Source organism: Frieseomelitta varia, unplaced genomic scaffold, assembly GCF_011392965.1.
Source record: "Frieseomelitta varia isolate USP_RPSP 00005682 unplaced genomic scaffold, Fvar_1.2 scaffold_176, whole genome shotgun sequence".
In the NCBI taxonomy this organism is placed as follows: Eukaryota; Metazoa; Arthropoda; class Insecta; order Hymenoptera; family Apidae; genus Frieseomelitta; species Frieseomelitta varia.
In genome coordinates, this window is record NW_025109483.1 from 244982 (window position 1) to 317070 (window position 72089).

At 32.1% G+C, this 72089-nt stretch overlaps 5 protein-coding genes and 2 non-coding genes across 12 annotated transcripts; 2 read left to right on the forward strand and 5 right to left on the reverse strand.

Annotated features, from left to right (window-relative positions):
• Positions 1 to 1088: 1088 nt before the first annotated feature.
• Positions 1089 to 2347, reverse strand: LOC122538728 (prefoldin subunit 1). Of its 2 annotated transcripts, none has more exons than XM_043673040.1 (2): positions 2173 to 2347; positions 1089 to 1988 (listed from the first exon to the last, which is right to left on the reverse strand). In XM_043673040.1, the coding sequence occupies exon 2, from the start codon at positions 1982 to 1984 to the stop codon at positions 1604 to 1606; it is 381 nt and encodes a 126-aa protein (XP_043528975.1). In that variant the 5' UTR covers positions 1985 to 1988; positions 2173 to 2347; the 3' UTR covers positions 1089 to 1603. The 2 variants fall into 2 exon arrangements, with proteins under 2 accessions (XP_043528975.1, XP_043528974.1); XM_043673039.1 differs by having other exon boundaries at positions 2178 to 2346.
• Positions 2348 to 5487: 3140 nt separating this feature from the next.
• On the forward strand, positions 5488 to 10222 carry LOC122538730 (nardilysin-like). Its single transcript, XM_043673042.1, has 14 exons — positions 5488 to 6003; positions 6071 to 6159; positions 6296 to 6468; positions 6574 to 6687; positions 6756 to 6951; positions 7029 to 7234; positions 7321 to 7491; positions 7553 to 7896; positions 7968 to 8468; positions 8535 to 8685; positions 8764 to 8897; positions 8961 to 9339; positions 9411 to 9924; positions 9997 to 10222. The coding sequence occupies exons 1-14, from the start codon at positions 5651 to 5653 to the stop codon at positions 10146 to 10148; spliced, it is 3477 nt and encodes a 1158-aa protein (XP_043528977.1). The 5' UTR covers positions 5488 to 5650; the 3' UTR covers positions 10149 to 10222.
• A 1165-nt stretch (positions 10223 to 11387) lies between these two features.
• Positions 11388 to 22715, reverse strand: LOC122538732 (constitutive coactivator of PPAR-gamma-like protein 1 homolog). Of its 3 annotated transcripts, XM_043673043.1 has the most exons (14): positions 22572 to 22715; positions 21442 to 21834; positions 21184 to 21356; positions 20484 to 21111; positions 19783 to 20415; positions 19582 to 19720; positions 19384 to 19509; positions 19202 to 19319; positions 18816 to 19113; positions 18224 to 18471; positions 17811 to 17939; positions 17635 to 17738; positions 17415 to 17556; positions 11388 to 17213 (listed from the first exon to the last, which is right to left on the reverse strand). In XM_043673043.1, exons 2-13 carry the CDS (start codon positions 21647 to 21649, stop codon positions 17415 to 17417), a joined length of 2946 nt encoding a protein of 981 aa, XP_043528978.1. In that variant the 5' UTR covers positions 21650 to 21834; positions 22572 to 22715; the 3' UTR covers positions 11388 to 17213. The 3 variants fall into 3 exon arrangements, with proteins under 3 accessions (XP_043528978.1, XP_043528979.1, XP_043528980.1); XM_043673044.1 differs by having other exon boundaries at positions 11388 to 17556; positions 18224 to 18468; XM_043673045.1 differs by having other exon boundaries at positions 11388 to 17556; positions 17635 to 17723.
• Positions 22716 to 23689: 974 nt separating this feature from the next.
• Positions 23690 to 26700, reverse strand: LOC122538724 (endoplasmin). The gene is made up of 4 exons (XM_043673030.1): positions 26545 to 26700; positions 26364 to 26447; positions 25562 to 26168; positions 23690 to 25467 (listed from the first exon to the last, which is right to left on the reverse strand). The coding sequence occupies exons 1-4, from the start codon at positions 26588 to 26590 to the stop codon at positions 23811 to 23813; spliced, it is 2394 nt and encodes a 797-aa protein (XP_043528965.1). The 5' UTR covers positions 26591 to 26700; the 3' UTR covers positions 23690 to 23810.
• Positions 26701 to 27822: 1122 nt separating this feature from the next.
• On the forward strand, positions 27823 to 30857 carry LOC122538725 (calcyphosin-like protein). Of its 3 annotated transcripts, none has more exons than XM_043673031.1 (5): positions 27823 to 27980; positions 28900 to 29102; positions 29394 to 29571; positions 29651 to 29860; positions 30134 to 30857. In XM_043673031.1, the coding sequence occupies exons 2-5, from the start codon at positions 28948 to 28950 to the stop codon at positions 30233 to 30235; spliced, it is 645 nt and encodes a 214-aa protein (XP_043528966.1). In that variant the 5' UTR covers positions 27823 to 27980; positions 28900 to 28947; the 3' UTR covers positions 30236 to 30857. The 3 variants fall into 3 exon arrangements, with proteins under 3 accessions (XP_043528966.1, XP_043528967.1, XP_043528968.1); XM_043673032.1 differs by having other exon boundaries at positions 27832 to 27980; positions 28946 to 29102; XM_043673033.1 differs by lacking the exon at positions 27823 to 27980 and adding an exon at positions 28719 to 28813.
• A 458-nt stretch (positions 30858 to 31315) lies between these two features.
• On the reverse strand, positions 31316 to 31386 carry Trnag-gcc. Its single transcript has one exon. It is a non-coding gene; the product is annotated as a tRNA-Gly (tRNA).
• A 506-nt stretch (positions 31387 to 31892) lies between these two features.
• Positions 31893 to 31963, reverse strand: Trnag-gcc. The gene has a single exon. It is a non-coding gene; the product is annotated as a tRNA-Gly (tRNA).
• Between the last annotated feature and the right edge of the window lie 40126 nt (positions 31964 to 72089).

The window sequence follows — 72089 nt, forward strand, 5'->3', positions numbered from 1 at the left end:
ATTGCATTTCCACTAACTAATGTCTATATTTCTAGCACTAAAACCATCGGCAAAATACAGTGACTCTTATTAATATTCGGACATCATTAATATTCAAAATATTGTTGTGGATTTCAATTGTTTATAATAAGTAAGTTTGGATTAATTTTTTAATAATATATTAGAACGTTCATTATAGTTTATAGTAACATGAATTTTATTTATTTATTGCACATACTTTTCTTAATATCAAACAATAAATTGAATTATGTCGAAATATAGTGTGGCATAAATATTCGGACATTTGAAGAACTATAATATTTAAACCTGAAAATTGTTAACATAAACAATAATTAATATTTTGTTAGGTAACCCTTAACTTCAATTACATATCGTCTTATCAACGTCTAGGCATATCTCTAGCGGAATATTCTTCCGTTCTTCGATTAATCGTTGTTTTAACTCGTCTTTCGATTTATTGACGTATGACAATAGTCATTAGTTATTTTTCACCGAGAAAAAGGAGAAACGTATCGAGAAATCGGTCATATTTTAAAATTAAGTAAAAGAGTACCGTGGCTGATATTGTACGGAGATACAATGATGAAGACCGAATTGAATCAATTCCTCAGAAAGGTCGGCCACGAAAACTTAACACTCGAGATTATTCAAACGCATTATTCTAAGAAAAATAAAAGTGAATCCTAGTTTAAGTGCTCCTAAGTTAATTTCAGAAGTATATTTATTAATGCGAAATACATTGGATAATATTGGGAGACAGTTGGATATGTCTCCCTTGAACTTTTTCCAACTCGATCCGAAATCGTCGGTCTACCCACCCGAGCCCGACCCGAACCCGAACCCGAAATTTCGGGTACCCGCGCACCCCTAATGCCAAATGATACCGGGTATCGTCATCGGAGACGTAAGAGCACCACACACGACGAACAATGGTAATTATTTTAGTTAAGACTGACATTCACACGTTGCATCCGAGAGAGTTCGTTTCTTATACGACTATACGTGCTATTGTAATGCATGGGTATTCTCACACGAATAGACGAGATTCTTCGTACGTAGACACTTTTAACAGTCGAACTTTCAGTTTGAATTCCTTTCTTTTTTTTTTTTTTTTTTTTNTTTTTTTTTGTTTTTTTTTTTTTTTTGTTTTCTAGGGTAATTTAGGGTTTAGCTAAGGAATTTTCCGGATGAAAGTGTTGAAAAGAATGAGAGGAATGAATGAGCACAAGATGAATTTAAAGTAAGAAAAATCGTTTGTTGTATGTATCAATTCTGCTGGAATAAATTAATAACTAGAAACCTGATTGCTAGTTGCGTACTCAATTCCAATGCGCCGAAGAGTTGTAATAAAAAGTTTTATTGATTAACGCGCAGACAATAAATAATCATTACAAAATGCCGTGGTGGAGTTTGTCTAAATACAATGAAACAATACGCATTGCGTTCATACATTTCATTCACAATTGGTTGTTTCATTCACATTGAGGATTGATGGAATTGTGAATTAAGTGTAGCGTGAGTTCAAGAACACAGTAATAGAATGAATTGCAATGAAAGAAACACAGAAAAGAAGACAATTTCGACAGGGAAATGACTACAAGGTCTAGCCGGACGTGTCTTTGTTCTGTCTTTGTTGAATCATTTCTCTGATATTGTTCTCACATTCCTTCAAGTTCTGCTGCAAGTACGTCTTGTTGTTCTCTAATGTTTTCACCTTCTCGTCGGCGTTTTTCATGCGTTTATCTAGGCCGGTTTTTATACTGTCCATGTCATCCAGGAGGAACATACGGCCCACCGATTCATATGTCTTCGTGTCCTTCGGGTAGGAGGTTATCTCCTTCATTGTCAGCTCGGCAAACTGCTTCGATCGTTTTAGCTTCTCGATCTGTAGATCCGCTAGTTTCAACTTTTGTGTGGTGTCGATCATTTTCTCGTGCAGCTGTGAAAAAGCCTTCCTCAGCTCCTCGTCCGGTTCCCTCGCCATTCTTCTGTAACGATTGGAATTTTATAGGTTATGTTAGAAGTAGGGGCAAACATTTATAGGTTAAGTTTAAATAATAATCTATCGTCGAACAGAATGAAATATTCAATCGAGGGTAACTCGTTTCTCGTCTTTCGACGTTGCTCCTTCCATTTTTTGATGCAACTTGAGTAATAAGTGACAGAAAATACCTCACCGTCGACACCTGTGTATAGAGTTAGCTGGCAGAAAAATCTGAAAACCTCTTGATTTGGAGGTTTAACACGTACTTATATGGAATTTATTGGTTTCGAATAAAAAAATTGCGTTTTTATTTCATGCAAGATATTGTTTATCTTCTGTTTTAGTAAAGAGAAATTAATTATCTAATACCAAGAAAGCCTTCCTCATTATTTATCAATAAACAAAATTAATATTGATAAATATATCAATAAATATAATATATTAATATATTATATGATAATATGTACTTTAATATAGTACCTTGTAATATAATATATCAATTATAAATGTATTGACAATTATATTAATATATAAATTAACGTTAATAAATATATTAATATTTAGTAGCAGTATATGTAGTGTAATATACTACATCATAATATAATATAAATATATTAATTGTAAATGTATTGATAACTATATTAATATATAAACTACCGTTAATAAATATATCAATATTTAATAGCGCATTATAAATATATTAGTTATTCATTACAAATAAATAAAAATGTACAGTTTATTTCTTTGTTTATTGTCAACGATGTATGTTGCAACGAAATTTGATTGTGATATTACAATAACAGAAACGAAATTGAAAAATAAATCTTATATAATATCTTGTGATCACTAGCAGAATGTATAATCGTGTTTTCCTAATCGTTCCAATTGGAGTAATTTTGGAGTTATCCTTTTTATTAAATAAACATAATCTTCCTTGAATTCCGACACTGCGTTATAAAAATAAAAAAGGGTCATAAATTTATTCTATGGCATAAATTTATTTATTATTCGTTGCAGTTGCATAACAACGAAACATGTAATAACTGTTAGTAACTGATTCGTACGAAAACCTATCTGCAAAACTTATTGCGTAACATTCGAATTTCAAGTATAGTTTGCAAGAAGTTATCAGATACTTCGAAGAGTTTGTAGGTCTTCATTTATACATTTCATGGCTTAAATGAAATCTAAAAAGGAAGGAAAAGACTTTTGAGAAGTTGCACAATTACAAAAATTTACAAATTAATCCTTTCAATTGGCTTCTTTCAAATAATAATTAATCCATTTCTTTCTTTTTATTTATTCATTAACTTCCGGCCTATGCTTGGCTTATATGCTGCACAGCCTTACATTATATACTATAATCAATCATTTGCTTTGATTAATTATTAATTGAAAATACAAAATATTTTTTGCTTTCTTATTTTCGTTCTTCGCTTTAAATTAGCGTCACTATTAAATTCGCTCTTTTAAATATTGGCGCCACTAGAGGCATCGAAACGCAGGCGCCGCGTAGCGGTGAAATGGTGGAACTAATGTATATTGCTGTCCTTGTTGCACGCTATTTTCCTCCTTGTCTGCCGCGCGAATATGTCTGTCCTTGTCGCACGCTATTTCTCTCCTTGTCTGCCGCGCGTATATGTCTATCCTTGTCGCACGCTGTTGCTTTCCTTGTCTACCGCGTCTATATATCTGTCCTTGTCGCACGCTAGTGCCTTCCTTGTCTAACGACACTAGACAAGGAAAGCAATAGTGTGCGACAAGGACAGCTTTCGATCTATTGAAAAAAAAATTCGACTTTTTACACACACGTTTTTCTAGGACAAAACACACATAGAAAGAAAGCGGGGAGNTATATACGTAAATTATACTTAAACAAAACATAGAGCGCAAGCTAAGGGTCTCTGAAATCAAAGACGCAACCATAACAATTCACAAATGATTTCTCTTAATTAATTTTTTCTCTTAATTTGTGGAAAAACTGTCACCTGTCAATGTTTGGAGACAACGGTGGCGCCATCTATCGACAACTCGGTGGTACTAAAGGTAAAAAAATTCTGTTTTTAGTACCACCGAGATGTCAATAGATGGCGCCACCGTCGCCTCCAACCATTGACAGGTGACAGTTTTCCCACAAATTACGAGAAGAAATTAATTAGGAGCAATCATTTGTGAACTGTTATGGTTGCGTCTTTGATTTCAGAGATCCTTAGCTTCTATGTTTTGTTTAAGTATAATTACGTATATAAGGAATGTTTGAATTTCGTTTACGTTAGTAGTAGTGCCAGTAGTGAGTGCATAATTTCGCGCAAACTATAGGGAATATTAGATTCAGATTTATTTGCGAATGTAATTGATAGCATTATCTTTCAAATATGTGCTCGTGGAGTGCAAATTTGTGGCGTGAAAAATTAAAATTAATTATTCCTCTTATATGGTTACAGAGCGTTTAGTTCCACTGATCTGCCACAACGCGGCGCTAGTGTTTCTTACCCCGTAAAACAGAGAAATTTTCATTTGCGAAAAAACCTAATTTAGCGGAATGAATTGTAAATTTTGGCGATTGCATTACCCTAATTAGACCCTTAGCTTTCTTTTCATACCTCATTTGACCCGCAAAATGCAAAAATAAGTATTTTTATAAATAATTAGTATCGCGGTGTTGCCGCTAGATGGCGCCACCATGTCCATTTTGTGACAGTTCGCACTAATTACGAAAAAACCTAATTAAGAGGAATGATTTGCGAACTTTTTTATATGTCTCCTTAAAATTAAGCTCCCCGCTTTCTTTCTATGTGTGTTTTGTCCTAGAAAAACGTGTGTGTAAAAAGTCGAATTTTTTTTTCAATAGATCGAAGGCTGTCCTTGTCGCACACTATTGCTTTCCTTGTCTAGCGTCGTTAGACAAGGAGGGCACTAGCGTGCGACAAGGACAGACATATAGACGCGGTAGACAAGGAGAGCAACAGCATGCGACAAGGATAGACATATACGCACGGCAGACAAGGATAGAATAGCGTGCGACAAGACAGACATATACGCGCGGCAGACAAGGAGGGAAATAGCGCGCGACAAGGACATTTACGCGCAGCAGACAAGGAGAGAAACAACGTGCGACAAGGACATATATATAAGCGCGGCAGACAAGGATGGTCTTGGTTTTTTCAAAATCCGTAGTCATCGACAATATTTTTATTTTTGAAAACTCCAAAATAAGTACATTTTTGCGGTCGTATCTTTTCAGTTAAGCTTATGTTTCACTTAACCTATAAAATTCCTGAATAAAGATTTACGAATTACACTTGTAAGATTGAATAATAATATATATATATGTAAATAAACAATAATCGTAAAAAGAAAAGTGAAATTTTATTACATAATCTTAATTTTATATAATACGTTCAACATGAATAGTAAAAATTATGACGATTATTATTTCTATTTGTAAAGAGCGTTACAAAAAGAAAATAAATTAACTTCAACAAAATAGACGTACGTTCTGCGATCTGGAAAAGGAAAAAAGAGATCAACGTTTAAGATATTCTGTGGATACAAGGACAACGTACATACGTATAATATGAACAGATGAAGATGGAAGTATCCATTTAAACTGTTGATGCGTTCAACAAAAATGAAAAGTAAGGTTAGGGGCAAGTTCTGTTGCGTATGGTGATACAGTTGATGAGGTGCCTGTTCACAAAGGTTCTCCACTGTACAATTAAAACACGGCCCTGCGCGTTGATAATGCCAAAGAGATCGCTCCAGAGCCCGCCTGAAAAGAAATTGAAACCGAACCAGGGTTCCGTCAGCTCGGCGCAAAACTCCAGTCTCTCTATAGAACATAACCTCAATACGGACACGATGATCATCGACAAAGTGCAAGCGGAGAATCAAACGCAGGAAACGTCTGTGTGCGTTTCAAAGCAAGAGACTTCAGTTTGCGACACGAGACAGCCACGGGAGAAGGTCGTGTACTTGGAAACACCTGTTAAGGCGGAGAATGATAAGAAAGAATACAGGTAAGAGATAAAAGTACAGCCATATATATATGTGCATATATTTCTTTCATTTTGTTGAATTTCACAGAGTAATTAGGTTGGAGAATGGCCTGACTGCTTTGTTAATTGCTGACCTACATTCCTTCTGTACCGAGGATGATGAATGTGCTGATAAAGGTAAAGGAAAAGAATGTACACAGAAAATGTATTTCTTGTACATTCTCTGTACTTTTTGTACAGATTTTTCTCTTATTTCCTTCTCTTGCTTGAAATCTGATGATTTACAAAAGTGTAAATATTTGGTATTGAGCAGAAAATGCAGTAATCACCGAAAGCGAGAAGGAAGACGACGAGGAGACTGACAACGAAGAGGATGAGGAGGAGAGCGGAGAAGAGAGCGATACGGAGGACGATCAGTCAGACTGCGACAAGGATGTTGATGACTCTTGTCCGTGCCCCAAGTCGACGAAAGGGGAAGAAAAAATGGTATCTTTCGTTGAGAATCTTATTGTACAGTGCTCGACGTATACGAGATATGTGAATTATTGAATATATATTCTCAGTGTGCTGCTACGCATGTTTCTTACGCAGGCAGCATGTGGATTGTCAGTGGGTGTGGGAAGCTTCAGCGACCCACCAGAAATCCCGGGTTTGGCGCATTTTCTGGAGCACATGGTTTTTATGGGATCAGAGAAATACACCGAGGTATATTTATCTTGAAAAGATGCTGCAATTCCTGTGGATTTTTGTCTTACTTCTGCATGTGTTAACAGGAAAATGATTTCGATACATTCATTAAAAAAAGAGGTGGGTCGGACAATGCATCCACTGAATGTGAGTTGACGACATTCTATTTCGAGATACAAGAGAAACACCTTCTAGCTGCCCTTGATCGGTTTGCTCAATTTTTTATCAAACCTCTGATGAAGGAAGAGGCTATAACGAGAGAACGTGAATCCGTGGAAAGCGGTACGTGATCAGAGATGTTCGTCACAGTGAAATTAATTAGTTTAGCACTATTTATCAAGATTAAACGATCTGTATAGAGTTTCAGATGGCCTTACCCTCTGATTTTTGTAGAAAAGAACAATTGTTCAGTAGCTTTGCACAGCCGAATCATCCGGCTACGAAGTTCTGTTGGGGTAATTTAATCACGTTACGAGACAACGTAACGGATGAGAAGCTCTACAAGGAGTTGCACAAATTCAGGGAGCGTCACTACAGTGCTCACCGAATGAAACTTGCCATACAAGTCAGTGCATTTCTTTGCAAAAACAAAATTTACTTTACGCAAAGATGCAATGTTAACTTGCAAATTTTTTTTCTCAATTTTTGCAGGCCAGACTTCCACTGGACGTGTTAGAAGACTATGTAATACAATGTTTTGCGAATGTACCAAATAATGATTTATCACCTGACGATTTTAGTTCGTTTAAGGGTGTAGATTCCTTCAACACGCCGAGTTTTAGACGAATTTATAAAATAAAGCCTATAAAAGATGTTTGCGAGGTACGTCTTCGTGATTTTACGAAAGTAGAAGGATCGAAGATTGATATTGTTTCGTTTGCAGGTAGAATTAACATGGTGCATGCCACCTCTTCACGATTTGTACAGAAGCAAACCGCATCAATATGTTTCCTGGATTTTGGGATATGAAGGAAAGGGTTCTTTGATCAGTTACTTAAGGAGGAAGATGTGGTGTCTCGGTATTACTTGCGGGAACGGAGAAAGCGGCTTCGAGCACAGTTCGATGTACGCGTTGTTCAGTTTGTCTTTGATGCTGACTGAACAAGGGCACAAACATTTGCCGGAGGTGCTGAACGCTGTATTTTCGTTCATCAATTTAATGCGCAGAGAAGGCCCCCAGAAAGAGATTTACGATGAAATCCATCAAATCAAGGAAATGAATTTCAGGTGAATCAAAGTAATCGATGAAGTTAAGTAATAATTAGAGTCATTAAAAACGAAAAAGATTTTCTCTGCAGATTTACAGACGAGTCACCGCCAGCGGAATACGTGGAAGACTTGTGCGAAAACATGCACTATTATCCTCCTCGTGATTATATCACCGGAAGCGAATTGTATTTCGAATACAATCCAGAGGCTATACAAACTTGCCTAAATTATTTAATACCGGATGATGTAAACATTATAATTTTTGATAAGAAATTTAATGACGAAGAGTTTGACAAAATAGAGCCTTGGTTTAAAACTAAATACACGGACACGGAGATCTCGCAAGAGTGGATAGAGTGTTGGAGAACTATTGAACCTTTTCCCGAATTTCATTTACCATTGGCCAATATGTACATCACGGACGATTTCAGTTTAATTTCGATACCACCTGGTGTTCCGAAGTATCCCACAAAAATTTATTCAGACGAGATAACAGAGGTTTGGTATCGGCCTGATCCGAAGTTCGGCCTGCCCGAATGTTACATGTATTTTTGTATCATATCACCGATGGCTGTTTGTTCGCTGAAAGGGTAAATATTAGGAATCTTCGCGAAAAATATATGTGAATTTGTTGACAGAGATCGTTAAAATTTCAGTGTAGCTATAATGGATTTATTTGTTGCCATATTGAAGCAATTGTTAGTGGAAACATTATACCCAGCTACAGTTGCTGAATTGAACCACGATATCTACACAAACGAAAAGGGTATTGTGCTTAAAGTGAATGGATTCAGTCAGAAGTTACCAGTAAGAACGCTTGCAATAATTTTTTTTTTAAATAATTACTCATTTAGTGTTTTCTATTTTTTTTATTCTCGTTTTTAGCTTTTGCTGATGACCATTGCAAACTGCATAGCTGATATTCCGACGCTAATAACTAAAGAGTTCTTCGAAGTGATGAAGGAAGAAGAAATTAAAACATACTACAACAGCTTTGTGAAACCTAAAAGATTAGTTCGGTAGGTAGTGAATTCTTGCAGAGTCTTACAACCTACATCTATATATTTTCCTTAATGTTTCAGAGACGTGAGATTATCAATCCTAATGCTTGTCCATTGGACGGCCACGGACAAACACGCTGCCATTCGTAACGTAGAGTTTTCCGAGTTCCAGAACTTTGTCAAACATTTTACTGATCACATTTATATTCAGTGCTTGGTACAAGGTAACATGACGAAGGAAGACGTGATTAAAAACGTTCAAGAGTGTGTAAAGGCATTGAAGTGTGGCCCGTTGTTGCCAAATACTATGCCACAAATGAGAGTGGCGCAAATACCAATCGGCTCGCATTATTGCAAAGTAAAGAATTTCAACAGTACTGACGTGAACTCCGTTGTGATGAATTACTATCAATCCGAGGTTTCATCCATTAGATTGTTAGTTATTATCGAATTGTTAATTGTAAGTAGAAATTTAAATAGTATCACTTGCATTATATTATACATTGTGTAATAAATATCTCCTTGATTTAGATGATTATGGAAGAGCCTGTTTTTAATCAGCTCAGAACGCTCGAGCAACTTGGTTATAATGTATTTTGTTTATTAAAGGATACCTTCGGTATCCTCGGTTATACTGTCACAGTATACACTCAGGCAGACAAGTACAGCACCGAATTTGTGGATCAGAGGATAGAAGCGTTTTTGGAGATGTTTAACAACATCTTGAAAGAAACCTCGGAGGACGATTTGGATAGTGTCAAAGAAGCAGTAATAAAATTGAAACAATGCGCGGATATACATTTGAAAGAAGAAGTTGATAGGAACTGGACGGAAATTATAAGTGGCGATTACATGTTTGATAAAATAGAAAAAGAACTGAATATGATTGAACACATAAAGATCGACGAATTAAGGGAATGGATGAGATCTCATACACTTAACGGGAGTAATTTCAGGAAATTAAGCGTACAAGTAGTTGGAACCGCAAATTCAGCCGATACGGATACAGAGAATAACAAAGATATCGAGGCAAATGCAACTGATTGTAAGTGCGTCAATTTTGCATCGTACTGTATATCGCATTGTTGAATTAAAATATTATTCACTTTTTTTGCAGCTAATTCAAAAATAAAAAAACATGGGGACGTGAAATATTCACTGAATTACGTTCCTGCCACGGAGCTTGACAAATCCGCGCTTCATATTACCAACATCGAGGAGTATAAAAACCAGCTGTACATTTATCCTGTAACTCACACCGCTTTATGATACTAAATATTTTTAATGAAATTAATAGTCATGTTTGAAAAAGTTTTGAAAAACTGGAACAAACAAATAACGCATGTGATCTGCTATTAATCGTTCGTTTTATCTCGTTTAATTAAATGAATACTCGAGATCAAATTATAATTTTAATGATTCTTATTACAATTTGCGTTTTTCATAAAATAACAAAATAATAGTAATTTCGACAGTAACGCTGGATTATTAAATTGAAGAAGATAGCGCGCATTGATAAAAAGGAAATGAAATAGAAGATGAATTCACAAAATTATCATTTTCTTTCTTTTTATAGTTCTTTTAATTGTATTCAAGACATGACAACACGTTTTAATAAATCATTAAACTTCCGAAAATGTCAGCCAACCATCTCCGAGAACCTCTCATACGAACAACTTTCTTTACAAAATCTTCACAGAAAGTTTGTTTCCTCTATAACGAACCGTGCAGCGTGTTCTGCAAAACTTTCATTATTTTCCTCTTCAACTCAACAGAGAATCTCTATGAACCATTGCCGTTCTCTTTACTTTGCATGTGTGTCGTGTAATTGCATTTATACAAGAAAAACGAAGATAAATATATATATACTTTTTTTTTCTTCAAAAGAAACAAACTTAAAATATCTGTCGTTGGAGAAACTTCTCTGCTCATTGGGGATAAAGAAAAACAGCATTCCTTGTTTCCCAATACACAATCATTGTCTTTTTTTTCTTTTTGTTTTTTTTTTTTAGGTGATTTTATTAGTTTTTTTGTATCCTCAAAAAAAACATCCGTTCAGCTAGCAGAGCAGTTGCGTTCCAAAGAACAGATTTACAGTAAAATGTTGATGCAATTTGAATACTCTAAATTGTTACAACATCCATTAAAGTGCATTCTGCATTTAGTATTTCGAATAATTGTTGAATATATTGATTTTTTTTTGTTCTGTAGTATTATAGAGTTGCCACTACATTTATACAATGATTACCTCCTACTTTCCAAATATGTATCCGCTTTAAAAGTATCTTAAATGTGACATTTTTTTTTAGCTTTATAATAATTTTCGGTTGCCTCGTGTTTTCGCCAGCACTGATTCTTCCGTTCGTTACTTAGTTTTGTGATTTGCTTTCCACACGCCTGTTTCTAAATCAATATCAATGGTATGAAAAATTCTTTGAAACTTGTCCCATTGCCTTTCAAACGTACAAATAATCAACTAAATTTTCGCGCTCCGCTTTCTCCCCCCCCCCCCTTTCCTTCGCTTGAAAACATATTTGCCCTGGTTTTTTAACTAGCAAAAGCATAGAATCAGCTCTGCTTGACACTAGACATGAATGGGGTATATGTTACAACAGTAAGTTACAAGATAGAATAATTCAACAAGAATACATTGATGTAACAGTGTATTATTGAGAAATGCAACAACTAAATGAGTCGGCCAGACGGTACTCCTAACATTTCCAAACACATCTGCAAGTTACCAACTAATACAGCGTATTGTTTCTTGGATACAGAAATTTTGCGCACCATTCTGTTTGTTAACTTCTACAGCAAAAATGCATGTATAAATAATATCTCGTTTGGCTCTCTCTTACACAGATCCAACGATAAATCATCATGCTATAACAGCGTCACGCTAATAAATAGTAGTTTGAAGTATGTATATGGCAATTTTATTTTTCTATTGTTCCAAAAAGTTACCACCTACCGACCCATATAGGTTGAAAATAATGCGACCATTGACAAAAATCATAGCGCATGTACAATTTTACTTGTTCTTTTTTCTTTCTTCTTTTCATATTTTTATCTGCGCAAAAGATTACACTTGATTGCACTACACACTTGATTCAGCAATTATCTTGTTGTTTTACGTATTACAGAAACAAAAAGAGAGTAAAACAGAAAAAAATATTAAACGTACAATGATTATAAATTGTAACATACAAGGATTACCCTCTGTGTACGCACTTGGTATTTTTTTTTTAAATCGTATTATCTTTTTCTTTCTTTCATTGTTCTTGTTGCTCTCTTTAGCTATGAAAAATAATAGCAGAATATACGTTATGTAATATTTAATAAGAATATATAAAGACGGGGCCCACATACATTTGCAGCTACATTGATAAGTGTTTAATTCGTTACTTCATCTTTTTTTGGTTTTTTACTTTATTAATACTTTTTTTTTATTTACTGTATTTGCTACTGTACTTTTAATATATCTTGTTAATAGGATATGCAAGCGAAAAACTATGGTAAAAAGAGAAACTTAAAATTTACATATCGTAGCATAGTTATAGCAACTCAATATCATCTTCATTTTTCCTTTTTCTTTTTTTCTTTTTTTTTCTTTTTTTGATCAGGGGCACTCTACGCTGTAATTTCATTTTATTGCGTTGCTATTCGGAAATTCTGATATCCTACTAGCACGAAGCTATTAAGTATAGCGTACATTGTAAAAAAAAAAGAAATCAGAAGGAAATGTCAGACATTCTTTTCTTTTTTTTTTTTAATGCCTATCGGTTGCGTGCTTCTATGGAGATACAGAGTGAAGTAATAACATAAACTTATTATTCATCGATTTCTTTTTTTTTTTTTTGTGGCAATCATTTAAAACAAATCGTTGAAATTAAATGATCTGCTCCATTTTTATACGTTATATTTTTTTCCCTATGTACATATACATATATATGTATAATCTTTCGCAAAAAGACCTAAGACTTTACTACAATGTGATTACAAATCAAACGAAGAACGAAAGAATAATAATAATGAAAAAGAGAACATAATATATAAAAAAAAAAATAAAATTAAACAGATAGAGAAGAAGCGAAAGTTTTCCATGACTTTTTCACATTAGAGGACATGACAAATCATGCCTTGTTTTCAGTTGTATTAGCTATTTTGCTGCATCGACGATGAAATCGAAATTTACTCAAATGAAACTACAACTGTAACACTGATTGAAAGTGAAAAACGAAAGAGAGAACAGCCGGCTGGAAATTGACGCTTTGATTTACAATAAAAGTGCTCTTCTACACATTAGAAAAAAAAAAGAAACAATATATATATATAGTCGCTTAATTTACATTCTCGTTCGACCGTTTCTCACTTATTAAGCATTTATCATCATCAATATTCCAGCATCATCGTTATTATCATCATCATTATCATTGTATCATCATTATCATCATTGTTACATAGCAAGAGTTTAAAGATGTGCCTTACTTCGAAATACAATTAATTTTCCATTTTACCACGATGACACACAATGTTCGAAGATCGAGTTTATAAATGGGATTTTTCCTTTTTTTTTCCTTCTTCTAAATACATAAAGAGAGATTAATTCATTTTATATGTTGGCTTATTTTGTTTCGCATTCTCGTACGGATACTTCCTCTATCTCGTTAATGATGTTTCGTGGGCCCCTTATTATTTTGCATGTTTTGTTATTTCATTTGTCTTCTTTTTCTTTTACTACATATTACAACGAAAAAGCAGGCACGAGTCAGGCGCGCACCTGTTCTTTTTACGTCGATCATTTTATTCACCGTTTCCTTTTTTTTTTTTACGCAAGTTTCCACTTCTTTCTTTTGCATATTTTATTTTATTATTTCTGCGGTACTTCTGCTCTGTTGTGTTGTTTTTCTTTTTCTTTTTTTTTTTCAATAATATGGATTTTCGTATATATTTTACTTCCTTTTATTCATTCTTTATTTTCCCCCCTTTTCCATTTTTTCATTTTTTACGTTTTTTGTTTATATTCCATATTCGTGGCTTTGCTTGGCTTTCGCTTCAATATTTAGTTATATTTAAATTATTTCATACATATTTATTGCGTTACTTCATATCAGTGCAGCAGCAACTGATCGTTGTGTACCATTATGTTTTTTTCTACATACGGTTACATATATTATGTCTCTTCTTTTTTATCGTTTCATTTTCTTCTTTTTTTTTTTTTTACCTTGTTTTATTACATATTTTGTATTCTCCGGTTTGCGTATATCAGGATGATCGATTTCTCAGAAAGAAAATCTACCTTTACACGAAAAGAGTAAAGTGGCATTTTACTCTCAAATATTCATCCGTCGGATCTGAAACGTCTCTCTGCCTCTAGTGTAATATTATTATTATTATTATTCTTATTCTTATTATTATTATTATTATTAATATTATCATTATTATTATTATTATGTTGGTTAGTCGTTCGTGAGCGATTTGCGTCGTTTTAATTTTAAATTGCAAAGATGTACGTCATTTTCCCCATCATTTTCTCCTTCTTTTTTTTTCATTTTTATATACGTCGGTGCATATTTTATAGTATATCATATACTGCATTTGGAAAATAACAGTGCGTATGAACGTGTATTATTAACTGAAAGTTGTTAAATGATAGCAATATTTGTTTCTATTCTTTTCTTTTTTTTTTAATGTACACAGTTCCATTCACCAGGGATTTTTTATTTCGTTTCATTATTTTTTTCGTAAATATCATGGTATTTTTCAAATCGCGTTAGGAAAACTGTTTATTATATGCATACACTGGTATAGTTCATATTGAAGCTGATATTTAATTTTCTCTCTCTTTTTTTTTAGATATCCTGCCTATTTTCGTGTTTTATTTTTTTCGGTTTTCACTTGTTTTTTTAAACTTTTTTTCTTTGTTCGCAAGCAACTCAGAACTTTGAGAGCTTTGGAGACACAAAAGAATTAATGAGATTTTCTTATTAAATCACGGATGTCAAACATGTTCAATATACTATTCGTCTCTTCTAAAGCACTTTTTCATCTTTCCCTCTATGTTTTCCCCCCTCCCCTTAAATCTTTTTTCATTCTCTGTACAATACACTTTCTATGATCTTAGTCATCCATTTTAACTCTTTCAGGCTCAGTTCAACCATCGCTCAAATTATATAAAGTTTCTCATTGTCTTAATGCATTTTTTACGCAATAACAAATCTACAAAAATATAACATTTTTATCTTATCTCTCATTATATTATTTCAATAAATGGTTTTCTCTCTCTCACAATCGCTTTCTCTCTCGCTCTCTCGTTCGCTCTTTTACTCAACCTAAATTACCTCTGCACTTTAGACGCATATCCTTTCTTTATGCCATTTTCATCTTTTTATCGTTTCTGTTTTATATTTGCATTCCTTTCTCATAAATGATCGTGTTCTGTCGTGCTGTCTTGTATCTCTGTTATATGTGTATACTTTGCTGATAAAAGAACCCACCTCTTATCCTTCAAACTCCAATGATCTTTGGTAGAATGTCGTTTCGACTATTCTACACATAAATAGTATTTTTCTTTTTTTCTTTTCTTTTAACATGATGATCTCCTACATTGAACCGGTCCTTCGCAATAAAAGTGCGAAACTACCGGTTTCCTTTTTTATATACACCAACCTCGCACTCTCATTTCTAAACTATTCTTATGTACAATTAAAGAAGGGACACATCGTATCTCTTCGAAAATATGCTACAAAAGGCACGAATTTCTAAAATTTTAATGCAAAAAAGAAAAAAAGAAAAAAAAAGACGAGGCAAAGATAAAAACGATAGAAAACACAAGTAAAAAAATTCTTCAAGCGAAACAAAGGTATTTTTCTATGAGGCAACTATCATTCTTTTGTTATTGTTGTTATCAATTAAAATATAAATCAACCAGATAACGCACAGTGTAGCATATTTTCCAAGCGACATCGGAAGACCTCTGCAAGAGTAACTCTTTCAGAGAACTTCGTCTTTTTTTTTTTTTTTAATTCAAGCCGATTACTCTCGCAACTAGTCCGCCGTTATGCCCACGAGTACATATCGTATCTCTTATCGTACATGGAAATTTGTAATTCGTTCAAAAGTCATTCATTCCTCTCTCCATCGACACAACAGCAAATAAATATATCAATTCGGCCACGTACACGCGCGTACAACACATTTTCAACCTTCAATTTTATTTATGTTATTATGTGGTACGCGTGTGTACGTAAACCGACACGCGTTAACATCCCACGTTTATATACATTTCTTATGTTTCTCTATATGTCGTTTTCATAGTACGGTATTTTCTTTCACTCCCTCTCTTTCTTCCATTGTAATTCTCACAAATAAAACAAGTATTCGTTCACAACACTCATGTAATCTCACAGACGGTACACTCCATTGCATACGTACATACACACAAGCACACACCATTCACAACTTACATATAATATACTTGGGAACCTCTAGTCTAAATTATATATAAATATATATTTTACCTATATGAAAAGCATCAGTCTCATTTGCTAATGAACGTCTCAGTATCCTATCTCACGTTATCTACAAAACACAGTAAAATCATTCGTGATGTACTGTCCAGTCCAAATTTTGTCCATTTTGTCCGTCTATAATGAGAATAAGATATCTGTCTGATGTCTACGTTATTAGAGATCAGAGTACTGAGACTGTCAATGCGAGCATTTCATATAATACCGGAAAATATATATTTTCATTGTAAAAAAAATAATCACACTTCTTAAGAATTAAATACTTATAGCAGCTGACGACTTGTTCTCGTTCTTAGTAAAATTAGCGCACGCATACACTAATCAGTCGAGTTCATCTTTATGGTGATCCGAGCGGAGTAGCAGTAGTTTTAAAAACACGCTCGTGTTAGCACAAGCACGATTTCCTTGTATTTTTTTTTTTTATGTTTTCTTCTTTTTTCTTAAATCATGTTCGTTTTTGCTCTTATCCTACACAGTGAATGGTACGTTTGGCAGTGAGGACATCGTATCGTGTATGTCGGAAATGGGTCTTGTCGTTTTACAATATCTTGACATCGCGTTAACGATGCTTTTTCTCCTACATTAGTTTAATTAGTTTGGCCCCATCAGAGCTTTAGACATTGTTGAGTAATTTTGCGCGTAACATTTGAAGAGTTCTCTCATTATCTTCGTTGTGCGAAAATTCAAGGCAATTTTGTGTATATTTTCTTTTTTCAAAGCACCGAACTTCCACTCCTCATCTCTTTTCTTCTTTTTTCGAAGCACTGAACTTACATGAAAAACAACTCCAAATCCTTTTTCTCTCCTCCTTTAATTTATAAAAACAATTTTCTGCACGATCGAATATAACTGCGTTACGTGGAATCATTGCGTTGCAACTTTCAAATGTCATTGGCGCATCATTACTCGTTTACACACACTTGTTTTCTCTAAGAAGATTCTTTTGATTGCAGTCTTGAGTCACATCCGGGAGTGTCTAAAAGTCGATATAAACGTGATGTATAAATACCTAATTTTCAGCGGCGACTGGAGCGACCAGCGATGCGTCACCCTGCCCTTTTTCTATTCCTTTGCCATTTTCCACGGCATCTTCGAATTGGCCTGGTACTGGCAGTGCATCTTTTGTTGCGTTCATGTTTGGAATAGAGTCACTAGCAATACCAACAAATACGTATTTACAGAGATGTATCTATTTTGTGCATTTACAGATTCAAACAATATATACTTACTTGTAATCAGTTATTCCATCGACATTATTGCCTCGCCCTCGATTGTCTTTTTTGTTCTCGCATTCTTTGTTCTTCTTAACCGGAGCTTTCTTTTTACCAGTTGCCTGTCACAATAATTCACTTTCGCTATCTTTTTTTTGAACGAAGCGAAGAAGTTGGGTAGCAAAGATGTTTACCTTCATTTGTGTCTTCTTTCCACGACCTGCGATTTGCGTACGGTTGTTCCCTCGCGTCTGAAACGTGGGCCGGCCCATGGGAGTGAAACCACGAGAGAGACCATACTTGAGACCACCAATTGAAGTCACCTTAAAACAATCGCCTTAAAAGGTTACACTGAAACCAGCTCTAATTTTCTTTAATATCATTGTGATTTCTGTCTTTTTGAAGAACACAAAATTTAGAACAATATCTATATTACGTTGTATCAATTTATTTATCACAGAATACATTGACCACATAACAAATCTTTTTATTTTCTCTAGTAATTTTCTTTCAAATGTCAAACAATTGATATTATAAAAGTGGAAAGTTTTCTTATCGTTTTCTGGTATCTTATAATGTGTAAATTATGTAGCAGGATATCGCTTACCTGTGGCGGAAGCCGCCCGCGAGGATGCCCCTGTAAAGGCTGAGGTAAACGGCCGGGTTGTCCATAGTTTGGACCCCATTGTCCAACGACGACTCCAGCAATTTCTAGTTGTCCACCACGGGACGGTATTGGGCGACGCATTAATCCACGTTGAGGCATAGTTCCGCTGCCTCTTCCGCGCATTAAACTATCGTTAATGGTACATCCAGCAGTCAGAATATTCTGCGGTACTGACATGCGAATACCTACTAAAAAAGAGACAATTGAGTAAAAAAAATTGAACATTATATTGATAAATAAAAATAAAAAGAAATAAAATAAAATTTATGTAGCTCTGAGATTCGCAGATCAAATAATGATACATCAAATCCACGAACCAATATTACAGCTGTATATTTTCTTTTCTTCCACTCTGAAAACATACCAGTAAAAGGTGCATGGTATGCTAAAGTATTGGAAGGAAAAAAATCAAGAATGACTAACTAGAGATTCAAACTCAGGAGCCTTTGCTTGATAAGACATGTGTTTTGTCACTGAGCCACGACAAACTTTAGGATATATTAGAAAGTAAAGAATTTGTTCAGAAACGAACCTGGACCAACTGGTGGTGCTCGTGCGAAAATAACGTTGGTACCCTCTAATATAGCTTTTTTCATCCGCTCGACTTTCACGATACGATCTATATGGCCACCACAGAGTTCTAGTAAGTTTTTCGCGATTCTAGCACGAGCTAGCGTGTGATGGAACAGTTTTCCATCGAAATACAACCATGGACAGCACATTAGCCATGGGATCGGTGCACCACAAGCGTCATTAGCTAAGAGAGCAGTCTCAACACCGGCCATGAATAAAGTAGCTAATTGTACTCCGCGTGATGTTACTAAAGGAAGCTGCATAAAGAAAATAGTATAGAATATTGTAAGAAGATAATATAGAATTTCCATCATAAGCTTTTGATAAAAAAATTATTCAAGTTACCTGGAGATCTTGTAAATGCTGAGCGTTCATAAGCTCTGGTGAAAATGCCTGTGCAATGAAAGCATCTAATTCCCAACGGCGTAGAACCTTTATTTTATCCGAAAACGACATAATATATCTGTAATAAAAATAAATACTTAAATAAATAATTTTTAAATTTGAGAAAGAGTCATACAAATTACCTTAATACACAAGCCATAACTAAAAGGTGTTGCGGTACGTAGGAAGTGTTTAACATAAGAGGTGTATCTGACTTCATACAAGTCAAGAATCCTCGTAAACGACGACGTTTGTCATCTATGCCCGTGCTGCGAACGAAAATTCGGTGTGAATCTTTTTATTTTCCACTAACCGCAATTGAAGCAGGAAACAATACACACCCAAACCACAAACGTTGAATCGTAGGTACACCCCAACCAATCTGTTCCGCTTTCACAGGTTCTGGAGTTATGTATGGATTCGATTTTGACCACACCCACTCCTTTATCACAACGTCTGGGACTTCGATTTTTTCACTATCTGTTAATCAATAATGTATCTCTGATTCGTTTAAAGGTACATTTGACGTTAAATTTACTCACCTCCCTTCTCTTTACTTTTAGCAGCTAAATACATTCTGTGATGAAGATTGAATAGTATCGCATACACCATTTGCCTGACGGGTCTATAAATAAGATGGATCGATGGGAATTCACGATGATTCTCATCTTCGAGAAGAACAGGCAGTTTAATTTCTCCGGCGATAAGAATCTGATAAATATGAGGAGACATTAAGCCTTTCTGATGCCGTTCGGATGCGGTACGCATCACTTCTGGCACCGTGCTGGGAATAGTCATCATTTTCTCCGTTTGCTTCGACGAATCAGCCGTCGCGTGAGACGGTGACGTAGCGGAAGAACTGCTGCTCGAGCTGGACGAACTAATTAGAAGATTGTGTGTGCCATTTATGGTATGCCCATTGTTTTGTTCTTCCTCTGTCCTAATATTATCAACGTCACCGTGGCCCTGAATTCCCGGTGGATCTATCACAATTTGCGGTGCGGACTTGGCATTTGCAGTAGCTTGCTTGTACGCGTTCAAACTTTCGCGTTCGCTTTCCACGGTTTCGGATGCAAATCTGGATGTTTCTAAATTCGAATCGATCTCCGAGGTTGACGGTGTATCGGATAAATTCGACTGTTGTTGCACGCTCTGCTTTGAATCCAATTTGTGTACTGAAATAATTGATTCATTAAAACCAAGATACAGTAATAAAGGTAATAAAGATTTGAGAGAAATTTACCTCTATTTGGTTTTACTGGTTTATAATGTAAAAATCCATCCTTAGTTCCATTTATATAATACTGAACCGATTGCCTTAGTTTCGGACACCTCGGATCGGACAGGGATCCAAAAACTTTCTGCGAAACCACATCCAACTCGACCGATGGTAAGTCTCGAACGAAATTAGCTATCGTTTTAATCGTATGTTCAACGTTTACTTTGTTCAAATTGGTATTGACGTTCAATTTCTTATAAAAATCGGCTAAGTCATGCTCAGTTAAAATATAATTTCCAAGTAACGCGGCTAACAAGCATAGTCTATCGGAAGGGATGTTCAAAGCTTTTAAAAGTTCTGGAAGAATATACTCCTTGGTGTCGAGAGAGCCTTTGTATGTCAGTTTCAACTGTTCAGACGAAAAATACCGTGGAGGATCGAACGCAGCATACTCCGCGTCATCGGCAATTAAGCCATTAAAATTGTTTTCTCGGCAATATGCAATCACTTCCTGATGATGGTCATCCATACTACATAGTACCGTAACATTCAAATGCCTTAAAGCCATACGTAGACTGGTCCTTAAACACACTGGTGGGGTCCACCAAATTTTTGGTGGTGGAGTGCCTTTGGTTGAAATATGTTTTAACACCTGAAAAATGCACAATCACATGAATATCGTCACAATATATACTTCAAACATTTGAATAAATTTATTACTTACGTTATTTACTTTAATTCGCATTTGCAATTGATTTAAAATCCAGTCTGCGCGTCGAGAAGATTCAAAACATCCATTAAAGAATACAGCTAATTCTAAACCTGACATTTCTGTTGCTTGTATGAGAACAGCTAAAAACTGCAACATTCGGTTCCACTGTCCTCCACAAGCCCAATCTAAATAAGAAATTATATTTCATTGAACAATTTTATATAATGTAATATAACAATTGTACAGAAAAATATATACATATATATGTACCTGAGAAATATCCTCCGTATAATCTATCTAAGCAGCATTCTCCATCAAGGACTAGCCTTAGTTTTCCCGAATGTAACTGTTGTGCTTTACCAACTCGATTATGTTGTCTTTGTGTGATAGTACGTGCTATTTTCAATAGATCCACAGGTACAGACCCACTCTGTATGTAATTACTATCCAAAAAGACTTGCAAATCTTGAATGCCCATTTTGCTCAAGATTTCTTTAGTGACATACAGTTATTAATTAAATTTGGTTGACTGATCACGTTAACGTTACAATGTTTTTCTTCGTTTTCTTTCACTTGTTAGACGAGCAAATGTTCCTGTTGGATTTCGATTTTGGATACTTTTAAGATACGAAGAAATCTAATTTCAGTTTCAATAATTTCAACCTGGAACACAAACATTGTTCATTGGGTGCCTCTCTCTCTTTCTGTCTCTGTCTTTCTATGATTATTCTTAGGGCTAAAAATAAATCGTCCAAGAGCCAATCGGGAATGCGATTTGCAAAATTCATTTGACAGATTGCGCACATGCTTGGTCCGCTGAGATTTTCTTTGACGAAAAAGAAGAAAAGAAAAAAAAGAAGAAAAAGGAAATATAAATTCGAGATATAACTCGAAGAACGCTCGACGGTTACATCAACTAGTAATACAATGACAGATAAATCTTCAAAGCGGAATGTTCGATTCTACATCCCAATCCGGGATATACAAACATCGAGATCACGGCCCTCGATCAATGGGAACGCTCGGATACCGGAGATTTGTCATATTCGGGGCACAAGTATGCCGACGCCATTTATTTTGTTTATATGCGGCCATTCCGTATTGTCCGATTTTCTTTTCCCAATTGAGCCGATCGATTTCTCCAAGACGATTGTTGACGAGAACGAATAGCGGTCTGCCGTGATTTTCACCGTCGGTTTCTCGGTTAATTGAACGTCCTCGAGAAAGAGGGGCTCTCCGTAGAACCGGCATGGCGAGAGCGAGCATCGTTCGTCCGCTGTTAAAACTTACGCAAGGAGTTCGCGCGGTTTCGTGGCCAGTCTTCCCATACGAACGACACCGCGCGAATCTCTGTTGATATTACACGGTCGATCGTAGTCCGAAAACAAGACAGTACTTACGTTAAATTAGCGATAATCATCGTGGCCCCAAAGAAACACAAAACACACGGGCTTTGAGAGTAGGTGACGTCGGATTCGAAAACGGAAATGAGCGCTCGGCCGCGCTCGGACATCTACGTTGTTTGCCCCGGCTCCATGAGAATCAAGTCACCCATTGGATCGTCCGCCAGAATCCATCGCGTTTACCGGAAGTGGGTAGCGTAACGTTGTTTTTAAATGCGAAACTCTCTGCCGGGCGGCGAAACAGATATTTTCGCTAGGGATGCGACTCTCAAATGCAGCACTTCGTAAGAAATGAGATCCTCTGAAATTAACGAAGATTAATGAAATTTTATGAAAATTGGGAAAATTTTGTATGCTACAAATCATTTTGTCCGTAGGATTTTCTTTCATTAATTCGATAAAATTCTGCTCTCTTCGAAGTGAACGTAAACTTGACCGAAATTTCCAAAAATAGTAAAAAATTTTAATTGAAACCGGAGTATACAATCGCAAAAGAAAATCGAAAAAATAAAATTAAATTAAATTAAATACAAATTTTAATGTTTTGCAGATTGGGTAAGAGAATTTCTCGAAAATTCTCTCGTTGTCTACGCTAAAGGAAACGTGAAATCATTTTTGTCTTTTCATTCTTACTAATAAAAATAAAAAGATCGAATTTATTTTTTATTAAATAATTGTACTCTTCTTGAAATCAATTGACACTTCTTAAAGAAACGTAGGCATTAACGATGTTTGAATAATCATTTCTTTTTTTTTTTTTTTTAATATTCTTTATACAAATACATTCATTCGCATCAAACATACTATATATTTATATGTATATTTAATAGTTTCAGTCGACGATTTCTTTTGCTTTACTTATATAAAAAAATGGAAGATCAAACGAAATAAATTATGAGAATTATCTTTACCAAAAACGAAATTTACAAAACTACAGTTGTATCGTGTTGAAAAACTTAATCAGCGATAAATCTCTTTTTCTTATCCTTGAATAATTATCATATCCTTTGATGAACGATTGTAATAATACAGTTACAAAAAACAGTGTGAAAGTGTTGCAAAATATCAAAGGATATGATCATTATCCTTTCTCTGTTCTTTTTTTTTTCTCTCTGTATGTACAATAATTTATCTTGCTCGCAACAACACAGTTGCACCTTCAATGATAATGATCACTATACATTGTATAGCCATACAACTAGAAAATTATAATCTAACGTGTGATACAATTCTCGATTATAATTCATCGTGTTTTTCTTCGTCTTGTTCATCTTCGTTCGCATCTATATCTACGACCTTCTCCGATTCTTGTTTCTCCGTCGAGCTGGATTCTTCCTCCAGCAGCTCTTCTTCTTCAGGAACTTCGTCTAGAGAAATGCCTAAGGTCTTTCTCATCAGCTGTTCCACACTGTCAGCAAAACTGGCAGTTTCTCTGAGCATGTAGCCAGATCGAAGGGTAGCCGTTCTGAACATCATTAACGCGATATCCTTAGCTGTCTGATCAGTGCTATCAATTTCCACTCTGTGCAGAAGTTCCCTAATAAGCGGATGCCTCGGATTGATTTCTAAGGTCTTTTTCTGGTTTAAGTAGTAATTTTTCTGTGGGTCGTCAGTCTTCTGATGAGCGTTTGAAATGGCCAGTCTCTCCATGTTACCTGTCCATCCGAACATACTAGCAACTAGGGCACACGGCGAGTCCGTGAGACGTTCAGATACTTGAGTCTTGCTGATCTGATCCTTTAGAATATCATTCAACCACTTGACCAGTGGTTCGAAGGTAGTTTTCAATTGTTCCATCCTCTCCTTGGCCTTCTTTCCCTCGTCAAGCGAGAAGCCTTCCTTGGCTACGTTCTGGAACTTCTTGCCATCAAATTCAGGGAGAGCAGAAATGGCATATTCGTCAACAGCTTCGGTAAGGTACAAAACCTCATATCCTTTCTTATCTAATCTTTCTACGAATGGTGACTTTTTCACTTCCTCTTCGGAAGAACCAGCAATGTAATAAATGTACTGTTGATTAGGCTTCATTCGAGACACATACTCTGACAGTGACGTAGCGCCTTTCTGTATGGAGGACTGGAACAACAGGAGTTTGGACAATCTAGCTCTATTCTGTGCATCTTCGATCACACCCAGTTTGATGTTGGTACTGTACTCTTTCCAGAATTTTTCGTAATCGTCCTTGGGAATCTTTTTGATCATATCCAACACCTTTCTAATTAGCTTCTTTTTAATTACTTTGATAAGTTTGTGCTGCTGCAGATTCTCACGAGAGACGTTCAATGGCAAGTCGTCGCTATCGACGATACCACGAATGAAGGACAAATAGTTGGGCATCATATCTGTGAATTTATCTGTAATGAAAACTCTCCTGACGTACAATTTGATATTGTCTGCTTTAGTGCCATAACGATTGAAGCTGTCACTTGGTTGTACTTTAGGGATGAAGAGAAGAGACTTGAAGGTGACTTCACCCTCTGCTACGAAGTGAATCTTTGCTAGAGGATCCTGAGTGTCCTTTGTCAATGCCTTATAAAAGTCATTGTAATCTTTGTCCTCGACTTCAGACGGCTTCAGAGTCCATATCGGTTTAGAATCATTCAAAAGCTCCCAATCCCAAATAGTTTTATCAACCTTCTTCGTCTTTTTCTCTTCCTCTGCGTCTTCTACTTTTGCATCTTCCTCTTCGTCCACCTTGTCTTCAGACTCTTCTTTCTTACTCTCATCTTCCTTAGAAGCTGGAACGTTCTCATCCACGTCATCTTCGTCTACCTGAACGACCTTGCTACTCCAGAGATAGATAGGGAAATTGATGAATTGCGAGTATTTCTTTACAAGATTTTTAATGGTATCCTCCTCTAGGAAATCCAATGCCTCATCTTTCAAATGCAAGCTACGATTAAATTAAGATTAAGCGAAAAATGAAAATTAATATCACGAATTTCATAAAAGAAAAGAAAAAAGAAAATATATTATTTTTTATTTACCTTACTCTAGTTCCTCTCTTCAATGTGTCTCCTTTAGGATGTTCTACAATACTGTAGCTGCTACTATCAGATTCCCAGATATATTGCTTATCGTCATTATGTTTTGAAGTAACAACTACTGTGTGGGAAACCAGGAATGCAGAATAAAAACCAACCCCGAATTGGCCGATCATATCATTCAGATCTTGATTGTTGGAAGTATCTTGCATTTTGCTTAAGAACTCAGCTGTTCCTGACTTTGCAATGGTTCCAAGATTGTTGATCAACTCATTCTTGGTCATACCAATACCAGAGTCAGTTATGCTCAATATCTTGTTCTCTTTGTCGGATTTTATCCAAATTGCCAACTCTGGATTGGTATCCAAGACATTTTTATCAGTAAGCGAGAGCAGTCTGATTTTATCTAATGCGTCTGATGCGTTGGATATCAACTCCCTTAGGAAGATATCTTTATTGCGATACAAAGAGTTGATGATAAGTTTCATGATACGATTGACCTCAGTTTGGAACATGAACTTCTCAGCTTTTTCTCGAAGTTCCTTTACTTGAGCAACATTTAATCCATCTAATTTGATTGCTTCCTCCTCCCTTTGAACTACTTCATTATCTGCGGAAATTAAAACAGAACTTATAAGATGTGAAGTCACTTTTAATGCTTAAACGAATTGCATGTCTCGTAGTTGATGTTATCGGATAAAAATTCCATATGTACATCTGGTTTATATCACAATCATCATAAAAAATTAATCGAAATCGGCAACTGCCGACGTCGACAACAGAAAGAACAGAACAAGTGTCTCACCAGTACGAGATCCTTCACGGCTGGCACCCAAATCGTTTTCCACGGTTCCAACATCCTCCTCCAAATTTTCTGCTTTAACAAATCCTAAATAACAAAAAGTATATGTTAATGCTCTTGCTTGATCAACGCATACATTTCACTATTATCTCTTCTGACCAAAAATTTTTTTTATTAAACTCACCTGCTACAAAGAACAGGACCGACAATAATAATAGCGCTTTTTTCATTGCTACCGTGCAAGATTCACAAATAGCGGTAGTGGAAAAAAAAGCGAAATACCACGATTCACTGTTTTATGCCGACTGTCATATAATCTTGCCCGCGACGCTTTGATATAGTAATAGAAGACTGTTGTAAGCCACCAATGAAATGAACCCACGCAATACACATCAACCAATAAGGCATAAGCCGGTTAGAAGTCGGTCCAAATGTCTTCTTCCGATTGGTGGATGGAAGCAACACATGGCACTTGCTATTCTAGAATATTCCCTTGAAATTTCTCTGCTTTTTAATGAAATATCAACTAAATAACTTTCTTCTAAAACTACATTCTTCGATACTAAAGATAATTGAATATGAAAACATGATCGCATTTAAAGAAACGTTCGAAATTTTTGATGTGAGAGAAGGATTAGTGTGATCGGTAGTTACCGTCAGAAGATGAGTACGTTGATAACTTACCGACAACTGTAATTGCCGGTAAAATCAATTGAAATTCTCGATCTTCATTTTTTTTTTACACGTAACATATATTTAAAAATGCACATTGAAATTTTACTTTGTTTGTACTTACTTGATAGTAAAAATTATAATTTAATAATTATCTATAATGAAAAATATCAACCTATAATTAAAACATATATGTTTCTTTTAAGGTCAGAGTAATATTATCTCGTTACATATTATGATATCTCATCGTTTATACTATTTCAGACGCAAAATTACTTTGGACACATATATATACGTTTATATTGTACTGCTTGTCATCTAGTAACTATATACATTCATATTGTTCAACAGAATAGATCCTTTGGAACAAAGACCGGATATGATCGTTATTCAAACATAATTAGACATTGAAGCAACTTCGAATTACATTAACTTTAGTATTAATAGAAGTAAATTTATTTTTTTGATAAGTAAGGAGAAAAGTGTTTTTCTATTTTTAAGAGTCGAGGTGATTTTTTTTTTTTATAAGTACGATTCTATTGTTTAACAGTTAAATATAGAATTCATTAACTCTTTAATGGCAATAAACCATGCAAGAATTATTGACAGGAAATTGGTATCGGTGACTGATCACGCGTTAATCTTTTTCTGATACACATGTTGTGACTAGTTGGTCGTTATGGATACATGTTCTACAGACTATCATAGTTTATATACACGTGAAACACACCTCGTTTTCATATGTGAATGTGTTTTATCTATTCACGTGTGCAATCCAATGTATAGTGTCCACTTACAGAAGGCGCGGATTCGCGCCCGGAGAATCCCTTGTCACTTGCCTTCCTGTTCTCCTCAAAGGAGTTACAAATTCTTTTCGCATCGATAGTTGATCAGAATTATTCTAGAAAACAGTACATGCAGCTTTGATCTCGTATCCTGAATATCAAGGTAAGTTAAATCGAAATTAAATTAAATAAATAATTAAAATTCCGAATGATCGTGATAGAGGCTATCACTTGAAATTACCAATGTAAATAAGGAGAATTTTAAAGATATATAGATAGGAAAAATTGCCTATATATTAAAAAGAAATTACTTATACAATTGCTTGTATATTAAAAAAAAAAAAAAAAAGGAAGAATTGAAATTTTAATCTGGATCATCTATCAATATTTAGACTTTATATTAATATAAGCAAAGCACATGTAAGCACATCTTTGCAACTTGTTCCAAAAGACGAATTTTTTTCAATGCCATTGATTTTGATAAATAACTTCACTGACTTTCGCATAAATATCTTTTGGTTGGTCATTATATTACTCAATTTTACTATTTCTGACACTCTGATAGAACAGTTTGTATCTATTAGGAAAACTGTGTAAAACAAGAATCATTTGATGATCGATTGTTCAATATTTTCTCTCCAGACTTCCAACGGGGACAATTTCAACGAGTTATCGCTCTTTTCTTATTAATTAATTAAGCAAATGAGGGCAAATCCCTCACGATGCCTTTAAGAAAATTAAATTACGTTTAACTAACAAAACGATCGAAGCATGCACACATTGCGTTGCAACTTTATATGAAGTAAGGAAAAAACAAAAGTGGGAAAACAGCGTAACGTAAGCAATTGATGTCAACTCCCACTTCGCCAGTTTACGTTTCCCACCTTTCATCTATTTCTGTCCTTATCGAATCGAAATAATAGATTAGGGACTGATTATAGCGACCAACATGTAAACCGATTCAATGGATAAAACAATAATCCTAAAACAGTCAAGGTCTATAGTTGGAACTTATAGTTTACTTTTTTTCTTAAGATAAGAAAATCGAAGTGTTGAATATAGATTTACTGTCTCTTTTTCAGATACCTGAGTCATAGCCATGAGTCATAGCGTGGATTTCTCTTTCAGGGATGTTCTTGAATAGGCCGCAGAGCGCGACGACCAGGCAAGAGACTGAAATGATCAATAAGGCCCAACGGGCCCTGTACAACACCACGGATCCCGTAGAAAAGCTTCGTTTGCTCTGCCTGGCCAGAGGTGCCAATGGCATCCTTGGCTTGGGCAGGTAAGTAAACAGCTTCTTTTTTATTTCATCGTACACATGTAATCTAAAATTCGAAATTCATATCAGAATAATAATTCTTTTTTTTTTTTTCATACGAGGAAGTATTCAATGTAGCTTAACAAGATTGCTATAAAATTCCAGAGAAATGTAATTTAATTATATTATAGTAATAATAATTCTTTTTACGGGAAAGTATTCAGTGCAGCGTTGTCCTATAACGCTTAACAAAATTGCTATAAAATTCCAGAGAAATATAATTTATTATATTATAGCGTGTGTCAATTTATGTAGAATTTTTCGTCGTATGGACGACGATGGAAACAAAAAATTGAATCTGGAGGAATTCACCAAAGGCATCGAGGAGAGTGGCCTGGAACTTTCAGAGGAGGATATTCAAGACATGTTCAAGAAATTCGACACGGACAACGATGGGAGCATCAGCGTTGACGAGTTTATCGTTGGCATAAGAGTGAGTGTATTTTCCAAAGTATGATACATCGATAAATAAATTATTAGCTTATTAAGAGAAAGAAAAAAATTCTTTTTAGCCTCCGATGTCTCAGAGTCGCAAAAACGTGGTGGATCAGGCCTTCAAAAAACTTGATAAAACTGGCGATGGAATAATCACGGTCGATGATTTGAAAGGAGTTTACAATGTTAAATGTCATCCCCGTTACATCAGCGGTGAAGAGAGCGAAGAAAGTATTCTGAACAAGTTCCTGGGGAATTTCGAGCAGAATAATACCAGAGATGGCATTGTGAGTATCTTCTTATCTTTATCAGAAAATTTTTAGATAATAATTGATAATATGATAAATAAACAGTGTGTTTTTATGCGCATTACGAGTATTTACGAATTATTAAGCATTTTTGTACGTTTAAATTTCGCACAAATGCAATATAAAAATCTGCAATGTAGTAGCAAAGACGAAAAAAAAGAGATTGCCTTACTAGAGTAATTCAGTCAGTCGATCTAGAAAATGATAAATATTGCTTTGATCGAATTACAGTATTCACAATTCTTATTACAGGTTACCGAAGAAGAGTTTATGAACTATTATAGCGCCATTAGTGCAAGTATCGACCACGATGCTTATTTTGATTTAATGATGAGAAATGCATATAAACTTTGAACTCTCACACGGTCTTGTAACAAGCAGTTCCTCCAGTTCAATTTCCAGGTTTTAAACTTATGGCTTTCGATATCGACCTCTGAAGTGTTCATGCAACTGGTAGTAGCCAATAAAACATTCATACACGCAAACCCTAGACAGTTTACGGAATACAGCAATCTGGCTTATGTAATAATTGATGCCTATTAACTTCGCTTACTGGTCGATTTTCGTTGAATGAAATTAATCGATGACAAAGATGGTCCACGAAGAGACCAGAAAAATAATATTTATTTCACGACGAAAATATATCCTCTCTTCTTCTCTCATATCTGTTACATCTAAGAATATTTCTCGTAATTCTTGACTCTTGTACATAAATTTAATCAACGTTAATTAGTGTTCATAATAGAGGAGGTATTTCGCATACACGCCGTAAATACATGATTATCTTTCTCGATTAAAATGTTTGATCGAGTTTGAGAATCACTGCGTCAGTTTGAATATTTATACGTATACACGACCATCTATGAAATGTAGCTTGTACATAACACAGAAGCTTGGTTACAGGGTCCAATACAGTGAAACAAGCACGTATACTCATACTGTAAAATTATGTATGTTATTTCATGTGTCTTTTAAATACAATTTCACCTTTCAAAAATCCTAAAATCCAATTTCATGCAATACAATTTTTAATCATCAATGGTTTTTTTTCAATTCCAATTCGAAATATATTTTAAAGTACAAGGCGATATAACAAAAACTGAATATTTAATATTTAGTTAAGAATCCTTATAAGAATATCTGAGTTACACAACGTGATTTTCCGGTTTCTTGCATTTAATCCAGTGCCTTTTGAAATACTTCAATTAGAATGATTCTTTCTTCTCGCAGAAATATTTTCCATTTTAATATTGATAGATTAGTTTTTGATCATGATGTTTTATTTCATCTTTTTATCATAAATAAATTACTGATTGTTATTGCGATAATTGTAATGTTAATTTAATAAAGTTACAATAATTTTCATAAAATATAAAATATATATTGCTAAGATTATGTTAAATTGTAAAATTATAATTAAGAAAAAAAAATTCTTGCATCGGCCGGGAATCGAACCCGGGCCGCCCGCGTGGCAGGCGAGCATTCTACCACTGAACCACCGATGCTACATAAAGTACTATCAAATATTATCTATTTATATCTTTACTAAATAAATTTCAATACATGCTAATTTATTTTTTGTTTTAGAATACTTTTGATCAATATTAGTATTTCAATTAAGTTACATGATACTACTCCAAAATTATTGAAATATTTCATCCATTCACAAATTTGTTAGGTCTTCTATGCGATATGGCATCCTCAAATACTGTCGCTTTATGTTTTTTGAACTCAGTAACGAAAACCAGACAATTCTTCCGCAAATTTAACTCAACTTAACGTTTTCTTACAAATGCAATTATGTGCACCACAATGTATAATAATACAGTGTAGTTTAATTAATTTTTTTGTAAGTAGGAAGATCAGACAATAGTTATATGTAAATAAAATCGTGGTCTTGAAAATGTATCCGAAACCAGTGATGCGTATATTATTTAAAATTATTAGAAATAGTAATAAAATATAATATATTACAAAAATTGTAATTAAAATTAATCAGAGAAAAAAAAATTGCATCGGCCGGGAATCGAACCCGGGCCGCCCGCGTGGCAGGCGAGCATTCTACCACTGAACCACCGATGCTCTATGATACGATGATGAAATGTTTACAGATATTAGTGTAATATGACCTATTTTTAATTCATAATACAATTTAATATAAATATTCTCGCCTAGACCTTCACAGAGTGCGGACGTACCCTGCGATACCTGAGAGTTCGAGACAAGTATACCTTTGGTAAGTGAATAGCGTAGTGCGTACAAATGCAAAAAAGCATTAATAAAAAATAGAAAGAGGAAAAAAAATAGAAAACAGTGCAAACAAGTTCACCGCAGTGCAAAAAACAAAGAAGAAAAAAAAAGAGAAAATCCAGAACGGAAATCTACAAGGTGAAGTCCCTCGGAGACATCCCTGAAGAACAAAGAACAAAAAGAAATGACATCAACAAAAACAAATCAATAGGTACAAGTAGCAATCTCAAATTACGCTAAATCGTATGATACAGAACTAGAAAAAAGCCCTACTGATATATATATATATATATATATATATATAGTACAAATCTCACCAGACAGTAACACAAATAACTTAAAACAAATAAAAACAATACTACACACCTATATAAAATGGGAAAAAATAGCAAAAAAAGATCGTATACAATGCATGAGGTGTCAACGAATTGGACACATAGCCGCAAACTACAACTTAGAGTATCGTTGCGTAAAATGCAATATCCCCCACAACCCAGGAGAATGCCCGCGCAACAGGGAACTCCAACCGGACACACAACCATACTGCACCAATTGCAAAAGCTTCGGACACCCTGCCTCATACAGAGGATGCCCGAAACTTAACGAACTCAAATTAAAAATAGAAGAAAAGAAAGCAGCCCTAAGAGCGCAAAAAGAGAAAAAACACGAAATAAAAAATAATTTTATAAAACAATGAATTTCATTCAGCGAAATAATAACAGGAAACAGAACAACAAACGAAGGAAAACACGAAGAAACAGTTACACACACCATACCAGAACAAAACCAGAACACACTAATAGAACAAATAAGAACAATCATAGAAACAACAGTACAAAACCAAATGGCACGACTTCTAGAACAAGTAGAAGTCAACTCCAACAAAGTCACCGTCATAGCAGAATCACTAGACATCCAGTTTTAAATGAACAGAAACCCCAACTCATCACAGACAAAAAACATCACACATTCAACATAACGAAAATCTCCCAATCATCTACCACTACAACAGAAAAATCAACAATAAAACTATACCATACATCGGTAATTTATCATCCTGCGACCCCGAAATACGATACAAACACAAACGGAGCACGACGTGAAAATAAAATACAACAATAAAAAATATTGGTGGCTATAATAAAAAAAAAAAAAGAAAGAAACAATACTTTCCCGACCTGGGACCGTACCGAGGATAACAAAAAGAAAAAAATACAACGTGAGATATGCACCCCGGGGCACTACAGTTAGCCCCATAAAGCAATTTTTGTTAAGGCCTCATGGGACTGACCGGGCCCAAAAGTGCAATGGTACAGTAAATCGCAATATATAAGAATAGAGTTCCCATCCCCCCCCCCCATCCTCCTACTTTACCCTTGAAATATTGTACAATTACAATATTGTACAATTACCTTATTACATAATAAAAATAAAAAAAAAATCCATAGATATAGTATAAATTTAGTTTATCTAGAATTAAGGATCATGTAGCAATAAGTGCAGAAATATAACCTTCAACTTAAGACTGTGCGTGCTCCAGGGATGGAGCCTTTAGTCTAAGAAGAAAATAGTAATAATTTATAATCTTTTGTACGTTATGATTATTGTCATTCACTGGCACGAATAAAACGTTCAAAAAAAAAAAAAAAAAAAAATAGCATCATACACGAAAATCTTTTGGAATGCTTCACTTTACGACGTAACCATAGAATTAGGACTGTCGTCATTTTCTATCTCTCAATTTTCACCAGAAGGCATGGTATTCAATAAAGGGCATATTGTTGGATCTTTTCGCGCAAACTAACGTCCAAATTTTTGCATACTACAATGAAATTATAACGCTTCCGCCGGACCATCGGACCGAAATATTTATGAAAAATCACGTTTCCACATTCGGCAGATGTAAGGGAATATCAGAAACATATAGACAATTATACAATACGCGAAAGATACTATTGGCTATCACTGAATGTTCGAAATTTGAATGCATGTTCTAGCTGCCAATTGCAAAAACTCATCCGCGTAAAAACATGACAGCCTATGACTCTGACAGACACTCCCAGTCAAGCTTTCAATAAAATTTTCTTGGACATAGTTGAACCACTACCAGCAACTCTTTCCGGAAATTCCTACATACTCCAAGATCTTTTAACTAAATATTCTTTTGTCACTCCTCTTCAAAATCCGTCAATCTATGAAACAGCAGACACATTAGTTAATTCATTTATCTGTAAATTCGACGTTTCGAAAGCAATCCTCACAGATCAAAAAACAAACTTTATGAGTACACACTTTCGTTCAATGGCAACGTTTCAAAATTTCTTAATATAAAGTTACCGCATTCCATCCGTAAAGTAACGATTCCATAAAGCGATTACATAACGTTCTTAAAGAATATCTAAAGCACTATATCACTGTGAGCGAGTATTAACAATGCCGCTCGTTCTTTGGTGTGAGATGACTCCCTCGCCTATTTTGTAGAAAAAACCAGGCGAAGTGATTTTCAGGACCATGGGCTGATTCAGATGTTTATAAACCAAGCTAGGGTATAAGAGTTGGACCGAGGAGAGTACACGAACTTGAGAATGAAAGTAGATGTTGGTTTTCTGTAAGACGTGGCAGAGAGCGCACGTCCGAGCCAGTCGTTAAGTTTAAATAGATGATTAATTATTAATAGGAAATACATTGTGTCAAATTATTTCCTACATTACCCATAATAATGAGACGAATAGTTGAAGTTATAACACGAGTATACATGAGAGAACAAAGTTCACACCGCACGAATTGATATTCGGAAAACTTGCCCGTGTCCGCTCTGCACACTTCCTTCGAAGAAACGAGAAAAGATACGTACGATGCCTATCTTCGGGATTTACAGACCAAAATAATCAAATCTATCGAACGAGCACGTGATAAACTAAATGAAGCAAAAATCCGATCAAAATCTTATTACGATAGAAAGACTAACGCAGAGCGAATTCTCCCGGGTGACATTTACCTCTTTAAAGAACCTTGGAAAGGCAAATTCGACTCCGAATACATTGGTCCCTTTCACGTTTTAGAAATCTTAGATAATTACAACGTAAAAATAATGTTTTGGCGAAGATCTAAAATTATTCATAGTAATAAGTTAAAACTTGCAAAAACTCGAGTTGCAACGCCAGCATTACCGGCGCATCATTCGTCCTTTCTTCTTACCAAATCTAGAGACAAAAAAAGTCTACATCCAGAAGAACATACCGAGCGTTTACAACATCATATATACAGCTCTCGCTATCCTAACTGAAACACACAGTGACAAACGCGAACGTCTAGTGACATGCAACTGTCTGTGAGATTCCAAGAAAATCCAACTGACACACCAAGCACTTCCCATAACAAACAATTGGTGTACGCGAGCAAGAATATAGAACTTATGGATTCTGAGCGACGATTTTTCACCTTCGATGAAAAATCGTATTCGCGGCAAGGAAGGTGTGATGTCGGACGACCGACGTTTGTTTAGTCCCTAGGATTATTTGACATGTTTGATATGGAGTGTTCTGTACCGGGTATGAGTGAAAAGAGAATGAATATACGTGAGAGTATATTAATTATGAAGTGTGGAATACCCGATCTGTCTTTGTTTTGGAATCGGCTACAATCTGTTTTTTATTTGAATAATTTTTTACTTTAGTTATCTGAGTCAAATGAAATAATAAATAAAGTTTGATATAAGAGGTTATTCAACTAATTAAAATAATTATTAAATTCATATATGATAATTTTTAGAGTTTAACGGTTAAAATTTGGCTGCATTTGCTCTTAAAATTATTCTTGCTTCGAATAATTCATCAGAAAGACTTCTATATTATGATAAATCTACCACTGTAGCAAATAAAAACAATCTCTCTCCAGGAGAGATGATGGAAGTCTAACGTTATATTTAAAAAAAACTTTTTTAATATTGGTGTAATTGTGTAACATTTGCTCTTCTTTACGACCATCATTAAAGTACTTTAGTACTTATTAAATTGATTTGATAATGCCTAGTTCAAACACATCAATAGTTGTACATCGCAGTTAAATGTAGACAATATGAAATTTGAACTTGAAATCTATCAATTTGAAAATGACGATTTTTCAAATTGATAGATTTTATCTAATTTTCATGAATGAAATTCACTATTGTGAGCGAATGTTAGCCACGCCGCCCGTTCCTAGGCGTGGGAAGACTTCCTTGCCTATTCGGTAGAAGAGGCCACTCAAGGTTAAGGACCATGTGCCAAGGTTTATGACGGATGCCCGTAAAACAGAGCGAGGGATATATACCCGAAGAAATGCACGAAGGGCCAGTTCGTTAGCAGAACGTCACCAAAGTCTAACGTCGGAGTCAGTCTAGCGCGAAAATATACACTTTGTCATCAACGAGAATTGCCTTGTAAAATTATTGCCTACACTATTAAATGTCGAATTTCATGTTATATGTTATTGTCTATGATCTAATATATTCTTAGCACATAGTATTAGTTGATAACTTCACGTTGTGTTCAAGTCATAAACATAAAAAGTGAAAGATGGATTCCAAACAAATTCGATTAATTTACTTGTACGAATTTAAATTGGAAAAAACATAGTACTATGGAAGCAGTGCAAAATATTAACAAAGCTTTCAGTACAGATACAACTAATGAACGCACAACACAGCGATGGTTTCAAAAATTTCAAACAGGAGATTATAACTATTCGGGAAAGTTCCCATGCGACAATGCTCACAGTCTAGTCGCAAGGGCGCGAGGAAAAGTTTACGGGCTTCAAGTGGCCGGAGCCTCCAATAGGCACAAACTCTTAACTCCCCAGACTTAGCACCAACCGATTTTCATTTATTTAGACATTTACAACTCCTTTTAAGAGATAAAATAAATTTTAAGAGATAAAATAATAAGATGAATGTTAAAAACGCATTCGATGAATTTCTTGTCTCAAGAAATACAAATTTCTTTGAAAAAGGAATAAAATCGCTTATAACTCGTTGGCAAAAGTAAAATCCGATGGAACTTATTTTGATTAATAAAGTTACCTTTTACAATAATTTAAATATTTATTTCCAAATTCGCCATTTCATGTGCAGCAACCTAATACTTGTGAGTATGTCTGTGCATCGAAGTCCGTTCTTATATACGGCCGACTCTTTTTGTTTCCTTTCCAATCACGAAGATAAGTCTTTTCCGGCAAAACTGCACGATTGGACAAGTTCAATTCCATAAAATAATTTTCGCAATTACGCAAACAATACCCAGAAATCCTTAATATTACGTTTATCGTAAAACAATTAGTTTTTATATAAAAACAATTGATAGCTTTTTAAGCCTTTCAAAAACTTCTCCAGTTTCACTGATATAATTTCAATCATTATACAATAAATATTTATAATGATATTAGCGAACTAATTATACTGACTAATTGAACAAATAAATAATTTGAACTATAGTAATAATGAATAATTGAACTATTTGAACAACAAAATTCTATATTCTAAATCAACTTATAACTTTTTTGTGTCAATTGATAACAAAATTGATAGTACTACTAATATTAATAACAAAATTTATAATTGATCAACATGAATATAAAAATTCATATAGTCACGACCAACAAGACAAATTATGAAAATCGTACAGTCATAAAATATTGTATTATTAAAATTGGTAACAAGTCATTTCGAATGTATAACATATTAAAATAAATTAATTTCAAAGTACACAATTATAGAGAATGTTCTATTCATTTTTAATTATATTATTACATATTTTTTGTTTAATTTTTCTTAACATATATAATTTATAAATATATCATGAATATATCCATTGTACACCAAAAAAATAAAATTTTCATGTATAATTTTTTAGTATACAATGGATATATTCATGATATACAGTGGTGTGAATAATTATAAACTCAAGTACTTTTTCTGGTTTCCTTCCTCAATGCTTCCAAGAATCATCAGGTTCTGTTCGCTTATGTTTATTATTCAATAGTAAGAACTTATGCGTAGAAGGAAATTCCTTTTTACATTATTCAATATGAGATATCTGTTCAACGTCAGAGAAATCGGCGAATATAACTGTGAATATTTATAAACTCAATTGCTGTTTGTACTTCTGGGAGCGTTTGTGTAGTTGTATCATGCTCATATAGCATTATAATAAGTGTCTAAAAGTGTTTCTCTGTCAGTTTTGTTCAAAATTTTCTGCTTCTGCACCATGCCACGTGATTCTCAGCTGAGCGAAGTAGATAAACAGAAAATAATTGATCTAAAGAACTGTGAAAAAAGCCAGCGACAAATTGCATTAAAGAAGCATCATATGGAAGCTAGATTGCATTTGCAAAAAAATACATCCACAAGGGTAAACACGTTATACTTAGCAATGAGAAAAAGTTCAATTTAGATGGGCCAGATGGTTTCAGCTATTATTGACAAGATCTGCGGAAAGAAAGGAGAATCATATCGCAAAAAGTTCAAGGAGGCGGCTCTGTTATGAACTGGGCAGCGTTTAAAAAGAATCTGTAGCGGCTAGCAGATGTCGGAGAAAAGACGTTTCCTCAGTCAGAAAAGTTAGAAGAATTTACGACTCACGTGGAGCCGGCGCTATTGAATTGAAAAGGCCAAGTTAGTTTTACAGTGCGTAAGACCGGACGTCCGCACTTATAGTTTTAGAAATACAGCCTCAATAGCATTTCTGCGAAGCGTCGTAAACTCTTGGATTCCTAAGGGCCACCCAGATCAACATCTGGAAAACACTTAGAAAAAGTGAGTGAGGCCCAGAGGAAACCCTGCTACACCGCCACAATTCGGAAATTGGTCCCGGCGAAATTGCAGCCCCACTCCTAGAGAAAATGCGTCACGAACGTAAGGAGTAGGTGGCGCAATTTCGTGACAACCTAATTGGTCAAAACTCAAAAACGGTTTAGCCAATTAGGGATGTCCGAAACGGGGACCGAGTTTTCCTCGGAGCGAAAAAGCTTCGGAAAAAAGAGAGAGAAAGGAATTCGGGCCGTCAGAGAGTACGAAGAAACTCCGCGATACGCCGCGAATCAAAAGTATTCAACGTGCTTACGATCTCTACACCTTCCTATGCAACATAGTAAATAAAAGTGTTAACAGATAACTCGGGCCTAACAATCATTTCACTTAGCACAAACATACAAACATCCCCAAAAATCAAAAAAGTGAAATTGTTTTTGTAAAAGGTAAAATGAACGCTTCTAGGTATGAACAATAAATGCTGCCGTTTATAATATTAACAGAAGACAATAAAATAATATTCCAGCAGGATAACTCCTCTATTCATACTGCTTCTTCCAGTAAAAAGTGGTTTCAAGACTTTGGAATCAAATTATTACCTTTGCCAATGTTAAATCCTAACAACCCCACTGAAAATCTCTGAGGTATCCTAGCAAAGAAAGTTTACGACCAGGAAAAGCAGCCAATAAATAATATTCCAGAACTCAAAGAATAGAATCAGCATGGGCAAAGATTCCTAAAAGCACATTAAATATGCTAATTAATAGTGTACCTGATTACTACATGTTATAAGAAATAGAGGAAAATCGACGAAACATTGACTGGAAAAGTATGGAAATCAATACTGAGTTTATACTTATTCACAACTTAAAAAGCTCATTTTAAAACAACTTTTATTTTTTTCAGACTTCTGAAGCAGAAGTTTGTATTATATGCTTTTTCTTGTTTTGTTTTGGACTATAATATAGAAAAATATATAGATATTTTGTTGTAATATAGAATACAGATACTTTGTTGAGTTTCTATTTCAATATCAATAAAAACAAGAAAATTACTTTGAGTTTATAATTATTCACACCACTGTATTTATAAATTATATAAACAATATATTTTTGAGATATGCAATTATTTTATCACAAAATATAAAACATACATTTATGAAATATTTATTTCTGAATTATTTTTCATTGAAATATTATGTTATTTGTTTTACTTACCTGCCATCAAGTGGTTGAATAAAATTTAATGCAGTCATTTATAAGTTCATTCTATTGTAGTGCACTGAAAATTATATTTACTGAAAAATATAAAATAAATGTAACTAATTGTAAGTCCACTTATAAGTTTATAAAATTTAAATAAGTAAGTGCACTTGGAACATAATTAAAAGTAAGTGTACCAACATAATTAAAACAGGATATTCCACGGTTGCAAGAAATATATAAAAACAATTTATTATTATTCTTTTATATAATTGAAGTGATTATCATGAAATTGATATTTTCTATATCTATCATCATTATTAACATAATTCTGACATACTTCATTGCAGAAATCAGTAACTAATAACTTATATATTAAATATATCAAGATAATTTATATTATTCATATACAAAAATATTAAATAATGATATACATTATTTGAGTTTAATGTAACATCAAATTATTGAAACATATCATATTACATGTGAATATTTTATCATTTAATAACATATTCTCATATGTTACATATAAGAACTTTAATAAGAACATAGAATTTCATAGAGTTACAAAAAAAAAAGAAAAAATAACAATTATAATATATTAGATCAAATATATTTTTAGATATTAATTCATCACCGTTCAATCCAAAACGTTTTTAGAACACTAAATACTTTTAAGAATTCATTTTTTGAAATACTTATATTACCAAAAATTAATCATTACGGAATAAAAATCTCTTGCTAAACAAATTATTAAATTTTTTATAAATTTAACACTATGTCATAGATTTAAATAGTGAAAAAATTATAACGAAAAATTATAACTTAAATTTATAAAGCTTGTTATATATATTAATTTGTTATATATGTAATAATTTATTTAAATCTTTTCAAATTTCTAATCACAAAGATATAGAATCACATTCCCATTATTACTTGGTCCAGTTCTCATCGATTTTCATTGTTATATCACAAAATACAATATCTAATAACAGAAATACAATATCTTCTACAATTTCTTTCAATTGTATAAATCACAGAAATTAATCTTAATGATTGTTTAAAAAAAGTACAATACTTAGCAACATATCATATAACGTAATACCATAATATTTCAAGCTTAAAAACTATGTAAAATAAAATACAGTAAAAATAAGATAAAATAAATATGTAAAAGTTATTAATTATTTACAATATCAGAAAGATATAATGTTGCATTAATAAATACAAAACAAAGAAAATTAATTTTATTATTTATTTTATATTATTTAAATTAGAAAGAAAATTTTAAATTTTGTTAAAATAAATAAAGTAAATAGATATTACATACTTTTTATATATTTATATACTCCGCTGATAGATGCTCGGTATTTGATGAAATTCTTGACAATTATATTTAATATGTTACTAAAAGACCAACTGATAATTACACTAATAATAATCACGGGAACGTAGACGAACTTTTCCTACAACATTCAACAAGTTACTGTTGAGAACAAAGTAAAGATGTTTTAGCATAGATATAAGAACGCGTGCCTGTGAACAAAATATTTACGGGCAGCAAGGACAACTGTCTAGTGTACGCTCAGGAGCGTACGCTAGGTCTTATTAACATAGGAATTAATAAGAGTTCAATAATTTTAGTACTTATCAATGTGATTAAATTAATTTAGTCAACAGAAAAATTATGATTAAGTCACAATATATATCAATAATTTGTTTCCATTCTCAACTTTTAAAAATCTTAATTTATTTGTTTAACATTTTATATTGCAATCTACATATTTTGAATTTTGATTTTAGTGTATTATATACACTAGAATCAATACAATATATATAGTGTATTAAATATACATATAAATTTTAAAATTTCGCGAAAATTATTACAATAAAATTTGTTTATTTTTTAGAGAATAAATAAATTAATTTTTACTATAAGACATTCTTATAAATGACAATACTAGAAGAATTAAGCTTTATTTAGCAATATATGCCAAGGACAGATTTATCTTGATACAACAAGGAAATAAAATGTTATTAAAAAAATTAATAAACGATTAAAAAAGTTGCAAAAAATACGTTTGTTAGTATATAAAGAGTATAAAGAGGATTAAAAAGCTTAATTTGATTAAATTTTCTTTAAATTGTTAATAATAAGAAATTAATATAGAACTATGGATGAAAAACGATTGAATTTTTCAACTGAAATTAATTAGATTGTTATTTTAACAACACCATTTACACAAAAAATAAAAATCAAAAAGAAAAATATATTGTAAAGGAAAGTCTATTTATATTTTTATAAGTAGTAACTTTTGTTTATTATATTGTTTATTATATTTGTTACACTACATGTTACACACACACGCGCACGCACACACACATATATATTACGTGTAATATGAATATATTACGTGCTGAAAACCCAAACTTTACTTAAACCTAACTATTTACTTAGTAACTTTATGAAATTTAATGGATTAGATTGGAGTTAGGTTATTTATTCCGGCCGCCGTGAGGCGGCCAGCTACTCAAAGTTGTTAAGTACACCCGTTATATGTGTCCATTGTCGGACACCTCGATATATCTATAGAAACCATAAACAGTCGGTGACTCATGCTTACACACACACTGCCACAAACACGTAACTATAGGCAATATTCATTGTAGTAGTAACAATAGTCTTTTACAAAAATTTCGGAAATCAAGTCCGAGCGGCGGTTAATATGTATAAAAAAAATTGGTCAGAATTTTCATCCTGATAACATATTTAAATTTCATCAAAATTGATTATAATTGATAATAATTGAAATATATTCATCAAAATTCTATTTCCTCTAAAATAAAACTTTAAATGAAAAAATTCAACATTTTTACTTATATTTATATGTAGCATAATCTCCTTTCACGTTTAGAATTAGCTAAATTCAAATACAAACTCGGTTTTCTCAAAAAAGATGCGATTAATTATATCATTTATATTTTCACGCTTATTTGATAGTGTTGAGAATCTGTACTTTCCAACAATTTTTTACAATTTAAAAAAAAATTTAAAAATAACAAATAAGAACTTCAACATTTAAATCGTATGTAGGCAAATCATCAATATGTATGAAAATCTTCGAAAATTACATAAAATACAGATACAATGTGTTTGTATTACAGTAGACGGATGATCATCGAAAAATAAAAAATTTCTAAATATAACTAATTAATAAATAAATGTGAAAACATTCGAACGAAAATCTGTTTTAGCATATCGTTGTTTTTCGGGTACGTATGTATGTACATATATGTATGATCAAGTTGCTTTTTAAAGAAATCCATTCAAGCTATGGCTTACACCAACAGACAAAATTTATAGAATTATCACAGATAACGAATTAAATTTTGCAAAAACGTTCAAACAATTTGATCTGCAGCTGCTTACAAATAATGAATGATGGAGTCAGATTGATAACAACTATTTAGTTTTAAAATCTCTTATAAAAAGTAATACTGAATGATTTTTCTTTATTCATTTTCGTTGCTACTCATATACATATGTTAAATTTTATAGCAATTGAAGATATAACAAAATGTTTAGAGAAATTACACCACTTAAAAGAAATTCATGTTGAAATCCGAAAAATATTATATATTATGAAAAATAGTCTCGTATCCCATGCAGAAAAAATGTTTCAGAGTCTTGATTGTTTGCTAATTAAACCGGGAATTACCAGATGAAGAATTCTACGTTTGATGCTTTACGCAAAATCTTGTCGATTAAAGAAAAGCTGTATGAGTCACATAGAAAATTAAAATTACATACAAAATTCACTGAAAGAAATTTCTCATATTTGGAACAATATATTTTGAGTATGTCTATCAAGATGGCTAAATGTAAAAAATAAAACCGAGGAATATCAATTTATTGAATCAGTCACTCAGACAATTATTGCAAAAGATATTTCTGAACAAGAAATGGAGTTAGATGATAGTTTTAATTTTGGGTCTGATAAAGAAGATGAATATACAATAGTAAAATGGTTCATTATCAGGTAGAACTTAAAATTTCACAGAATATCAACGATAAACCGAAAGATTTAAACAAAAGTTTATCAGTTAATACATCGAAATATTTTATGATATAAAATATAAATCAGAATTAATCATATACATGTTCATACTTGAGTGTTAAACATCAAAACATAAAATATCATATTGTGAAAAATTTAGATATAAAGAATAACATGAAAGGACAGGCAATAAATACAATACTAAACCAATCTATAATTTAACTATATATACAGGCAATAAATTAATACCAAACCAATCTATAATTTAACTACATATACAAAAAAAAGATTAAGTTCTATATGTATACAGTAGTTAAATGAATACATAAAAAAAAATCGTACCTAAATTCAAATAAAAATATGCTAAGGACTAAACTACCTTAAATGCAATATATGACGATATAGTTGAAATATAAAACCTAAACCTTAATAACTTCTTTTAAATATGATTTCGTAAAATACAAACGATAAAGCGTGAATCTTAAAGCAGATAAAAATACAAATTTATTGTTTATAAACTAACTCAAACTAACTCAAACTAACTAAAATTGATCCATAACATTATAAACAAAAAACAGATAAATACACATGACAATAAGGCTATCTTAATGAACTTAAAACTCTAACTTCAATAAACCTGGCATTTTAACAATATCGTACACTTACTCGCAAACTGAAGTCGCAAATTTGAAGAATTATAAGACTAAAATCCGAACGTAAATCCGAACAAATATAAGACTAAATTTCTGATACAAGCATGTAGAGTTGCAAACCAAAAAGTTGCAAAACTAATAAATCTAAAAATCGAAAGACCAAACGTAAAATCAACATAAATCCAAAGGATCCAAAGATTTGACTTACATATATTTCATATATATATTCACACTAAAACTTACGTTTTATACTTTTAAGAAATAATAATTTTTGACTCATAAACTAAACTTTGACGCATAAACTAAACAATTTCAATCTATCCTGGAATATCCAGTAGAAAAAGTCACATTTTACATCTAACGTTAACTCACAGCATTAACTTAACAAACTTTACATTTCCCACATATGTATACTTTAATTACATCACATTCCAAACCAACTTTTCAATTGCAAAATACCAAGAAAATATAGTAACTTCAATCATAAACAAAAAAATTTTCACAAAAATTGCGGAAATAATAATAAATACCGAATCTTTTATCGCAAAAACTCAGAAGCACCTTTCTCTCTTCTCATTATACTAAGAACAAAAATAAACTTTTCTGGTTACATGCGAAAATTGTACAATGAATGATAATGGAACATTAAATCTGAAATCCAGCATCATAAGTGTATCTTTTTCTCTCATACACTTCTGATTTGATCAAAAATGCACTTGAACTTTTTTGGCTTTCTGCAAAATCATAAGTTCTCTATAGAACAGTATAAACTTTAAATAAATCTATTCCTGATTACCTAAAAAAAAAATATTTCTTCAATTTCAACCTGTCAAATTTTACAAAAACACGTCATAGAACAAAAAAAAAAATCCTCTTAGTATAATTCATATTTTAAAATAATATCCGATATCTACAATCACACAATTTAGTGATAATTAATAGTCTAATTGATAGTCAAAATTTATTAATAGTCAAATAAATGACATTGATTGCTCAATCAAATCAAACTAATTAATAATCAAATTAATTACATTGATTGCTCAATATAATATACAGCTACAAATATACATGGTCTCACACAACTCATAATCAAACCAATTAGGAGGCAATTCTAATGTAAAAACCGAAAAGCGATTGCCTAAGATATGAGATGATTGTGGTTCAAAACTTATGAGAAAAGGAGCAGTTTTTCGATGTTTGATGTTCGTAAATCGAGTTACAAAAAAATAAAGAGTTCTGACCTGTCCGTGTCACCAATGAATCTACTTATATAGCTACTTTCTGATAGCTATTATACTTATTAGGATATAAATGGATAAAAACAAATCCGTGTCAAGATTGAAGCTGTTTGTAGCTGACGTGCTAACGCAAATCGTTTTGCAACAACCCTTTGCGAAGTAAATATCCTATTCGACGAAAGTTCTTTCTTTCCTATTTGTATTTAAGTATTTGTAAATAATTCTATTTTAAGTATTTTTAAATAATTCTATTTTATTCCTGATCGAGCTTGCAGCACAATAACATCTTAATCCAAAAAATTACTAGTTCTGCCGTGAGGGAGAAATTTCAGAGACTTCATTTTGAGTATTAATTCTGAAGGGCTTGTGTAAGAGCTATGGTATATGTATATACATATGTACACTATTTACAATTGGTGCGAGGATGGTGGAAAGAGATGAAAGGATTCGATCTAGGTGATGGGTAATAAGGTGAGGAAAGGTTATGCGTTTCGTCTCAGAGTCGCTGCCTAGACTCATCAGTGGGGCTGATGGCAGCGACCTCTTACCCTAGACGCTTGTTATAACTGGACGGGCACCCATCCTAGCGGTGTTCCGCACTCTGCGCATATTGATCTGTTATGTGAGCGAATGTCAGTCACGCCGCCCGTAGGCGTGGGAAGACTTCCTCGTCTACTCGGTAGAAGAGGCCACTCAAGGTTGAGGACCTGGTGACGGTCCCAAAGTTTATGACGGATGCCCGTAAGGTCCCAAAGTTATGACGGATGCCGTGAGGTCCCAAGGTTTATGACGGATGGCCGTAAACCAGAACTAGGGTACCCGGACGAAGGTCAGGACGAAGGATATATATATATCCGAAGGAGGGCACGGAGGGACAGTCCGCCAGCAGAACGTCACCTAAGTCGAACGTCGGAATCAGTCTAGCGCGAAAATATACACTTTGTCATTAAAGGCAATTCTATTGAAAAATTATTGCCTACAGTTGTTTATTTTATCTTCATTTATTTCTTGTTGAAGTTTGTTGATTTTATGCTTTATGTTCGATAATTGTGGTTTGCCCATGTGTTCATTTTGTGTATGGACTGTCTCGAAGTGTGCTCGTAGTATGTTTAGTTTGTCTTGTGTTTCTGGGATGATTAGGTTTTTGTCTTTGTCTATTTGCAATTTGTCTCGTTCTAGGTTTGCTTTTATAATTATGTCTGTATGTGTATTTGGTATTTTTAGGGTATCAATATTGTTTTGTGATCGAGTGCGGAAGATGCTGTTTATTGATGGAAAGAGGTCTTTCTGTTTCTGTAGTGTGATATTTGTGATTTTCTTTTTCCAATATTGACTTACAGAGTTTCGAAAGGCTTTTTTGATTTCATATCGGATTGTTTTTAGTGTGTATTTGAGTGTGTTTATGAGGGGATCATTGGTGGGAGTATAGTTATCTATTCTTGTTAATCTGTTTAGTCTTGTGATTAGTTGGCTTTTTTGCTCCCTTTCTTTATTTGTGGGTTGATGTATTTGTCTGTTGAGTTGTAGTTGTTGACGTGTTCTACCGCGTGGTCTATTGCGTTTGTGATGTTTGTACTAAGCTGTTCGATATATTCGTCGATTTCGTCTGTTGTTAGATTTCTGTCGTTCGGTAAATTTGTGTTGTCATTATTGTTTAGGTACGTTCTGAATTTGGGCCAGTCTGCTTTATCATAGTTATATTTTATGCTCGGGTTATTTTCGTCTATTTCGAAATGTTCGTGCGTTTTAAGAGAAATTTTTATGGCTACAGTTCTATGGTCGCTGTCGTATTTGAAGGATTTGAGTTTTTTCTGTGCTGTTAAGTCGTGGAACTGTAATCTGTTGTCTGCTACGCATATATCAAGGAATGAACCTTTTTTCGGGTATGATGGGACTTCTGTGTGTAGTAGTGTAAGTCTGTAGGTTATTTCGTTTGTATTGAGCCATTTGTACAGTGCTAACCCTCTACTATTGTCTACGGTATTGTTCCATGCACTGTGTTTCTCGTTAAGGTCGCCTGCTATGAGGAAGTAGTTGTTGTTTTTGTGTATCTCTAGGATTTTAAAAATTTTGTTCAGTTCTGCCGTAAATTCGTTTTTGCCGCTGCTATTATGAATAGGTTATTGTCATTTTGCAGTTTTAGTTTTATAATAGTTGTTTCGAATGTTGGGTTTGCTGGATAGCCTGTTTGGATCGTTTTGAATTTAATATTGTTTTTTATTAGTATACTTGTGCCCCCAACCTGTTTTGCATCTGCTCTGTCGTTTCTGATGAATGTGTAGTTTTTGAAATGTATTTTGTGTCTGTTGTTTAGTTTGGTTTCGCAAAGAAGGACCACATCTGGTTTATGTCTTTCTAGAAGTTTTATCAGAGAAGCTCGTTTTTCGTTTGAAATTAGTGAGTTTACGTTGATTTCGAGTATATATAGCTTTTGTGATGTTATCTTTTTTGTCTGTGTCGGATTGGGGTTTCTGTCCATTTAAAACTGAATATCAACTGATTTTGCTATAACTGTGATTTTGTTAGTGTTAACTTCTATTTGTTCTAGAAGTCGTGCCATCTGGTTTTGTACTGTATTTTCTATTATTGTTTTTATTTGATCTAATAGTGTGTTCTGATTTTTCTGTGTTGGAATGTTGTGTGTGTATGTTTCTTTCGGTTTTTCTTTTGCTAGTGTGTTTCTTGCTACCATATCGCTGAATGATGTTAGATACAACGTGATGTTATTGTAATGTTAGTATATCTTTAGACTTTCTTATGATTGTATGTATGCACACGAATTTTTATCAGTCATTAAAATAAATATAAATTGCAGAAAGAATGAAAATTTTCTTGAAGAATTAAATTTTCAATTCAGCATGATTAAGCAACCATATTGGGCTTTTTAATTGAAAAAAAAATTTGTAATTACATAAATTGTACTCGATGTGAAAATCGTATAGATTTAGATAAAAATTCCTCTGTAATTCGTTATCGGAACTTATTTTATCCTATACTACATAAAAAAGACGGCATGCAAAATTAAAGTTAGTCCGCACAAAAGCACGTGACAGTACGTGATTTTCACATAGCCATCTTTATTTTCAATGTACATATTGATTTATTGCTTATTTTAATGATCGAGATAGCAGAAAAAAATGAAATCTTTTGGTATTCTAGTAATATGGAAAGAATCATCGGACAATGCAACGTTCGATGATTACTACTTTTATTTAAGCAAACTTATTATATCTAACGCCAATAAGAAGTATATATGATATACTAATATTTCATATGCTAGAAAAAGAAAGAAATTGTCGAAGTCACAGAAACCAATGGAAACTACGATTGAAAGATTAAATACATTTCAAAACATCTGATGAAAGAAACATATTAAATATGTATATTTATATTTAATAAAATATGTATATTTAATAAAACAAACTGACTTAAAAGGGTTAAATTCAATAAAAAATAGCAATCAAATTTTGACCATGACCGTAACATCGCAACGTTTTTAGGAAAAAATATTACATATATTTTTGGAAAGAAGAAACAAAAGTTATAGAAGTATTTTTTAATAAACAACAAACTCTGTTATTGTCGCGATACAAACAGAATTTTATATTTAGAATTTGAACATCTGTTTGAAAAGTGGAGGTTTCTTTATAAATTCTTCAAAAAAAAAAAAAACTTAAAAGCATATAATGAAAATATATATTCTCCAATTCCTCGTACTTACAAAATAAAATTAAAACATATATTGTTCTAAAATTATTTTCAAAAAAAGTAAATTACGAAAATTGATATATTTATGAGAATTTCAAAAATATACCAATACTAATGAATGGATATTTAAAGTGGATACAAAAGGTACTTTTTCTTAGTGCTACTTCTGTGAGTGAAACAGCCAGGCGAGGACTAAGCTCTATAAAATTAAAATTTAACCTAAAGAGAAAAATTCTTTTGACAAAAGAATTTAAGAATTTAGTCGATCAGAACAAAATGTATTTATTATCTTTACATATCAAATTTGAAGTTACGAAGAATTTTGTAAAAATAATAAATAAAAATGGAACAAGATTTGAATATTTAAATAAGATATTTTCAGAATTGTTAAAAACACAAGGAAGGAATTTCAGAATCGTAAGTAAGAAAATTAATGCAAAACCTAAGCTTTGATAGAATATTAACGAATTCAGAAGAAAAAGTGTAAGTGGTATTTAAAAATACGTGCAAACATTTTTTGAGTACACAAAAATAGTAGAAAAATGTATTAAAAACATGAGGAACTGTCATATAAAACGCCACTAAAAGTATAGCTTCACACTTGGACTTTTTTCCGTAAAATTTTCGCGATAAAGTAGAACATTTCATGAAATATTATTAATAAAAATAATATTATATAAGAATAAGTAATGTTATAAATGAAAAAGCAGAAGAACAATATGGAATAACCCAAAAAATACAACGGAGAATATAACTGATAAAAAAAATGAATATAATTCATATTCAAAAAGTACAAGACGTAGAAAAAAATTAAAATCTTCTTCAAATGATACAAACACCGTGTTCATTAATTATTTAAAAAGAAAAAACAAATAATTTAACAAGAATCACCAAAAGCTAATTTTATTAAGTTTGCTTCTTGATTTACATAAACTATCAGAGAATGATATACAAAAATTTTAAATGCTCACAATGATGTTAACAGGTTTAATAACAGGCATTCTAACACTGCACACATATATCCTCTTTTTATATCCCCAAATTCAGACGTTTATATCCCCAAAATCACCATTCCTTCACCATCAACATAAAAGGATATCTCCTTTCATCCATACCTTCATTTTTACATACATTTAGCAATATAGTATATAAACATACATTAAAGAAATAGTCTTATTAATGACTTGTTATCTTTATTTATCTTAATGTTATTAAAATACTTTCTTTATATACTGTCACATGTATTTTGCTTTTGCATACTGGATTCCACTATTTCTATAAGTTTTTATATATTTCTTCTCGCATAGAATAACTAAAATTTAGCATCTTGTGCTAATTCTTTTGCAGCAACAAAAATTTTGCAATCGATATCTTTTTATACAGAAGAATATATTCAGAATTTTCTTTTTTCTTTCTTGACCTTCTTATGCTTTGAATATAATTATATAGAATTATTAACATATCCTTATTGTCACTCAAAATTAATGCAAAATTGCTACATGCTCAGTGAATCTCACGCATAATGAGCAGAACTTCCATCTCGTATTCTAGGCGTACATTGTATAACGTCCTTAATAATTCAATAATGGCTTAAGAAAAATACGTGTGTAAATAATATTTTAAATGCTCAATACAATCTCAATATTAGCTACAAAAATATAAGGTGTTCTGTAGCATATGGAAAAATGAGCATGGCTGAATTCAGCACATTAAAATAAGCAAAAATGTTCATATAAATGAACATTCTGCCTGTTTTTGTTTCAGAGTTACAGTTCGTTTTGTTCTGTAACAATCAATTCTATCCGTAAGCTAGTCCAACGGAGTTGGATATTATCTGAAGTCATTAGATTACGCAGATTTTTAAATATTAAGTATTGCATTATGAACGGAACAGAATACAAATTAGGCTCAGTGAAGGAAAATATTCAAAGCAATATTCACTATTGTGAATTAACAGTAGTAATTACCACGTATTAATACTAAAAATGAAATATTCCAATATTGAAATAGCTAACATACCATTATGTATGGATTAACAAAGTGCAATGCTGTTAAAAGCAAGACTTCTGTATGCTGATGATTTCTGAATCACTTTTGGTCGAGAGAAAAATGTTTGAAAGAATGTATGAACATCTTTAACAAACTGGTACTTTTAAGAAATGCAACAAACAATAATAATACTATTATTAGTGATAGAGATGTTAGACCGAAAAAAGTTTCGAATAATATTTTTTCTAATTCTGTAGTATAAGAGAAACAGAAAAAGTAAGCATAAGACAGCGGTAAAGAAAATTTTATATAAGCAGCAACTTCATCCTTACCACAAAGAGTGCAAAGTTTATCCGAAAGCGATTACGTATTATGATAAGTTCTGTATAGGTGGTTGAGAAAATATATCAATGAGCAGTATTTTCTACACATGGTATTGTTTACAAATAAGACTGGTTTTACGAAAAATGGCGCAATTAATTTTCGTAATACATATCACTGAGACGAGGAAAATCCTCATGATATTATTCAAATCAAACATGAGTCGGTATTATTGACCATCATTTGGATCATAAGATTATTCCTTTTATCTTCACAATTAACAGGAACTGCTTGTTCTAACTTCTCGAAAAAAGAATTAACTGCATTATTAAATAAAGTTCCACTAAGGACTGTACTTCTTTCTAGAAAAATAATTTTCTTCTTTTCACAGAATCTTTTTTTTTTTTTAGTACTTAGCCATCATTTTTTATAGGTAATTTATGTATAAAATGGCTTTCAAACAATCCTTATGTTAGATTGACAAAAAAATAAATGCACAAAACTGCAATGGAACAAACGAAATTTAAAATATATTTGTATTAAAATTTTCGTCGTTATCAAATTTTTGTTTGCATTGTGATTGCCCAATTATACTTGCAAACTAGTATAAAATTGTGTTTGTATCCTCATTTCTTATTAATCTTATTAATTTCAGTATTGTTTCTTTTAAATATATCAATAACTGTGTCGCCGTGTGATCTTGTAAATTAAAATCTGATCTGTAATTAAATAACGATCTGTAAATCTTGTAAACTGATCCGCACATGTTGCACTTACATTGCATGAATCTTTAACAAGATAACCTCTAGCATATATTGTAACAATAATATAGCTCTTTATTAGTAATATTACATTCTGGAAAGATTAATTTCTACGTACATACATTTCCAGTATCTACAATGCTTAAAATCAACTACGGAGGCAGAAATAACCAATATAAATCCTATAGATATTAAAAAGAACGTCATTAGCGCATTTAAGAAGACTGCAGAAAACAGCGAGGAAATTGAGCGTAAGATTCTGCGGGAAAACTTGCTAGAGATACAAACGACTTGTTGCCTATTCTGGTAATTTGGCTGCGAAGATAAGCACAATAGGACAATTTAAGATAAGCTGACTATTTAATGGGATGAGGATATTGAATATTTCCCAATGAAATGGATCACAATAAAAACATCTGTCAAAGATATAGGATAAAAGAACATAATATACGGAAATGACCTCTACACACACACCTCTACACACCTGCACACCTGCACACCTGCACACTGCAGGATCAGAGGATATGGCAAAGTGACACGTATATCGCGAGTTGCTACGATTCGATCAGTAATAAATTGTGACATCTGGCGTCCGACGTTAGCGCGAGATTCAGATTAAAATCGCCACCGCGTATATAAAGAAACGTCTGCCACACGCTACCACATTGTTGTAATTATTGTTTCCGCTGTTCGGCCGATGACGTTATATTCGGTGCTCTCCGAAACGGTTGGCACCTATCGCGCGATCAAATCCCAAAAGGGATAAAACAAGCCGCATCGGCCGTTATTATTGTCTATACTATCCATATTATCGGCAGAAAGCGCCATTACTGTCTCGATTATTATTGACTTATTGGATTGAGGTGAATTATCTCTTCTCGAATTATCTTCTCAACGTTTCTATCTACCTGTTTTATCAACGTATCCATTTTTCTGAGCGATTTTCTCGTTACAAACGTTTTTATTTCCTCGAGCAGTGCTTACTAATATCGTAAATGCGCCGCGACAAAATATCTCCGCGCGCGACCAACGCAATTTTAAAGGCGCTCCGATCAGCAGTGATCACTGCGGTCCTCGACCAGAATCGGACGTACAGTACGTGCCGACTGGACAAAAGGTTACATCCAAACTATACGCCTTGGCTGGACTATAGCGTTCGCTATAATCCTACTGTCGTCCAGGACGTAACAAAGTTTTAACTTTCATCTTTTATATTTCCAATAAATGTACAAGAAACAATAATAACAAAACAAAAATATATTGCATTACATTACGTTATACTAGGTAACAATAGCAAAAAAAACTGTACTATCACTACATCAATTATCATTTTTTTTTTTTGTCTACATATTAATCTTTAGAGCCCTGGAATACTTTCTGAGGAAGCGCTTAGCGATTGCGATCGCTGTGGACGGAAAACTTTTTCGCTAGTATGAACTCTGTTAATTGAATATACCGAGCGTAACTAACAATAAGTTTTTATGGTAATTCTTTTACACCAAATTAAATAATGGATAAATATTATTTTTGAACATTCATTACTTATTAAAAACAGTAAAATTTACAACATACCTTAATTTGAAAATAAGAAAACTAAACTCAATAATCATAACAAATAATAAACTTTAAACTTATATTTTAAACAACAAAATATTCATTTTTGAATCACTACGTTTATTAATAATTTATTTGGGTATGTTAAGACTCAAGTCACGACTCCTTGCGAAACAAAAAATTGATAGAAACAAACCATCATCTGTTTTGTTTATTGCCATTACTAAGGAATACATATATATTCATCTTATATCAAAATAATTATAATTACACTACGTTTGAGATCGAAAAGACTGACAAACGCATAAATATGTCATAGTCCATACTGGTTTTGCCTAACGCATTTTGCTTAACGCATATGTACATATATGCGCCCACAGTCCAAACCAATAGCTTTCACTGGACGCATATATGCGTCCATAGAGTCCAAAAGATTAAAAGAAATAGCAAAAGATCCAAAAACCAGTGCATTGAAAGTTGTTCTAATGTTACAAGAAGAACAAGACATAACAATTCATTCAAAAACTATTCGTAGAATATTGAAATCGAAGGGATAAAATTATTTTTCATGTAATTATACTTATTATTATATTTCAATATATAAACTTCAAATATGATTTCCGTTACCATTTTTCTATATTTAAAAGAAAAGATACCTCTTAATCTGATAAAACATAAATATGTATACATGTATATATACGTTTGCATAAATATATACACACATCTCTACCTCATATACTCCAACGCACGTTTTTTTCGACTTACGTCGCCTATCAAACTGGAAATGGAACATACTTCAATTTTTCTCATGTAACTAATAAAAAACGAAATATTTTAAATAACAGCTCTTAATGACTCACACTATATATTCCTAGGTAATAATAATATTAAATATAATAATATTAAATCTATTATTAAATTTAAAAAAATTAGAAAATTATTTAGGACATCGTATTAAAAGTGTTATAATACAGTCAATCTTTGTATAACACGGTACATGATTGCGATAACAGTATGACAGTAAAAAGTGCCAGATCTCCTGTAATACGATATTCGTACAACGCAATTTCCAAATAATCATTTATTAATGAACATGGACGACCTTCATATTCAGCACGAATGTTTATACAGTTATAATTAATATAATTAATATAATAGTATATACTATACACTTGCAATTACTATTAATGATATTAGTGTTGAGTACATTCAGTTAAAAGAAAAAGAATTAAACCAAGAGTGATTTCAAATAACATGTACTTCACTCATCAAATAATACTTTAATACATTAAACATATTGTGTTTCCCTCTTTTATATTATATTATTTATATGTTTTATTTATATGTTATTTATTGATTATTTATTTATTTATATGTTTTATGAAAAGATATCTGTATTTTTGTATGATTTCCTTATAATACGATTTTATATGTATAATATGATTTTGATATAATATGGAACTATTCCCCTAATTCCTATTATAAATTTTAACACAATTTTGATACAATACGGAATGAATTAATCGTGTTATATGAAGGTTTACTATACTAGGCATCAAGTTCCAACATGGTATACTATTGTTACGTATTACATGGTATGTAATACATTATTATTCACCTCTATTACTCATCTTTAAGGATATCACATGCAATAAATTGTAAATTTATTTCGCTGTATTCATTTACTAAAAAAGTATGCAAACAATTGATTATACATTTTTAAAACTCAAAAATCGTTGCTATAGATTAAAATGAGTATTGTAAAATTAATATATTATATCTACATTCATTATTAATACGTATCTGACAAATTTCATTATAGATTTCAATAACTAATGATTTACATTTAAATCAACATTTTATCATTTAATAACATATCTATTAGATCAAATCTGCAAACTTTCAAAAAATATATTACATTGTTATAAAAAAATGTAAATAAACACGAATAATACAAATGAAATAAGATAGAGAATGCATATTGCTTCATTTCGAGGGAATATAATTTCATTTACGTGCAGTATATACACCAAAATCATTACTAACTGTGAGTCTTAAAGAAATCTTAATTATTTTGAATCTATTTGAATGAAATAAATGTCCTTTAAAAAAAACATGATTTTAAAAAATCTTAAAATCATTTTTTAAAAACAATTAGATTGATTTCTCTAAACAGATGTTATAATAATGTCAAGTTAGTATTTTAATAAAATAAAATATAAGGAAAAGTTATTTCATGACAAAAGTTCGAACTATGTTTTCTTAAAGAAAAAAACAGATACTAAAAACAATATAATGGAGAACTTTAAAACATGTTTATGAAAGAAATAAATAAAATTAATCTATAAATAACCTTGAATCAAGAAGCACAACTCCTTGAAGCAAACATTATCTTGAGTATATATTTATGTGTTTTATGTATTTTACCTATGTGTTTAATAAAGAATTTGAAACAAACATTTTGAGTAAATGCATAATTAACGCAATATAAATATCAAAACTTTTATCATCATTTTATGAAAAAAAAAAATAGTACTAAATCATGATGATTTTGGGTTTAAGAGTGGAGGTAACAGGTCACGTTTGTGGGAAAAGATAAAGAATTGGCGATTGAAAAGTAAAAAGAAGGCGTGAGAGGCAAAAGTAGGGTGCAAAGGGGTAAGTAAAGGGTTGAGACAAGAGGAAAAACAGACGGGAAAAAAAAGAAGAAAAGAACGATTAAGAAAAAAGGTTAGGGTGGCGATAAGAGCAAGCAAAAACAGAGGAGTGAAGGAAAAATTTATGGTCGATAAAAAAGGAAGCAAGGCAGAGACGTCTGTCAGAATTAGGAGTGAAGGGAGCCAGGTAAAGAAGGAAATGATAAATGACAAGGAGAATACATAGGAGAATACAATGGAAAAAATACTTCAGAAATATGTAACAGAAATAGAGAAGTTGAGAGTAGAGATAAAGGAGGAGAGAGAGCCATGGAAGGAAGAAAGACAAAAAAAGAAAGAAGAACGAGAAAAGAAGAGAAAACAAAAAGAATAAGAACCTTAGAGGAAAGAGGAAAGGAAGGAAAGAGAAAATAGAAAAAGAAATATAACGATAAGGAGAACGAAATGAAGGGGCGAAGAAACAACGAAGGAGGTAAATGATTTTTTAAAGGAAAATTTAAAGGCGGACGTAGGAATAAAAACAGCATAGAAGATAAGAGAAGGGGAGAAATAGTGGTGGCAAAGACTGACTAGAAAGAGAAAAAAGAGGTAATGACAAAAAAGAGGAATCTAAAAGCTGGAGTTTACATAGAGAAAGGTCTGACGAGGAAGGAAAGGAGAAATACAAAGTAGACTAAGACAGATTATAAGAGAAAAAAGAAAAGAAGGGAAAAAGGCGATAGTTAAGTATATGAAAATATGTGTGAACAAAAATCGTATAAATGGAACGAGTGGAAGGAATGCCTGGTAGGAGAAGAAAAGGCAGCGGAGGACTGAGATCAGGAATGTGAAAGGATTGAGTAAAAAAGAGAAAAACTTCTGGGAGTTCATTGAAAAATTCGATTATGTAGGATTTTTCGAAACATGGGTGGAAGAAATATCATGGGAAAAACTGAAGAAAAGGTTGCCGGAAAGTTACACATGGGAATGCCAATACACATAAAGAGAAAACATAAAAGGAAGAGCTAGTGGAGGGATTATAATCAGAATGAGAGAGGAAATAGAGGAAGAAAAGCAAGAAGTGAAACGCGGAGAGATGAGAAAGAGGATAAATTGGGAACAGATACGTGGGTTATATGGATAGTTTATTGCGCGGAAAGAGTAAAGGAAATGATAGAACAAATAAAATTGGAACAGGAGGAAAAGAATTAAAATGCTGATAGGAGAGGACTTTAACGCGAGGACAGGAGAGAAGGGAGGAACATACAACGGAGAAGAGGAAGGAAAGGTATTCAGAGATAAGAGGAGCAATAAAGAGGGGCAGCAACTGCTGAAAGCAGTAGAAAATAACGGGTGGTATATACTTAACGGAAATGTTAAGAGTGATGAAAAAGGCGAATACGCGTTCATAGACAGTACGGGGCACACGGTAATTGACTACTTAATAGTAAATACGGAGGGAATAGATAAAATAGAAGAGTTTAGAGTTTTGGATAGAATAGAGTCAGATCATATGCCGTTACATAATAACCATGATAGGATACATGACAAAAAAGCAGAAAGAGAAGGAGGTGAAGGAGATAAAAGAAATAATAAAATGAAATGAAGACAGTATAAGAAAATATGAGGTGATAACCAGCAAGAAGGTATACAAAGAAGATTCTTTAGAAGGAAGATGGAGAGAAATGAAAGAGAAGAAGGAATAACAAAAGAGAGATGGAGGAGAAGCAGGAGTACAAGATATAAGAGCTGGTGGGATAGCGAATGTAGCAAGAAGAAGAGGAGTTTAGAAAAGCTGCTTAAAAAATGGAAGGAGGATAAAGGAGATAAAGAAACATATCTGAAAGAGAGAGCGAAATTCCGAAGAATGTGCAAAAGAAAACAAAGAGAGAAAGCAGAGAAAGAATTAGAAGAAATCAAGAGTGCGAAATCAGAAAAAGAAATCTGGAGCTACATTAACAGAGGAAGAAAAGAAAGAACTCCGATCAGCGAAGAAATTAAAATCGATGAATGGCAAAATCACTTCATGAAGCTTTTAAACTAGTCGGAAAGCAGAAAGGAAGGGAAACAGAGAAGGAGAAGAGGAGATCGAAGGTGAACAAGGACTTAGAACAGAAGAGATAAAAAAGCAATTCGTGAAACTGAAGAATGAAAAAGCAACGGGGGAAGATAAAATTCCGAATGAAGTATGGAAGTACATGAAAAGTGAGACGAGACAAAAAATGATGGAACTAATTTGGGAAGGAAAAGGGATGCCAAAGGAATGGAGAATACGAATAATTTCACGCCTATGTAAAAAAAGAGACCGGAAGGCGGTAGAAAATTATAGAGGAGTGACACTGCTCAAAACCGCATACAAAATATATGCAATGATTTGATATGCAAGGATAAAAAAAGAGATTGAAATAAAAAGGATACTGCCGGATACCCAAACAAGGTTTTTCGAAGGGAAGGGGGACAGTAGATAATATAATACATATACTAGAGTGGGGGTACCCGACATTTCTGATTCGGGTCGAATCGGGTAATTTTCTCGGGTTCGGATCGAGTCCCGAAAGTTTGTGACACTCGGGTACCCGAAAAATTTATAATATTCGAGTATCCGAATATTACATCATTGATCAAAGTGATAATTTTTCAATCGGATTTTACATTTATTCTTTTAAATTTATAAATAATTTTGTATTCTATATAAGTGAAATCAAATTTTAAAAATCCACAAGCAAAGAAAACAGTTGATAATATTATATGAAAACTATTTTATTTTAAATTACTGTGAAAAAAACATAATTGTTCAACTTTTTGGGGTATTAATTTTGTTCGCGTGGCTGTTACAACGTTGCCAGCATCTGACAATAAGCCTTCTTTTATTTGGGTTTCTTTTTCAGTCGATCGAAAGCCGAGAGTCGCCAAGAGCACTTGACATTGTCGTTGCAGTTATCCATGCATCTTTTTCTTTTAATTTAGTATACATTGTATACGCGAGTTTCCTGTGAGTTTTATTTTCTATTTATTTCCGAACTCTTCGTCGAAAACTACTCAAGATTGCTCGTGTTTACTGACGATGTAGAATTTTCGTGATAGCCGCCTTATAGCTGTGTAACTTAAGAAAACCGATAGTTTTTCCTATTCCGCATAAATAAAGAAACGCTAACTTATTTTTAGAAAACATACTTTCCCGAAAAAGTAATATAATTTACACATCACAATCAATCAAATCATTGTTCAAATATTCATTTAATAGAATCGCAAACAAGCTGCATTAATTATGTTGTTGAGTAAATGCGGACTGAATACTCTTACTATGCCTGCTTTTTTTATCATTGACAATGCCAGCAATATTGTAAATTCAATTGAATCCAATAAAGATTGAAGAAAGAATAAGTGAAAATCCGATTGAAAAATCACTCTACTCGCGACGTAATATTCGGGTATATAATATTTGAATATTATAGATTTTAGAGTTCCTGAGTCAATCTAAGCACTACCCGACTTCGATGTCGGGTACCCGAAATTTTCGAATACCCGAGTATCACAAGCTTTCGGGTCCCGACCCGACTTGACCTGAGTCACGCTCAACCCGACCCGAGCTCGGGTACCCGTATACTCCTAATATATACAAGGTGTCCGCGTTAAGTTTTGTCACCAGTTTGTAGACATTTCTAGTAATGCAATTAAAAAATATTTCAGACAAAATTTTTTTAGTATTTGATGGGCTACGTGTTTCCATATTCTTAAGTCTCAAAAAATGCTTTTTACGTAAAAAAGTTAAGGTCCTTTACTTTTTAAATAGCATCGTAAGTTTCTGATATCATAGTGTGCTGATGTCGAGACGAATTCAACAGTGTATTATACTATATTTTTGAAATGACGTTAAACTATGGTACAGAGCTCCGTTCTGTGTATTAGACTTTTCGTTGTCGCTATTAATTACGCCATTTTTTGTTTACTTTCGTCGCTTCCCATATTATGTATGTATTTATCACGTACGCTCCAGAGTCACTTGCCATATTATGTATGTATTTATGTCCCATTTGTCCACATAATTTTCATAAAAATTTGAGGATCTTCTTCATTAGCAGCTAGCCACGCCAGAAATTCTAATCCCCGCTGTCCATCAGTAACACGGAATACTTAAACTAATGTCATTTTAAATGGATGATATTTGTATCTTTTCGTAATTATGTAAACAGTTGTGACTGACATATTCATTTCTTTTGCACTTTGTCGAAGAGACGTATGCGGATAGGCTTCAAAATAATTTAGCACTGCATTGTCTTCATTTGTGACGGGTCTACTGCGTCTAGGATGTTTCCCGTCAGGAAATTTACCATGCAAAAATAATGATTTTTGAAGATAACGGAATGTTTCTCTAAATGGACAAATCCTATTTGGAAATCGTTCTTTGTATAATCTTTCTGCCTTGCGTGCACTTTTTCCAGATTCATTAAAAACAGATAGCATATCACATCTTTCTCTATTTGAAAACTTCATATTCGAAAACTTCAAAAGGTCATTTCAAAGATATGGTATAATACACTGTTGAATTCGTCTCGACATCAGCAACAACACTATATCAGAAACATACAGTACTATTTAAAAAGTCAAGGTGACCTTGACTTTTTTAAGTAAAAAGCATTTTGTTTGAAACATTTTTTAATTGCACTACCGGAAATGCCTAAAAACTGGTGACAAAACTTAACGCGGACACCTTGTATACTACAGCATGTGATAGAAAAAGCAACAGAGAAGAAAAAAAGAAAGTTATACATCTTTTCCATAGATCTAAAGGCTGCTTTCGATAAAATAGATAGAGAAAAGCTATGGAAAACTATGGAAAAGGCAGGTATCAGTAAAGAACTAGTGGATAGAACAAGAGAGATCTACATAGAGACCAGGATCAAAATAGGTGAAGAGATATCCAGAGAAGGAGTGAGACAGGGTTGTCCACTCAGCCCCACGCTATTTACAATCTTTATAGCAGATATAGAAGAAGAGTTCAAGAAGGGACAAGCCGTAGGGGTGGTGGTAAGGAAAGAAAAGTTTGCTCTCATACGCAGATGATATAGTCTTACTAGCAAACGAAGAAAAAGAGATGAAGGAAATGCTGAGAAGGGTGGACAAATATCTAGATAGGAAAAAGCTGGTACTAAATGAGAGTAAATCTAAGATGTTTGGAAAAGGAGATGGAAGAAAAAAGAAATGGACATGGAATTGAAAAGGTAAGGCAATAGAACAGGTTACAGAGTTCACATATCTGGGGTATCGACTTATGAGTAACGGTAAAAGCAATGAACACAAAATATTTGGCAAAGAAAGCGAATGTGGTAATGAAGCATACATGGGGAATAAAGAAGAGAATGTTTAGGGACGACTATGTTAGGAGAATAAAAATATTCGATAGCTTAGTCGTGGGAATCTTGGATATGGAGCAGAAGTTTGGGAATGGGCGGAAAAAGCATAACTGGAGAGAATACAGAAAAAACATATTGAATGGGCACTCGATCTAGACATCAGGACACCAGACTATATAATCATAGAAGAAACGAAAAGAGAGAAGCTGAAGATTAGACTGGCAAAAAGAGCGGTAGAGTACGAAAGATGGATAGAAAGAGAAAAAGAGAGAGGAATAGTCAAAGAATGCATAAAGGGAAGGAAGGCAGGGAAAGGAAACCAGGATAGAATAAAGAAAAGACAAGATCACCTCAAAAGGTGCGGTTTTAATCACATAGGAATCAAACAATTGTGGAGAGAAGGAAAACCAATCGGAAAAATCCAAAGAAAAAGAGAAGCGGAAATACAAAGACAAAGTCAGTGGAACAGAATCCAAAAGACGAGGTACAATTGGAAGTCTAAGTATCTGCTAACGGGAGAACTGCCAAAATACCTAAGGGAGAGAAAGAAAAATGGAGAGCAGGTGTTAGTCAGAGCAAGATATGACACTCTAGAGAATGGAGGTAAATTCGGGACGAATGAGGAAGAACGGAAATGTCAGCTATGCAAGGATGGAGAGGGAACACTAGAGCGTTGGAGAGTTTGTAGAGAGATGGAGACAACAAATGCAAGTTTGGAAGAGATACTGAGTAAAGAAGGCGGGAAAGAAATAGTAAACTGGTTAAGACGAATAGAAAGGAGAGAGAAAGATAAAGAAAGACAGAGAGAAAGGGAGAAGAAAGGCTAACGCGGTCCTAGAAAGAAGAGAGCAACAAATTAAGCATAAGACACGTAAAGTGAAAGAATTAGGTTAAGATATTAACGTAGGGAAAAAGATAGTATAGTTATAATAAATACAAGTATAGAGTAAAGCAAAGTATGTTAAAAAATGTATTATAGGTAGAAATTTATGATAAATACGGTGAGGAAAAAATGTGCAATGTTTAAGAGAAACCAAATGTAAAAACCAAAGTCAATTTCAAGGCCAAAGAGGCTGAAATAAATATATACATACATACATAGTACTAAATCATATTAATCTTAAAAAGATAAAATAAACATGATTTTTTGTCATTATTTTCCAGACATTATAATTAAAATAAACATCTTTTTACAAATTAAAATAAAATATTACTAATCAATTATTTATTTCGAAATCAAAAATTATTTCTGCTTATTGGATAAATCGTTAGTAACAATACATTTGAAAAAGTCATGAAAAGCTTTCTTGATAAACTTTGTATATATGTATGTATAAAAATATATTTATAAAGATTAACATTTTATTGTTTGCGTAACATTGAATATAGCACTGTTAATATCCAGGTGATTGACAAAATCTGTGGATTGTAGACGCACGTCATGACTTAAATCATAATGCAAGGAATTAATAAAAATGAATCGAATTGATCTTAAAAAGAAATTCATGGTCATTTTCATATCTCAGAAAATATAATAAATAAAAAATTAAAACCAAAAATATTTAACTATTGGAGATGGAACATAAAAATATTTTCATGCACAATTAATAACAGACGAATTATTTTGGATAACAGTTCTTAATGATTCACCATATATATATATATATATATTATTATTATTATTATAGTAATATTACTATAATACTACTATAATAGTAATAATAAATTTATGTATTAAATTTAAAAAAATTAGAAAGTTAGTTAGGATTTAGTATCAAAAATGTAATATAAATACAGTAGGGTTACGTATAACACTTCTGTATAACCTTCATATAATTTCAATATACGGTTTCGAAATAACATAGTGCGAAAATCTCATATAACACGAATAACGCTATTTTCATGTAACCATTTCTTAATAAACACGGGTGGCCTTTATGTTCAACACGAATGTTTATATGGTTACAACTAATGTTAATAATAAAGCTATTTACCAGTGACGAGAAATCCGTTAAAAGCACAAGACTAACAGTGATTTCAGATGACAATAACGATAACAATTAATAAGTTCATTGTATTTTTGGTTTAAATGTACATATGTATCGTACATATAATATCATCAATACCTAACGTTAAAAATATTGTGTTTCCTTCTGGTATACATTCAATATTATTTATTTACTTATTTTATAGAAAAATTTCCGTTTTCATATGACTTTCTACTTTATAATATAATTTCGATATAACACGCATTCCCCTGATTCCTATTATTTCTAATTGTAAGTTTTCTTCAACACAATTTCGGTACAACAGGGAACAAATTAACCATATTAATTTACTATTTTTAATTTTAACTAGATTTACTGTAGTAAAAATTATAGGAAGCATTAAGTCTCAACATAGTAAATGTGCTATACAGATACTATATCATTATTATTAATTGTATTAGTAAAGTATTACTAAAATATTTTACTTTATTTGTTATAAATTCACATTTATAAATTTCATGTATATATTTTGTAACAAATAAAAAATTTCATTGTGACATATGTAATGATATATGTCAAAAATATGCATGTAGGTACAATAAAATTTTTTAAATTAATATATGATAAATAATAATTCTATAATCGCTAATGATTATTTTTTAGCTGTTATGTATTAGTTTTCTAATACTTGCAAAAATTTTCCAATTAAACTTCTACAATTAATAAAATTATAATCATTGTGCAGCAATAAAAATTCATATAAAATTTAAATATGTAAATAAGAGTTGTAAAATGCATAATGACAATCATGTACAGTTCTTTGATCTATAAATTTTTAATTATTTTATTATATACTTCCTTTACACCAAATTCTTAAGCACCAAAAATGAATATATCTATTTATATGAATTATTTCTGCAATTATTTTGCGATATTTTATAATAATTATGAATTTCTGCATGTATTATCTTATTTAATACTGATAAATATTTATTTTTATTTTACTTGCCTATGAGCAGGATTAACATTAGCTTACCTATAAATTTTAATGTTGGTTAACCATTTCTATATGTCAATTATAAGTTTACTTCGTTGCATCCATCTATTAAAAAATATAAAAAAGCAACTGATTCTAAGTCCATTTTTAAAAGTGAAAAATCCTTGTTTGGAATGATTAAAATGATTATTGTAAAATTAATATTTTATACCTGTAGTCACTATTAATATATGTCTGACAAATTTCGTAATTAATAATTTACATTTACATGTATCTATAATTATATACATATAAATTTCATGTATCTACATATATATTTACAAACACATTTACATATATCTACATACAAATTTCAATAATTAATAAATTACATTTCAAACATATCAAGACAGTTCACATTATTCAACAGGAAGAAAATAAATGAACATATTTCCTTACACATGCCAGTGTAATATTAAATTATTGAAATTGAATTGAATTATAGTAGAGTTTTTAAATTTAAAATTAACACTTCATCATTTAATAATATGTTTATTTAATTAAACCTACAAATTTCTAAAAATTCCCTACACGAATTTAATTTAAATACAAATTCATAAATACAATATTATTTAATATATAATATATAATATAAAAATTGCAACACAATATATAATATAAATGCAATACACAAATTCTTTACATGAATAAATAATTTATAAACTATTATATTATTACCAATTCAAATACACAAGAATAATACAAATGAAATACGATAGAAAATGCATATGAAATAAGACATAAAATTTATTGTTTCATTTCAAAATGGTATAATTATTTACTTACCTGTAACAGATACATCAAAATCATTTAGTTTTAAAGAAATATTATTTTTGATGACTTTGAGTTTATCTCTGAAATAAACATAGAGAAAAATGAGATTTAATTCCCTAAATACTCAAAAGATGTCAAAATAATATCAATTTACTATTTCATTGTAACAAAATAAAATATAAGAAAAAGTTATTTTATAACAAAAACTATAAGTTCTTTAAAGAAAGAAAAAAGTACTAAAAATAACATATATGAAAATGTAGAAGTTTCAAATATGTTTATAAAAGAAATAAATACAATTAATCTTTAAATAATCCTAAATCAAGAAGCAAGTATATATTTATATTTATATATTTGAATATTATATAAATACAAATAAATATGTTTACCAGTAAAGAAGATTATTGAATCTTATGAATCTTCTCAGCAAATACATAATTATTATAGGAATAATTATATTTTTACAAAAGAAATTGCATTAAACCATATTAATCTTAAAAAAATAAAATAAACAGCATTATGCATTTTATAAATCTATGATGTTACTTCATTATTCTTAAGTCTAAAATATTTTTGAAATATTATACTCTTGCTAACTTCTTTCCAAAAATGTTTATAAAAGTAATAAACTAATAATGGAATAAAGACTATTTATTTAATTAACTATTTCATGATTCATGAAACATTTACATTTTTCAATGTTTAATAGATTCTTGATTTAAGATTTTTTAGTATTTTGCTTAATCTCTTTTTTTAAGTGTAAAGTTTCAATGTCTAAGTTATGTTTTTATTACTCTATTTTTGATAAGTATACAATATTATATAGAACAGGGACTTTTTAGTACTAAATTCTAAAATTATATCATATAAAATAATGATTCATTATTATCACAAAGTAATAGCAAATAAAAATCTTCTTTAAATTTCTTTCAAAGATTTTGATTATATGAAATATAAAAAAAATTTATATTTATATGTAAAAATTGAAAAACAATGCACTAATAAAATGAAATAAAATATGATTGATATAAAGATTAAAATTATTTACAATTTTTAAAAAATACGATGCAACACAAAGTAAAAGTATAATGAAAAGTTAAAATAAACTTACTTTCTGCTTCTTCTATTCATAGACTTTTTAATATAAGAAACTGAGTTTTCATATTCTAGATACACATTCCATATGTTAATAAAAGATCAATAACTAATTTATAATAAACACAAACTTTTTCTGTAAACTATAGCACGTGAAACTGAAAATGACGAAAAGGATATTTTCTGTGGAACATATGTACATATGTACATACGTACATATTTAAAAACATTATTCGAAAAGAATAGCGATACAAATGTAATGTAACACTGAAATTTAGAAACGTTATGAATTTTATATCTCTGCTTATGAAATTTGAAAAACGTTTAAGCAAATTAAACAATTTGCATATTCCCAAACTGGATATATACCACAATGGATGTACCATAGACAACATCATATGTACATCGATAGATCTAATACAATATATTTTTTTCTCCTATTAGGATCCCATTTCTATTTTTATGTCACATCCTGTTACATCAATTTAGGCAGTATTTACACTTCAGCGCTGATAGTGAAAGAATTAAAATAAAAAAATATGGACAGTAATGCAACATCTGTTTCAAAAATTATTTATTAAATTGAATATGATCACATGATACTTTTAAATAGATAAATAATCAAATATAATAAATTTTTCATTTAAATTTTCAACCATTGTTTCAAATCATGTTTCTTTTATTGATGAAGTCTGACCACTGAATAAATAAATTTCAATGTAGAAGTAACAATATTGTCTATATTTTTTATTTTAATTCCTAATTCACTTGTAGTGCTGCTGTGTAAAATTTGCCTAAATCGGTACAGCAGTAGTAATAAAAATAGTAAGAGTTCTAGAGTTTCTCGAACATATAACATAAAAATGCATTTTTTCTATATCTTGCCTATTTTGAATGAAGTTAGGTAACGATTACAGCGCCAATCAAAACGGTAAAGTATGAAATTATCACAATGTTCAAATATAATCGTCGATCTCTATTATAAATAAATTCCACAGTATTGAAATGTAACACAGAAATATTAGTTTTACGCGGCAAGCACCAAAAAGAAGAAAAATTAAACAGAATTCTCAGATAAAGATTACATTCAATAGTTTTTATTTTTGCGTCAGATAGGTTTATGATTTAGAAAGAGTGGTATGCATTATTTTAAAAAGTTTTTCCAATTCAGTCGATGTTAGTTTAGTTAAAAATAAATACAGTGCCTCACAAATGTATTTGAATACATTTTATGTGTGTTATATAATATACTGTGTTTCTTTCGTACAGTTATGAGACATGTCAAATATCAAAGCAATTTGAAAATTCATGGTTCCACATATATTTGTACTAATCAAATCGCTTGTTAGCTATCGTATTAATGTGCTGTGATCATATTATATAATTACTGGTAACTGTATGGTCATGTTAACTTATATGATTTTGATAATTGTTGTAAAGAATTATATACTTCATATTATTTATTATTACTGCCCAATATTCTAGTTTGTTAATTGTTCATTACTGCCTCTCATCACTTTTCAAAATTTTCTAGCTTTTATTTCGTTAATCGCAAGTTGATGTCCTATCTAGTTAGCATTACCAGTCTAGTTAGCGAGCTATAAATATATAGCTCCTGTATGAATTTTCAAATTTATTCCAAACTTTACCAATATCATGATAATCCTGTGTTTCTGACAATGCTAATAAAATTTCAAAATATTTTATATTAATGCGCGTAGTGTACATAAAAGGCATAAGAAACCAAGCAAATCCTATATATATGTGTCCACTAAGTTTCACTAAGTTCACGATGCGAGTTATTGTACAAAAAGTTATTTTATTATCGAAATCATGACGTTAAAATGTATCTGCTCAGTGTATTGATTAAGATATTCAGACTTATTCAGAATTATTTTCATCGTTATACTTTTACTGTTCATACCCACTTTAATATTAACTTTATTCAATTAATGTACGTTTCTATTTAATAATTTATCAATTATTATTATTTGATAATTTATTAAATTTATAAGTAAAAGTTATCTTTCTCTCTTTAATTATTTTTTTCATTATTATTTGCTAATAGAATCATGCAATCATTATTTTATTGTTATACTATTTGTCTCTTTTATATACTTGATTTTACACATATTACATTGTACAGTCAGAAATTTTAACAGTTGTATTTTTTTCTTTTTATCGGGTGATTAATAACTTTTGTATAATTTATACTACTATGTCTGAAAAGGAATGTTAGGAGAGATTGGGAAACATTTTATGCATTGAGTTTTTGTAATCTTTTTAATAGATATCGTTAAAAAATCTTAAGATTTATAATAAATAGAGTCTTTAAAAAACGTATTATTTCGTTCAGGCGGGAATCTTTGTAGATTCAATAGAAAGAGAATATGCACCTATCTCGTACTGAAAATTGAAGAATATATTCTTTTCATACAACACTCACCGCCCCTATTTCATTATTAGCTTTAAATACTTTCGTATCTGGAACTAATGAAAGTTCTTAGATTTAATAGATTAGATAAAATCATATTTAATCTATTAAAATTTTTTAAAATTAATTTTATAACTAGATGAAACATATTTAAATTAAAATAGATGGAATAGAAATTGAAGATCTTCAATTTAATAAATAAGTATATAAAATTAGTTAATCCGCTAGAAAATATTGCTTTTATATCCTGTAACAAGTAACTATGCTTAATTAAGCGTGACATTAAAAAGCAAAAGATGATTTTTTGGTAAGCATATTTCATCTTTCTCTTTCATGACAGTATATAATATAGAAACAAGTATGAAATGTCGTATTATGTAGAAATAATTAAATTCTTATGTAAATCCGTATTTTTGAGAATATAATTAAAAAAATTGAACCTTGGTTGAAAAAATTATTTTATGTATTAAATATAGAAAGCACTATATTTTGCATATAATTTTTACATATAATTATTCATATTGTTGCTTTACGTTGTATCGACGAGCGAGGTCATTAGCAACGACAGTAGTTTTGGATATGTGAGTAGTAGTTTGAGTGTTCTTGAAATATTTTAAAACTCTTTGTACGTCATTTTGCGAAGTCAAGTTTATGTTTGAGTTAATTCCGTGTCTCTGTTTTTGAGCTTCTGTGATAGCAGAATGTGGGTGACTGTTAACGGGTGGTTATTGCAATGGCTGTAGGTGGGTGGTGTAGTACTTTTAATTTTGTGTTCATGTGTCAGCTTGGTATGACCAATTCTTAGGCGTGTAATATTTATTCCTCCTTTCCTGTTGCTAATATTTGGTGTTTGTTGTTGAATGTCTCGGATACTTTTGTGTAATTGAATGCTTTTAGTTGTGATCCATGTTTTGTTCCATTCACTTTTTATCTCTAAAATTATCTCTAAAATTATCTCTAAAATTATAATTCTAAAATTATAACTCTAAAATTATAACTCTAAAATTTTATCTCTAAAATTATAACTCTTTTGCAGTGGATTATTTGGTCTTCACAGGGGATTGGAAGATGGTTACGTTTGTTAGTAGGTGAGGAAACTGTGGCTTCTTTCGCTGCTGCATCGGCCATTTCATTTCATTCTATTCTCTGATGAGCTGGAGTCCAGATGACTATAGCTTTTGTGTCAGGTTGGTTGTTGTGGTTTAGTTCTTGAATGGTAATTATTAATTGGTTATCTTGGTTATTGTAGGGGACACGACCCAGGCAGTACCATAAATAATATAATAAATATATCGCCTTCAACAACGTGGACCCTGGACGCAGTACCGTCAAGGCCATGAGGTAATTGCCAAAAAAACTCTCATGGTCCTGACCGTGCGGATCCCAATTAAGCAATAACTTTCAGACCCTTCGACCTGGAAAAGACACAAAAAGAGTTAGGGATATATAAAGCCCGAGTTCAACGCACAGAGTATCACTTGCTCTTCTATACCGAGGTCCACGCTACAAAGTATATTACCACCGTACTGCCTGTGCGCATCTCCTACGACTCCACTCGCAAGTATCATTTTTGTTGTAATTAGTGTTTGGACGACAGTCCGTTGTTGTATAATCTTTGCAAGTACTTTGGTTGAAAATAAATATTACCTAAAACACTAAAGTCATATAATTTCGTTAGAAATTTTATAACGCTCATGGAGTAGGTGTATATGACAACCTTCGTTATTTAAGTGTGCATATTGTAAGGCTTCAAGAATGGCATAAGTTTCGACTGTGAAGATGGATGATAAAGAAGGGAGATTTTAGGTTTTTTTTTAATTTTCCTTTAATGATGGCGTATCCGGCTACAAAATCCGTTTTTGACTTGTCAGTGTAAACCTTGCTGTGGTGGGCGTAGCTGTTGTTTAATTCTAGGAATCAGACTCTGTGGTCAATTGGATTGAGAGGTTCGGCTGGTGTTTGTTGGGTGATGCTTCTATTATTCATGGAGGGATTTGTGGTAGTTTACGTTAGAGACTGAAAACCGAAATATTTTGAGGTTTAGGTATTATACCGGTAAACTGAAACCGAAATATTGTGAGGTTTAGGTATTATACCGGTATTTGGGAAATCGATTTTAATACCGGTATATACCGGTATGGTACCACTTTACTGACGAAAACCCATTTTTCATTTTCTACGTATAGTGACTCATTAATATTCGGACATCATGCTATTCAAAATATTGTGGATTTCGATTGTTTATAACAGTAAATTTGAATTAATTTTTTAATAATATAATAAAACATTCATTATAGTTTATAGTAACATAAATTTTATTTATTTATTGCACATACTTTTCTCAATATCAAACAATAAACTGAATTATGTCGA

What these genes read in the sequence shown, in the direction of transcription:
- LOC122538728 (XM_043673040.1), bottom strand. Translation starts at nt 1,984, where the DNA reads ATGGCGAGGGAACCGGACGAGGAGCTGAGGAAGGCTTTTTCACAGCTG.
- LOC122538730 (XM_043673042.1), top strand. Translation starts at nt 5,651, where the DNA reads ATGGTGATACAGTTGATGAGGTGCCTGTTCACAAAGGTTCTCCACTGT. An exon ending in CTATAAAAGATGTTTGCGAG is followed by an intron (nt 7,492 to 7,552) that starts GTACGTCTTCGT and finishes TTTCGTTTGCAG; the next exon opens with GTAGAATTAACATGGTGCAT. An exon ending in GCTGTTTGTTCGCTGAAAGG is followed by an intron (nt 8,469 to 8,534) that starts GTAAATATTAGG and finishes TTAAAATTTCAG; the next exon opens with TGTAGCTATAATGGATTTAT.
- LOC122538732 (XM_043673043.1), bottom strand. Translation starts at nt 21,649, where the DNA reads ATGGGCATTCAAGATTTGCAAGTCTTTTTGGATAGTAATTACATACAG. An exon ending in TAAAAGTAAAGAGAAGGGAG is followed by an intron (nt 19,721 to 19,782) that starts GTGAGTAAATTT and finishes ATTGATTAACAG; the next exon opens with ATAGTGAAAAAATCGAAGTC. An exon ending in GCGGGCGGCTTCCGCCACAG is followed by an intron (nt 17,940 to 18,223) that starts GTAAGCGATATC and finishes GATTGTTTTAAG; the next exon opens with GTGACTTCAATTGGTGGTCT.
- LOC122538724 (XM_043673030.1), bottom strand. Translation starts at nt 26,590, where the DNA reads ATGAAAAAAGCGCTATTATTATTGTCGGTCCTGTTCTTTGTAGCAG. An exon ending in GGTCCTGTTCTTTGTAGCAG is followed by an intron (nt 26,448 to 26,544) that starts GTGAGTTTAATA and finishes TTTGTTATTTAG; the next exon opens with GATTTGTTAAAGCAGAAAAT. An exon ending in CCGTGAAGGATCTCGTACTG is followed by an intron (nt 26,169 to 26,363) that starts GTGAGACACTTG and finishes TAATTTCCGCAG; the next exon opens with ATAATGAAGTAGTTCAAAGG.
- LOC122538725 (XM_043673031.1), top strand. Translation starts at nt 28,948, where the DNA reads ATGTTCTTGAATAGGCCGCAGAGCGCGACGACCAGGCAAGAGACTGAA. An exon ending in AGTTTATCGTTGGCATAAGA is followed by an intron (nt 29,572 to 29,650) that starts GTGAGTGTATTT and finishes AATTCTTTTTAG; the next exon opens with CCTCCGATGTCTCAGAGTCG. An exon ending in ATAATACCAGAGATGGCATT is followed by an intron (nt 29,861 to 30,133) that starts GTGAGTATCTTC and finishes TTCTTATTACAG; the next exon opens with GTTACCGAAGAAGAGTTTAT.